The 72,089-nt window shown below is 36.3% G+C and overlaps 2 protein-coding genes and 1 pseudogene across 2 annotated transcripts; all 3 read left to right on the top strand.

Moving 5' to 3' along the window:
- Positions 1-20,575: 20,575 nt before the first annotated feature.
- On the top strand, positions 20,576-25,058 carry LOC110727884 (universal stress protein PHOS34-like). Its single transcript, XM_021907462.1, has 4 exons — positions 20,576-20,987; positions 23,425-23,519; positions 24,221-24,342; positions 24,587-25,058. Exons 1-4 carry the CDS (start codon positions 20,804-20,806, stop codon positions 24,672-24,674), a joined length of 489 nt encoding a protein of 162 aa, XP_021763154.1. The 5' UTR covers positions 20,576-20,803; the 3' UTR covers positions 24,675-25,058.
- A 14,270-nt stretch (positions 25,059-39,328) lies between these two features.
- LOC110727883 lies at positions 39,329-42,800 on the top strand (annotated as a pseudogene).
- A 1,236-nt stretch (positions 42,801-44,036) lies between these two features.
- Positions 44,037-53,193, top strand: LOC110727882 (E3 ubiquitin-protein ligase RFI2-like). The gene is made up of 4 exons (XM_021907461.1): positions 44,037-44,540; positions 48,389-48,561; positions 50,363-50,421; positions 52,462-53,193. The coding sequence occupies exons 1-4, from the start codon at positions 44,387-44,389 to the stop codon at positions 52,808-52,810; spliced, it is 735 nt and encodes a 244-aa protein (XP_021763153.1). The 5' UTR covers positions 44,037-44,386; the 3' UTR covers positions 52,811-53,193.
- Positions 53,194-72,089: the final 18,896 nt, after the last annotated feature.

Here is a 72,089-nt window from a genome sequence, read left to right as displayed (position 1 = left end):
CGATCCTAAATCATTCTTGTAACGCCGATACCTGCAAAACTAGCATTAGTTAAACAAATAAAAGTGTTAAGAAACGCATATCTTGCACCGTCGAGCACACGTCTCTGAAAGTAACCGATTGTTTTGATGACCTCCTGCAAGCTAGAGAATGCCATCCCGCTTGAAAACCGCTACGCCTGTAACTGCTTCCAAAAAATTTAGAAGATCGCTTCGCCTGAAACTATCCTCCCCGCTATGATAAAATTCCACGTCCAAGGGAACACTATCAAAGATTATTTCTCTCGAAACAATCTCCATCCGCACTGATAATATTCCACGTCCAAGGGAACACCATCGAAAATTATTTCTCTCGAAATAATTCTCATCCGCATTGATAATATCCCACGTCCAAGGGAATACTATCGAAAATTATTTCTCCCGAAACAGTCTTCAGTTGCATTGATACGATAATTTTCCAAAGGAAATTACCGAAGATCCACGCCTATCGATCTTTAAAAGTTCGCCTGAACTTTGCCTCCGCTATGCCTGTACGTCGGTGCTCTTTTTATTTGAACCTGTATGTCGGTACTCTTTGCTCTTGAACCTATATGTCGGTGCCTTTTACTAATGAGCCAATGTTCAGGCGCTTTAAGCTAAGTGAGACGATCTTTTATCAGGTCGATCACTTTACGTAATCAAGCCGATTACTTAATCATGTAAAATTGCTTAGAGGGGCTAACTGGCGTATCAAAGAACCCAAAAATATATTGCCGAAGGCTAGCACAACCCCAACAAGTGGATGAGTGCTTTGGCGTCGCTGAAAAACCATCAGCGCCAGCCATTTGGTGTTAGCGCCAGGCGCTGATGTTGGCGCCAGGCGCTAAACCCATTCTACGACGCCAATGCCTAGGGACTAGCGCCAGCACGGGATTCTCTTTAAATTCCCGTTTCCTCTTCATTTGCTGCTCTGTTCGTCGCGAAACTGCTCGAAAGAATTCCGAAACTTCGATTACTCATTGCTTGCTCGTTTTTCAACCGATCGCTCAAATTTGTTGCAAATCAAAGCTCTTGTCATCTATTTTCCCGATCTATGTAAGTTTTCCTCAAACTCACACCGGTTTTTATGAATTCTTGGCATGTTTATCCACAAATTTTATGGAAATTCGAATTCTATGATGCTCAATTTGCTTTGTTTATCAAATTTCATGCCATGAAATTGCTTGTTTATGCTTATATATTGCTTTGGGAGTAATTTGAGACTTGTTTGACTCAATTTTGTGAAGAAATGAGCAATCTGCCATTGTTGGACCTCTTAAGGTCGTGAAGAACAATGTGGCTTGTTCTTGACGTTTTTTCTAGCAATTCTTGTTCAATTTGTCACAATAATCACTATAGTGTTGTAAGAAATTGTTTGATTGCTTGAAAAAATACTGTCATGCTCAATTTGAATTTGTGCTCTGTTTTAGTACTACGTACTCTGTTTTTTACGAACATAGTATCATGCGGCTAGGCGAACCTTAGATACTATAGAACCTTAATTTATGATGATTTTGCACAATGTAGCATGGCTAGACAACGAGGCTCAGGTTCACAGTCCCGAAATACTAGACGGGAGCATGAGCCCGTGGAGGACGACGCCACGCCATCCACTTCGCTTGGTCGTCTCCCGGAGTGGGACGAACAGACTTTGTTCTTTGCCCCTGTCCACCACATTTCTAAGAGGGTGAGACAGGGAACCGAGCCTAGGAGGACACCGCATCACGGCTCTGGCTGTGATGGTCTAGGCGATTTGTACAGGATGCACATCGCCAGAGATCGTGAGACGAGACTCCTATGGGAGTCCTGCGGGCTAGTTACTCTATTCGAGACCTCCGAGGCTATGGTCGCCTCCAGCGGGGGTCACCACGTAGTACGCGCTTTGGTGGAATTCTTCTAGGACACTACCAACAACTTTAATTTTCCCTGGGGCGAGATGATGGTCACCCCTACAGACTTCAGTCTCATCACAGGACTGGAGTTCACTTCTGTGCCACTGCCGTTTGACGGTGGGATCGACGTCTTTTCTTCAGAGGTCGAGGAGTTGTTGGGGCCGATTGCTATTCGGGCCCGAGCTGAGGTCGAGACGACTCAGTTCAGTGCTAGAGGGATTCGCCGCTCGACGCTGGCAGCGGCTCTTGATGATGATGCGACCACCCGAGAGCAGCGGGTGCGCATCTTTGTGCTGATGTTGTTGTCAGGGAAATTCTCTCCTGACAAGGGTACTAGGGCATTGCTTTACTACCTCCCTGCTGTCCGTGATCTCCAGCGGATCGGGACTTATGACTGGGCCAGCTTGGCCTACGCTGATTTCGTTCGTGCGCTGAGGGACTCGTGTCGTCACCGGTCCTTTAGGACGAATGTCGCTTTGTCTGCTTTCTGGAAGGTCGTAGAGGTAAACATTATTCCCTATAAAGTTTAGCCCTACATATTAGTTAGCCTTTACTCATGCTTTTAACTTTTTGTAGATATGGTTCTACGAGTACTTTCCTTCCGTTGCGCCAGCGAGACCATTGCCGAGGGGATATCCGGTGAGCACCTCTTAGGGCGGCCACCATGTGGACATGTCTACTGCACGCGTCCGGAGCCGGATCATATCGGTACGACTTTTAGTGTTTATCTTGCTCTTCTGTAGTGTTTTAGACATATTCTTGCCTGATTGGTGTTTTTTATTAGGATCTGAGGTAGTATACCGACCGTGGGGCGGTTGTTCAGTCCCTGGATTAGCCGCACAGTACTCTGCTGAGCGTCGCTATTTTCTGGGGACCTACGGAGCGGTTGTGTATTTAGGAGAGAGAGTTGCTAGACAACACTCTTCTGATGTTTTCGTCGTTCCTGTTCCTCCGCCACGTCATATGTTCGACGAGAGACAGTTGTCGAGCATGGCCGAGGGATCTGGTTCCCTCTGGCGATCCCATGTGATCCTTGGGCGGTGTTACGCTGAGGAGCTACTACCTTTATTAGCTCCACCCCCTGCACCGGCTGAGGATGTGAGGGTAAGAGTCTTAGCTTTGATTTTTCGCTAAGTAGCCCCCAAGTAATACCTTACTGATTTCTTTCTATTTTATCAGGATGGTCCCACTGAGTTCAAGCCGCCCCGTATGTCCATTCACTACCAGGGGGTATACGGGCCGATCGAGGAGATGATTTCTCCGGCTCCTGAGGGCGAGCGCTTCGTGGAGCGGTCGATTCCTCGCCACCAGACTAGTGTAAGCCTAGTTTTAATTCAGAATTTTGTATTCATTTATCATGTATTTTCACTGACTTATTTTTCTGACAGTTCTCACGCGAGGTGGTTTCGGCTATGGCACGATGCACAGATGCCTTCTGGAGCCAGTTCGTCCGGATGAAGAACGCGGCCACCTGTCGTCGGGACGACGTTGACCGAGAGGTAACCTTTCTTCACTTGTTATTTCTGTATTATGGCTTCAATTTTACCTTGTTTTTGATTTAATTCTTTTTGCAGGGTCAGCCCATCGCTTCTCACACCCGTACGAGACCTGAAGGGCGGAGAGATCCGGCGAGGTCTAGCTCGAGACGTCGTCGTACTTCGTCAGGAGGTAGAGGTGGTCGTTCCGAGGCTGCTCGAGCCGACGTTGCTGAGGGCTCGGGATCTTCTTCTGAGGGTGTTCCTGCTGCACTGGTAGGAGAGGCTACCTCGGCTTTCAGAGGTGGTGGGATGTAAGAGGTTGGCTCGTCATCGCAGCAGCCTCCGCGGTCTCAGCCTCATATTGATCTTGGCTGGAGCGGTCCTGTCTTGAGTTTTCCTCCTCCTACGGAGACTGGAGCTGGTGGAGAGGTGACTCCCCGTACGGCGCAGTTTTATGGCATGATGGGCCTACGTCCTCCGGCACTGTAGTCTGTATATGTATTTTATTTTTACTTATAGAACTTTTGCCTTTGACTCATTATTTAGACACTTTTGTATTTTTTTATGTTATTGTCAATTCATTTGATTGTATGTTAGTGTGTGCAAAAGAAGTGTGATGACAATTTTGCGCAAAAATTCCGTCATTTTTAGTATTGATGGAGGATATTATCCGACTCTCTCCCCCTAAAGAAAAAATAAAAAGGAAAAGAAAACGGAAAAAAGCCGTTTTAATATAAAATCCAAAAAAAAGAAAAATAAATTAAAAAATAATTACGATATTTAATTAATTAAGAAAAAAGATGGAAAAGATATTTAGAAAAAATAAACGGGGCCATAAAGTCATTAACCGACTCAAGTTTAATATCAAAAACACAAACTGAGCACGCGCGGCTGCCTTGCTGACTTGGCGCTAGCTGGCGCCATACAATGGCGCCAGGCGCTATACTTAGCGTGTGGCGCCAAGAACTGGAGGGTGGCGCCAATGTCGGGGTTTTGACGCCAATTGACGCTGATTCCGTATTCTAATCAGATTAAAATTCTTCGCAATTTGTACATAAATAGCCCCCTGCTCAGCCGATTCTTCTCATAATTCCAGTGAAAAAAATATTCTCCTCATTAGAAAAAATAATAATCATGTCTTTAGCCACTAAAACCTTCACCCAATACACTCATGAATGGTGTCGATCTCTTAATGTTAGAGAAAGAAAGGAATTAGATTTATTTCACTTGGGGGGAATTTATGGCATCAAAGGGGTAGATTTAGACATAGACTTCATACATACCGCTTTAGAATTTTGGAATATCGATACACATTGTTTTAGAATAGGGTATGATGAAATTAGCCCTTTGCCAGAGGAATTTGGTGCTATCTTAGGCTTCCCTGCAATAGACCTCGTAGTAATCCCTAGAGTAGATGCATACTATTATAAGGATTTTGAGCGCTTCTTTAATTTGAAGGAAAGGGATTTGTCAAAAACAGTAGATGGCAAAATAGTTAATTTGAAAGAATTCGCACGCCATTATTTTGATAAACCTCTTTCTGGATCTTTTCATATATATAGAAGAAGGGCGTTCTTATTTTGCATGCTCAATCAATATTGTCTTAGTAGTGGTAAAAATAACGAGGGTCAATCCATTATAACCACTGTACTAGAACAAATTGAATCAGGGAAAAATCCAATGCCATTGATAGTTGGAGAGACTATGATTAGTCTAGATGAAGTGAAAAGGGACCCAAAAGCGCCTCTTCGCGGCTCTCCAATTTTATTACAGGTAGAAAAATAATATTTTTAATTACAGAAATCAAAAAATATTATTTTTGTATTGTAATAATAATTTATTTGCATTGCAATTTTTTTTACAGATGTGGCTAATGGAGAGGCTAGGATTAATTAGCCCTCCGGACGACATTGAAAAATATACTCCCAGTTGCTTTGTGAGAAGGAAGAAACGCGTCCCTAAAATTGGGCGCCATGGGTGGAGAAAAGTCTTTGAATCACGTGATTTTGCTATCAAGTGGGTCATCCCATGGTGGAGAATAGAAAGGATGGTTGGTGTTAACAAGCAACCTTTCTGCCGTCTCCAAGCTTGTCTCGTGTAACATATTATTATCCCTGTAGGGTAAAAAGACAATACGGCTTGCTTCAAAATTTTCCTTCCGGGGATCTTCGTCCTCCCTATGAGTACCCCGTATCTCAAGAAGTAGATAGATTCGACACTTACTGGAGCGCTAGACCTTTATGGGAAGTGATTACCCAAAAGGTTCCCCCTTCTTTACCTAATATTGTAAAGAAATGGTTGCTGAAGAAATCTTCAATTGATCAGGGTAGAACCGATGTGAAGTGTCGTCTAGGTGACAGAGTGACACCGGCCAAAGAACGCTTAGGTACAAGAATTGAATTCAAAACACCTACAATGCCTAGGAAGAAGAATGCTACTAAAGACAAAGGGAAAAGGAAAGCTAACACCACGGACAAAAAGGCTTGGGTGGAAAAGAAGCATGGGATGCTAGCTGAAGGGGAAACAATCTATTCCAAAATTGAATGTAGGTCCTCTAAAGGATGCCTACTAGCTAAAGTAATGGATGAAGAGGAGGAAACAGAAAAGAATTGGAAAAGGGCTAAAAAGGAGAAGAAAGATTAAAAACATTGCTTAGCTTTAGATTTATTAGATTGTTAATTTATTCCAGCCTTATTTAAATTCCATTAACAATGTAATTTTGTTTTATTAATGAAATTTCAGCTTTCAATTAAATTGCTACTTTAAATTTAATTTATTAAAGCAATGAAAATCGAAAAAAAATTAATTTTCCAGAAATTCTTCGAGTACGGAAGTCGAAAATTTTCCGAAAAAACACCGAAATTCACCCAGATGTTATTGCTGAATTGGCGCCGGTAATTGTAGTTTAGCGCCAGCTATTGAGGTCTGGCGCCAGGCGCCAATACCATCGGCTGGCGCCAGACTCTGTTCTGCGACGCCGATAATTTGCCGACTTTGTGTTGTATTTTAGTTGATTCTGGAACGCAGATATGTCAAAAAAATAAAGTGGCCGCACCCGTAAAGGGTTTCCTACGTATCCTTTCCTAAGGAATCAGGCCGAACGTAGCTCTCTTGAGTATCCTACTCAAGTAATTATGGGTAGTATTTTTTAAGTTGGTCAAGATTGGTCATGTTTGAGAATTCATTGCCATCCATATCAGTTAGTTTTGCTGCACCACCTGACAGGATTGTTTTGACAATGTAGGGGCCAGACCAACTAGGTCTAAACTTTCCCCTTGGATCTAAAACATTTTTCCTTAGTGCTTTTAATACCAAATCTCCTACTTTGATATTTCTTGTCTTGACCTTCTTATTAAAATGTCTAGCCATACGAGTTTGATAGCACTGAGTGTGATGTAGAGCTTCTAATCGTTTTTCGTCGAGTAGGATCAATTCTTCATATCGTTCCCTAGTCCATTCAACTTCATCAAGTTTACTCTCTAGTGCAATGCGTAGAGATGGTATTTCTAGTTCGACAGGTTGTACGGCATCCATTCCGTATACTAAAGAAAATGGTGTATTTCCCGTTGATGTACGGATTGACGTGCGATAACCCCATAGGGCAAAGTGGAGCTTGTCAGGCCAATCCTTATAATTTTCTGTCATTTTCTCGATGATAGTCTTTAAATTCTTATTAGCTGCCTCAACTGCTCTATTTTCTTGAGGTCTATAAGGGGACGAATGATGATGTTGGATACCATATTTATGTAGCAATTCTTCACATTCGGCTTGAAAGTGAGTTCCATTGTCACTTATCATTTCATGTGGGACTCCATATCGACAAATGATATTTCTCTCGATAAAGAGTGCTACATGGTTTGCAGTGAGTTTAGCGTATGATTGCGCTTCGACCCACTTTGTAAAATAATCAATTGATTCTCATTATTCTTTGCGCATCCACCTTTCCTACGCATAGAAGAGCTCGACCTTTAGGTACCCTTTTATGTAGCTCGTTGTCTATGATTACATATTGAGAAGCCAAAAGTCTCAATGCTCACTTTGCTCTTTTGTCAGCATGAGGAGGGTATTCTCCATTGGTGACATAGTTGAGTATGTCTGTGTACCATGGTTCTTCTTCTTCGTCTTGAACTGAGTCGTCATCTTCTATATCCTATATATATGCTGGTTTGTGCCTTTTTTCGATAGTTAGAGGCATTTGCTCGATTTCCGTGGGCATCCTAACCATGGAGGCTAATCTTGCCAAGGCATCAGCAAATTGGTTTTCTTCTCTAGGTAGATATGTGTATTCTACCTTCTCTAACTGATCGGTAAGAGTTTCCAGATAAGTTTGGTAAGGGGCTAGGCTTTCACTTCTTACTTTCCACCTTTTAGATATCTGATTGATAATCAAAGAAGAATCTCCGAATATCCTTAGCTTCTTTACTCCCAATGCCAGGGCTGTTTCAAGGCCTACCACGCATGCTTCATATTCAGCAGCGTTGTTGGTAACGTTGAAATCAAGCTTTATTGAGATTGGGACGTGTTCTTCTTTAGGTGTTACTAGTAGCACTCCGACGCCACATCCCTTTTGGTTTGAGGCTCCGTCGAAATACAAGGTCCAAGTATCATCTTCGGTGACCATCAAATCTTCATCTGGAAATTCATTGTCCTGTATTGGTGTCGAGTCTTCTATTGGAAAGTCTGCCAGAAAGTCTGACACCACAGATCCTTTAATAGCTTTTTGTGGCATAAACCGCACATCAAACTGGGCTAAGTTGACTATCCATCTTGAAATACGTCCATTGAGTGTTGATTTCTCGAACAAATATTTGAGTGGATCCAATCGGGATACTACGAAAACGGTATGTACCAACATGTAATGTCTCAACTTAGTTATGGCCCACACTAAAGCGAGACAGATCGAAAAAGATCTCTTCTTCTCCTTCTTCGACATTAGTTGCTTTGACAGGCTTAATGAGAGATGAGGGGTCAACTTCGCTTTCTTCATCGGAGATAGCCAAAGTATGAGCTAGAGGTGCATTGTCAATACTTGGCTTCTTACTGGCAGGGGGAAACGGCAGTTTGTTACTGTCAATTAGGCCTTGGATAGCATCCTTAAGCTTCCAACAGCTTTCAGTAGAATGGCCCCTACCTTGGTGATATTTGCAATGTGTGTTGGGGTTCCAGTTAGCCGACCTCTTCTCAACTGGTGGATACCGAAATGGTCCAATGGGAGTTATAAGACCTTTTGCGTTTAATCGATCAAACGCGGTGTCATAACTCATGCCAATAGGAGTGAAGTTCCTCCTAAATGGTTTTTTTTGTCCTTGATTGTTCATGGCGAGGACTTCTCCTAGATTAAAGGTGCTAACATTACTTGAGTGGGCGGTTTTGGAAGAAGAAGGATTGTCGTTCTTCTTTCCTTTCCAGCCACTGTTGGAGCTATTGTTGGCAGCTTTAGACTTAACCAAGTCATCTTTAATATTGATCCCAATATCATAAACAGCCTTAAAGATAAGAAGGTTATTTTGATATTTAAGATGTTTGGAATATTTTTCTTGGAGATTTTTAATAAACAGTCTCACGGACTCTTTTTCACTTGGTACCTCGATCATTTTAGCTGAGGTTTCTCTCCACTTGTTAAAGAAAGAAGTGAAGCCTTCATTCTCTTTCTATTTGAGAATTTCAAGTTCTCTATGGTCAGTTTCGACTTGAATGTTGCATTTGTACCTATCAACGAAAGCGTTTGCTATGGATTCCCAGGTAGAGGTCTTTTCTTTTTCGAGAGAAAAGAACCATTGTTGGCAAACGGTTTCGAGAGACAGTGAGAACAGATAAGGGAAGACTTTCTTATCGATACCCTTGATACTCATTATTGTTTCAAATGCTCTTAAATGGAAGTAAGGGTTGTCAATTGCCCTAAATTTTGGGATGTCGTTGGCGCTGAACTTCTGCAGAAGAAGATCTTTATCCACCGAGACCCCTTGGGATGTGAGTTCTTGAAAATTGTAGTCACTGGACAACTTTCTTAGGCTTTCTTGCATGAGGTCCATTTGTTGTTGTTTCACGGGATCATTGATCTTAAGTGCGAGAAGCTTCAGTGTCTCAGTTACAGTAGCCAGTTGGTTCTTGAGGTCATTGACTTCTTCTTGAGTTGCCATTATAACTCTTGCTTTTCTCTTGCGGGCTATAGGTTTGTCGAAAATTTGGACTTGTACGAATAGGTTATCTTTGATTAATCGTCCTTCCTTTCTTGACCACGCGCTGTAAATTAAGCCAATTTGCGTTTTAATTACTTGACTCGAATCAACTTGACTTTATGGTTTTTTTTTTTTTAAATGTACATATTTTTAGGGAACTAAGTATTATTATTTATTGGAGGATTAATATCCGACTTACCCCCCTAAAAAATGACGAAAAAAGCGCGCACACAAGACTCTCTTAATCATGGTCAAAAAACATGTGTGTTGGTGTGTGCATTGAGTGTAAGTGACATGCTTGGACTCTTGTGTAAGACCATGGGACTTAGTGCCTAAACTCGAACATTGATTCAATTAAGCATTTTTGTCAGCAAAATTAACCGAATTAAACAGAAAGCTGATTAATTAGACATTAGGTGATGACTTGACAAATAATCCGAACTGTCGGCCAAGCGACAGGACTGGCGTCGCATTATGGTAATTGGCGCCAGGAAATTTAGTAAATGTCTGGCGCTACACACTATAATGTGGCGCTACAGCTCAGACTTTGGCACCAATATTGGAGCTTCGGTCTGGGACTGTTTTCGGTATTATTAGTCAACTGGGGTATACCTAAAGTCGTGTTAGGTCAATTCCGATTAAAAAAAAAGACTTTATTGACTCAAATTAATTAATTAATTGATAAATTAGGCAAAGTTCTATAAGCATTAATTTTAGTCTCAACACAAATCAACAAACGGTTAAGAGAAACATAGAATATATATGCACAACAAATAATGCACAATTAGTCAAGTAGGCACAATATGATGCAATGAGTTTGCAACCTAACCATGGCTCTAGTTCTCTAAAGTTCGGGATATGGTTTAGTCAATATAGGGTCCATGGTTAATTGTCCGGATGCACCGCGCGGAAGCCTAACCGTGAAGGGTTGGCGCAAGTGGATGGGACACCGCGAGTTTTAGAAAAAACTCACTTCCATGGTTTGGTGAATTCAACATCTCGGATGTACCCTTTGTTGCCAGGAGCGTTCAATCGGGTAGATGGAGCATGAATTCCCAGAGGGTTATGTCCATATGTAGAACACATATGGGTTTCAGAAAAGTGAGAAAAAATTCAATCAGGAAGTAGGATCGAGCAAACAATACGAAAAACCGGTCGAAATTAGAACGCATATTTCTGGCTCGGTATTGGGGGAAATTGGCGTCTGGCGCTACGGCTAAAAGTGTGGCGCCAAGCTCTGGCCCCTGACGCTACTTCCCACATGCCTCAGCAGCTTTCTGTGCTCAATAAAATCTTCCAGTTTCACGCGGTGTTATTTCAGTCCTAGTTGTGAAAGACATTCCTCAAATTTCCTACGTGTAAAATCCTATGTTTTTGACTCATTACGGATGGTCTTTCCAATGAGAACCTTTTTATGCATATGACAATAATGTTAATCAAAATTACGCACATGAAATACTTAGAACTTTTCGAGTCTCATCCACTCATTCTAAATCATTGCCGAAACAAATTCAGGAATTAAAATAGAAATCCTCCCCAGTGGAGTCGCCAAAAACTGTAGGGAATATTTTCAAGCCTTTAAATCCCACTAGCTCGAACCCCACTGTGATCATACACTAAAGTACGGTGGCATCCAAAAGGGAAGAAGATAGAGCAAAAGAGTCGCCAACAAGTTTTTAAGGAACTTGTAAACCGTTCATAGGATGAAGGTTACACCCCTTAACGATCCAAGAGATCGTCAACTCCATAAGGTCATGAGCCAAATAAGGGTTCGGAGATGAAGGTACAAATCCAACCTAAAAGAGATTGAACCTGCCCTAATAATAGGCCTCTACTTTATTCTGATCGTATTCATGTGCGCTTTCTGACTAACATACAAGCAATAGGATTAACCCTAAACCTGTTTAATCTATTTTGGTTGAATTTAATGCACAAATAAACTATTATTGGCGATCACTTGAATTATAATCACAATTAACCCTAACAAGATTATTAATTATCTTATTAAGCGTGATTACAAGTACAAATTCCCTTTAAACATGCAAAAAAAGGTGATCAAGCAATAAAGAATAAATAATGTATCAAGCAACATAATCAATAATCAATAACCATCATCAAAATAAATTATAACAATTATAATCATAATCATGTTCATGTTAATATTAAGGCATAATAAAAATAGCAAGATCCTAGGCATGATACTAACAAGATTAATAACAAACCCTAGCATGTCACTAAGCAAAAAAAAAATCAAATCTTTAACCCTAACATGATACTAGCAATCATAAATATTAGGAAGAGCATAGGAAGCATCATAACAATCATATTTAATATTAAAAATTACCCTAGACATGATACTAGGAATATCGTAAGAACAATATAAACATGATTTCTACATCATAATATCAATTAATCAATTACAGTACTTACTTTGATGCCTCGTACCTCTTTCTAATAACAAAATACACACGTTAGTAACTTCAAGGAAAATAATAAACAAACAATTAAATTAAATAATTGAAAGAGAGATTTGGGACCAAACCCTCATAAATTAAACCTTTCACATCTAGGGCGAAGGCAACTTCGAATATGGCTAGGTGTTTCTAGATCTTGTGAATGCGGAATTTTGTATGTGAAAAAGCAAGAAAGAATTGAATGCTAAAGAATATTTGAGAATGATAGAATTGGATGAAGGAAGATGATGAATGTCGATGATGAATGATGAAATATGGTGAATGAAAACGGAGTTTTTGATACGATATTTATAGAGAAAATCAGCCAAAAAAGATAATTTAACAAAATAGAGTCTGAAGATCGTAAAACAGGATTGGCGCCAACCTTGGCTAACTGGCGCCAGGCACCAGTGGCTAGCGCCAGGCGCCAATGGCTAGCGCCTGGCGCCAAGGCCTGGGGTTGGACGCTAAATTGGATTTCAACGCGTTTTCGAAAATCTGATAAATTTACCGTACTGGAAGATAAAATAATATAATTTCTTCGAAAATGCTATTTGATTTTGATTGAAACTCTGAAAAGTCAACAAAGTCAACTTATCAATGCTAATTGAATTAGGAATGAAAAGAACCTTCTAGAAGATTCTAGAAGACCAAAATCATTCCTAATTGCATTAGGAATGATAAATCACATTAGGCCCTCCCCTAGATCATTGGGTCGTACGTAAAGCTCAAACCAGGCCCAGTTTAGTAAATTGGCCATAACTTCCTCAACATTCATCGGAATTGGGCTTATAATATATTGTTGGAAAGGTCTTTGCAAGCCCCATCCAACTACACCACTATTGGACCCATATCATGGACCAACCAAACTGGATTGGCTGTTTTCTTAAAATAAAGTTTTCCAAAACAGGGAGAAAAGAAAAGAAATAAAACTTTCCGCAACACTAGACCTTTCCACACTTTTGTTTCATTCGATTATTATTCGACGTGAAAGGTACTCATCACTGGGGTTGGTTTTGGGGAGACACAAATGGGTGTCTACAATATGCTTATATTCTCGGATTTGGACCGGACTCCGTCAGACTTTGCATCGGGTTCAAGTCCGATCCGCCTCATATTCGGATCGATTCAGGTCTATTTTATCGGATTCGGACTAATTTTAAACGGATTCCGATCGGATTTTTTTTCTTCAAATCGAATCGGATTCGAATCGAAATCGGATTAAATTGTCATCCCTATTCACCACAATGAGCATTTTTCCACTTCCTCATTCTCTCTCTGCCCACTTTCTCTCTCCTCTTGTTTATGAGCATTTTGGTGGTCATATTTTTATCCCACACATGATTAAAAAAATTTCCTTACCATTCTCTCTCCTACTTTATTCAATGCCCCACCAACATTTCTCTCTCTATACACATCGCCATATTCATATTTATTATCTTTTGTTTAATGAAGTTACACTAATAAATCGTATAAATTACATTTTTGAACAATTTAACTATAATTATATTAAACAAATTATGTAAATATAATTATAACCGTTGTTACAATAGAAACAAAATTCTGATTGGTTTACACCTCTGACAACGACGCGTGTCAGCGCCTCATTAGCTGAGCTGTCGTGTCCCTGTAAGTAGTTAAACCATTTTTTTAACTTTCTTCCCCTCAAAACGATGTGTTTTGATCGTGGATTCTTCTTTGACTCATCTAAAACACATCATTTTGGGGGTGGACAAAGTAAAAAAGAAAGTTGTTAGTTTACATCTTATGGGGCCCATAGGATGAGCAAATTACAATTTGTTCACCAGCTAATTTTCAAATGCTCACTGATGTAGTTCTTTTTTTTTTTTTGCTTTTCGATCATAAAATTTGCTTATGAGCATTTTTTGGCTCATTGTGATGAATGCTCTAAATTGAAGAGAATCGAATGAGTTTTTTCTTTGAAAAATATGATTTTCAAATCTCATGTTTAGTCTAGTTTAAAATCCTATAAAACCTACCTTTAAAAAATTACTTTTTTTTAATATGTTGGGTACATATGAAGTATTTATAATATGGGTTATTTTTATCCATATAAATCTCAACAATCTTGAAAAGTAAAAGGAAAAAAAATTGAAATTGGTATGATTCAGGTTTAGCCATTTGGATGAGACTAGTTTTATCAGTATGGTGTTGGAAGTTTTTGATATAAAATAAGAGAGTTGGGGAAAAACAAGAGAGAGAGAAAAACAAATGAAAGGGGAAAATCCCACATTGGTTGGGGGGAAAGGTTTTACCTCGTTTTTATATTGTAGTGTCTTAACAATACTTAATTGAGTGAGAGGGAGGTAAGTGTTACTCCACACACACACACGCGCGTGCGTGCGCGCCGAGGCGGGTCGGGTCGGGCCTCGGGACTTGGGTCTTGGGGAATGCAATATGCGGCGTGGGTCCTTATTATCTTTTTGGAGAAATTTTATTTCCTTTTCTTTGTTAAATAGAATATTCTTTTTGTCTGTTGGGAATATTCTTTTCTGACTGTTGGGATTACGGAATTAAGTCAGTCATTAATCCCTTGATTGCAGCTAACTGATTAATTCCTTGTTTCTTGCTTCCGTTATTGACTGGTTGAATGAATCTGGTCGTTTTCTTAGCCAGATTCGTCCCTCGTTTTACGTTTCATGTCTCCCTTCTACTGCCTATATATATACTCGTTGCTTTTCCCAATCAAGAAAACACAACACAATCAGTTATCTCTCTTCTCTAAAACTATCTAAACACGAGTTCTGGGCAAGTGTTATGAGTTCCAGTCAAGTTTGTGAGTGCACATAAACTCCGGCGCCGTGCTTATCCTGGAGGGCGACCGCTTCTAGTCTACTGCACCGAAAGGGAGCGCGAAATCGTCTTTTAGGTCAGTGGTTCTCCACGACGCGGCTATTGTCACTTTGGTTCACGCATCAAGAGATAAGTAATTTCTGTTTTTTTGCTTAGTAGTATAACAATCTAAAAGACGATTATGGCTTCCAAGTTTTTGATTCCTGATATTTCTAAGTTAGAAGAACCTCTTGATGGAAAGAAATTATAAACGTTGGGCTGTTAGAATGCGTTTTTATTTTGAACAAATTGATGTTGCATATGTTCTTGATGATATTGTTGAACCTGATGATAAGGATAATTTGTCTGAAACTGATGTTAAGTTTCCTAAGGATGATAGAACCTGTAAGGGCATGTTGTTGCATTATATGTCAAATAGTATGTTGGATATTTATATGGGTTTTTATCTTGCTAAGGATATTTGGGATGCTTTAGAGAAAAAATATGGGACTGATGATGCTGGTACTAAACGTTATTGTGTTAGTAAGTGGTTAAGTTTTCAAGTTGTTGATAATAAGCCTATTATTGATCAGATTCATGCTTATGAGAGTGTTTGTATTAATATGGCTGCTGAAGGTCTCTCTATTTGTGATACTACCCTTGCTATTGTTCTGATTGAGAAACTCCCTCCCTTTTGGAAGGATTTTCGTAACCAACTCATGCACAAAAAGAAAGACCTAACCTTAGAGGAACTTGCTGCTCACCTCAAAATTGAGGAGGAAAACCGTATCAAAGACAAAACCCCTTCTGTTTTTCCTTCCTCTTCCTCAGCCAAAGCCAATCTTGTTGAACCCAAACACAACAACCAGTCCAAAGCCAATAACAGTTCTCTTAAGCCTAAAGGGAAGGTTCAGAAGTACAAGTTTAAGAGTACTTGTTTTGAGTGTGGTTTGACTGGTCACAAGGCTAAGGATTGTAGGGTCAAGAAGAAGAACAATGGGCAAAGTCAAGCAAATCTTATTGAGGATTCTGACGTTATTGTTGTTGTTGTTTTAGAAGCTAACTTTACAGGTAATACTGCTGAGTGGATTGTTGACACTGCTACCAGGCACATCTGCGCCAACAAGGACATGTTCACTACCTATGACAAGGTTGAAGGTGAAAATGTTTTCATAGGAAACTCAGCTTCTGCTTCTATCCAAGGCAAAGGGAAGATCGTTCTCACTCTCACTTCTGGAAAATTGCTTACTCTGACTAATGTTTTGTATGTTCCAGAAATGCGCAGGAATTTAATTTCTGGCAGTTTACTCATGAAAGCTGGGCTGAAGCTCTCTTTTGATTCTGATAGATTAGTTCTTACTCGCAATGGGGAATTTGTGGGAAAGGGCTTTTGTAATGGGGGGATTTTTACTCTTGATGTTAAAATTGACACTATGAATAATAATGCTAGTACTTCTTCTGCTTATATTGCTGAGTCTATTGATTTATGGCATGCTAGATTAGGTCACGTTAATATTGATTCTATTAAAAGGCTTAAAAACTTAAATTTGATTCCAAGTTTTTCTAACACTGATTTTTCGAAATGCCAAATTTGTGTTGAAGCCAAATTTACAAAGAATCCATTTAAATCAGTAGATAGACAGACTAAAGTACTAGAGCTTGTTCATAGTGACTTGGGTGATTTTAACAATCACGAAAGTAGAGGGGGTAAAAAGTATTACATTACTTTTGTTGATGACTGCTCACGTTTTTGTATGGTTTATCTTCTCAGGTCTAAGGACGAAGCTGAGGAAATGTTCCTCAAATATAAAGCTCGGGTAGAAAACCAATTGGACAAAAAGATTAAGAGGGTTAGGAGTGACAAGGGTGATGAGTACAACCCTGACACTCTTGAGACATTTTGTGAGCAACTTGGCATTGTTCATGAGACAACAGCTCCCTATTCACCCGAACAAAACGGTATAGCTGAAAGGAAAAATAGAACTTTAAAGAATATGATGAATTCTATGCTTATTAGTTCTGGGCTTCCTAATAACATGTGGGGAGAGGCTATTCTTTCTGCTTGTCATGTTTTGAACAGGATTCCTCACAAGAAGCTTGACAAGACTCCATACGAAATATGGAAGGGTCGAGCGTCGAATCTAAAATACTTGAAAGTGTGGGGGTGCCTAGCAAAAGTAGGCATACCTAGTTTCAAGAGGGATAAAATTGGTCCCAAAACTGCTGATGCTATTTTTATTGGCTATTCTTATCAAAGTGCTGCTTATCGTTTCTTTGTTAAAGGTGCTAACGACTCTTATGCAGGTGGCCATATCATTGAAGCGAGAGATGCTGAGTTCTTTGAGAATATTTTTCCTTTAAAAATGTCTCCTTCTAATGATAGTGGATTACATACTAGTAGTTATGTTAGTTTACCTATTGCCAATGCTCCTATTACTAACAGTGATTCTATTTTGGAGCCAAGGAGAAGCAAAAGGGAAAGAAAGGAAAACAGTTTTAGTCCTGATTTTATTACTTCTTATTTATCTGAATCTTCCTTAATTGATGATGATTTTGTGCATATAATTGTTTTGGAAGATGATCCAAGAACCTATGATGAGGCAATGAGGTCAGTTGATACTGTTTTTTTGGAAAGAAGCAATTGATAGTGAATTACAATCAATTCTCAATAATAACACTTGGGAATTGGTTGAACTTCCTAGAGGTTGTAAGCCCATTACATGTAAATGGATCTTTCGGAAAAAATTAAAGGCTAGTGGATCCATAGACAAGTATAAGGCAAGGATAGTAGTGAGGGGTTTTACTCAAAAGTTTGGCATTGATTATTTTGATACTTACTCCCCTGTTACTAAAATCGCAACCATTAGGACTTTAATTGCTCTTGCTTGCATTTTTTATCTTGTTGTTCATCAAATGAATGTCAAAACTACGTTTTTTGAGTGGTGACTTGGATGAGGAGATTTATATGGTCCAACCTGAAGGGTTTGTTGTTCCAGACCAAGAGAACAAGGTTTGTAAGTTAGTCAAGTCATTGTATGGGCTCAAGCAAGCTCCAAAGCAATGGCATGACAAATTTGATAAGACTATGACTGGTAATGATTTTCATGTTAATGAAGGTGAATCTTGTGTTTATTTTAAGCATGATAGTCATGGTTGTGTAATTATTTTTCTTTATGTGGATGATATGTTGATTTTTGGGACTGACTTGGATCGAGTAAATGAGACAAAACAGTATTCGAGTTCGAATTTTAAAATGAAAGATATGGGTGAGGCAGATGTGATTTTGGGAGTAACAATCAAAATGACTCCAAAAGGCATCTGTCTTAATCAGTCACACTATGTTGAAAAGCTTCTTAAAAAGTTTGACTCATTTAATGTCGATCCAGTTAAGACTCCATATGACCCAAGTTTCCACCTAAAGAAAAATAATGGTGATCTAGTTAATCAGTCTGAATATGCTAGAATTATTGGTAGTGTTATGTTTCTTATGAACTACACTAGACCTGATATTGCTTATTCTGTTAGTAGGTTGAGCAGGTACACTCATAATCCAAGCAGTGATCATTGGATTGCTCTAAGGAGGTTGCTTAGGTACCTTAAGGGTACTATGGATTGGGGTTTGCACTATTCCAAATTTCCTGGAGTTTTGGAGGGTTTTTGTGATGCCAACTGGGTATCCAATAATGATGAAGTTAACTCCACTAGTGGCTATGTCTTCACCCTTGGTGGTGGAGCTGTATCCTGGAAATCTTGTAAGCAATCTTGTACTGCTATGTCTACTATGGAATCTGAGTTTATTGCTCTTGAATTGGCAGGTCATGAGGCAGAATGGTTGAGGAACATGCTTGCAGATATTCCGCTGTGGGGGAAGCCAGCTCCTTTAGTTGCACTTCATTGTGATTCGCAAGCTGTTATTGCTGTTGCACACAACCATGCCTATAATGCGAAGATGAGACACATCCGTCTGAGGCATAAAGCCGTCAGAAATTTGTTGTCTGAAGGGGTGATATCACTGGACTATGTTAAGTTCGAAAAGAACATTGCAGATCCGTTAACTAAATGCCTATGTAAAAAACTAGTTTTGGAAATATCGGAAGAGATGGGGCTAAAGCTCGTTGTATGAATTGTGAAATAGTGAACTCCTACTCACCATGAGTTCAAAGGGGAACATTATATAATAATTCGGAAGCACGTTTTTATTTTTTGGACCATCTCTAGATGTTTGTTGTGCTTAGCTACAAATGAGAAGGAGGTTGAGCATATGGCTCTTAATGAACCCATATCCATATTTTTGGAGGTGTGTTGGAGTTCACCTACTTAGGTGTGGAAGTGTGGCCGCTTCCTATGAGTATTTCGTGGGCTTATACTCTAGAGCACCTATGAGCATCCAGGCCGGACGTATGACCAGTATAATGCGTCATCTTTATTCGCGGAATTTCAGAATATTATACATGTTCAATTGTGTGGCTCAAAGTGACGGGGCCCTAACTCCCTATTGAGTTCAAGACGAAAGTCACTTGGTAGGTGAGGGATCGTAGCTTGATGTCCACTATGTGTTAATTCAAGTCGCGAGACATTGACACTTATGCAATTGTTTTGTTTTGCCCAGAATTCATCTTTTCCTTCCTTTCTTTTTCATATCTTCGAACCTATGGGGGATTGTTGGAATTTCTTGATATAAAATAAGAAAGTTGGGGAAAAACAAGAGAGAGAGAAAAACAAATGAAAGGGGAAAATCCCACATTGGTTGGGGGGAAAGGTTTTTCCTTGTTTTTATATTGTAGTGTCTTAACACTACTTAGTTGAGTGAGTGGGAGGTAAGTGTTACTCCACACACACACACGCGCGCGCGCCGAGTCGGGTCGGGCTCGGGCCTCGGGACTTGGGTCTTGGGGAATGCGCGGGCGTGGGTCCTTGTTATCTTTTTGGAGAAATTTTATTTCCTTTTCTTTGTTAAACATAATATTCTTTTTTGTCTGTTGGGAATATTCTTTTCTGACTGTTGGGATTACGGAATTAAGTCAGTCATTAATCCCTTGATTGTAGCTGACTGATTAATTCCTTGTTTCTTGCTTCCGTTGTTGACTGGTTGAATGAATCTGGTCGTTTTCTTAGCCAGATTCGTCCCTCGTTTTACGTTTCATGTCTCCCTTCTACTGCCTATATATACTAGTTGCTTTTCCCAGTCAAGAACACACAACACAATCAGTTATCTCTCATCACTAAAACTATCTAAACACGAGTTCTTTCTGTTCTGTTTTCTGGGCAAGTGTTCTGAGTTCCAGTAGGGTTTGTGAGTGCACATAAACTCCGGCGCCGTGCTTATCCTGGAGGGCGACCACTTCTAGTCTACTGCACCGGGAGGTAGCGCGGAATCGTCTTTTAGGTCAGTGGTTCTCCACGACGTGGCTATTGTCACTTTGGTTCACGCATCAAGAGATAAGTAATTTCTGTTTTTTTTTGCTGAGTAGTATAACATTTGGTTCGAGTATAGTTCTAGCCCTTCTAATCCTCTTAGCATAACTGGTCTTGACCCCGAGCCTCTACTTCTAATCTTTGATCTGATTCAATCCGGTCTAAGTCTGGGCCGATGAAGGACACAACTTACGAGACGTCCACGAAAGGCACAACAAAGTAAAAATAGGGGTCCAAAATCCATGATTGGCAAGATAGGTACTGTACTAGATTAGACGATGTAAATTTACAATCATGGCGCATAACAGTGATAAATAAAAAAAGAAAGATAAGCAAAACATATATTATCAAATCAGACCCTGTGACAGTATTCGATCCTCCTACGGAACTGCAACTCTGCAACACCAGATATTTCACAATACCACTACTATTACAACTTGTATAAAGCTAAGATAAAAAAGCATAATCACCTTTTTTTTCTTCAGTCTCTCTCAAATTCTTCTTTAAATATTCTTGGTTTTTTGATAGTTTCTTACAATTAAACCTGAAATTAGGAGAGAAAATTTGAGGTTTTAACAATGGCTACTATGTCTGAAAAACCGATTATGTTGGTGGGAATTGATGATAGTGAGCAGAGTTTTTATGCAATGGAATGGGCAATTGATCATTTCTTTACCCCTTTTGCTCCTAATTACCCTTTTAAGCTTCATCTTATTCATTCTAAACCTACTCCTGTTACTGCTATTGGATTTGCTGGTCCTGGTATGAAATTCATTTTTATGTTCTTTAATTTGATCATTTTTAATTTGTTTTGTTGATTTTGTTTTTCGGTTTTTGTTGATTTTCAGCTTTTTGTGATTGTTGTGGTTTGTGGGTTTTTGTTATATTGTGTTTTTAACCATTCATTTTGTGTCGGGTTCGTGTCGTGTTGTCGTGTTGGATTGACTATCATTAGTGCATTGGCCCAACAGGAAAAAAAAAAAAAAAAAATTAACTGGGTCGTGGGGTTTGTGATTAGCTTTTTAATTGATTTTGGCTAAGATTTTGGCTTATATAAGATTGATGCTTGAGTTGGGAGAAGGTTTTTGGATACTATCACCATGATTCATGTGAATTTTGGAAGGATTTTGCATGATTCATGTGAAATTTGGAAGTATTATGCATGATTCATGTGAAATTTGGAAGGATTTTGAATTGCCATTTCTGTATTTGATGTCAAAATTTGAAGGATAATTGAGGTTACATAGAGTATGAGTAAAAGCTACTGCCTAGGATGTGTATTAGTTGTAAGTTTTACTAAAAAGAACATGAAGGTATGGTGATTATAAGAACTTGTATGTGTAGTTAAAAGAATATTCAACCGAACATTTGTTCTTGAGGGTAAGATCTAAGCTTTTGTGTCCTTGTGCTTAACAAAAAAAAAATGTAGATTAAAGGCCTGTTCTCATACGTTTATTTTCAGTTCAGTTCAGCTTCGAATTTCCTTCTCTTATAAAATATTCATTTCAGTTCAGCTCAGTTCAATCCAGCTGAGTTCAGTCTATGAGAACAGGCTCTTGCTTGATTTTTAAGGACTAATGATTTCGTGATGCCATAAGAAAAAAAAAATTGTAGTAAGGGTTTAAAATGATCCATTGTGAAAATGTGAAGGATGCAAATTTGCCCTGTTTGTGTCGATGTCTATGTGAGTGTTCAAGTATAGCAGTATAGCCTTTACTGTCATATGGTATTTTTTTTTACCAATCTCAGATTTTGCATGAAAGGCAAGAACTTTGAATGCTCAATTTCTGTAGGCAAAAACTTGTATAAAACATTTTATTGTACTCCGTATTCAACAAACTAAGTCACCCAAATCACATAAAAGCTAATTTCGTAAAGGGTTGATTTCTGTACAATCATAATTTAAGGTAATAACTTATTGTTTACAAGACCTACTGCTGAGGGAATTATTTGCTGTCTTTGCAGCGTAATTCAATAACTGAGTATTAAAAGATGCTGCATGAAAAACCATATTATAGATTTCTGCATATAGATTTTTGAGAATTACCTCAAGTATCAAGTCTCATGGTAGGTTAATAAAGTTTTCGGTATATAAAATAAGAAAAAGGTTGTGTTTCAGTAGCAGTTAAATTATTGAGGATTCAAGGTATGTCTTTCCAAGATAAATAAGCTCTTCTTGTTTAATTTGTGGAACCTTAGGTTCATTACACTTGTTGAATTGGTCCCCGCAAAACTATGAGGCTAGGTTGGAATGAAAATTGGAGGTAAATTTAGGTATATGGATGCAAACTAGTGTCGAGTAAATCTAAAAAGTCATAATTAATATACCAAGGATTTGGACATCTTAATATGAACGTCTCGTGTTCTTATCAAAATTTTGGGACTGTAGACAGAGCCAAAAAAAATAAAAAATATATCTTGGTAAACTGCAAGTTCAAAAGGTACTGTATATATTAGGCCCAGCTTATTAGTGGGTATTTCTGATCTTACTTGAACAACTATATCATAATGTTGACTATTTCATAGTTATTTTCTTTAAGTTCATGAGCTCATCACTTCATCAGAACACAGTCTTACAGAATTACAATATACTGTCTTGTATGAGCTTGTGTCTGTCATGGCTGCCGTTCGAGAAGAAATGGTGTTAAGATAAGATAGTATATTTTAGGGAATATATTTGATATATCTTTGTGATTATATTGTGTTATCTTTAGGTAGGATAATATTTCCTAAATATGTGCTAAGATAGATTAATTAGATTCCGATGTTGATAAGGTTTCTAAGTTATGTGTATAAATATTTGATTGATGGTGAATGAGAAGAACAAGACTTTGAGATTAATTTTTTTTGCCTTGAGTAAAATCTGAAATTAAACACACACAAATTAATCAAAACATAATTTAATCAAAACATAATTTAAGCAGAACAAAGATGGGTGAAAAAACTCCAGTAGATTTGACGTATTATCTAGGATCGAGTGATGGTCCGGGTAATATCATTACGCCTATACAATTGATTGAAAGTTATTATCGGGAGAATACAACATGCATATAGAGATTCAAAGTTCTAGAAGAGGATTGTAAATATGCTTGATTTTATCTTTGCTTTTCAAATTGTGTATGTGCTTACTGCCTAGTGTATGTATATCTGTCTTCTATTTTCAGAATAAGAATTGGTTTTCTGATTTTACTAATTGCAGGAGGCTCTGAAATTCTTCCATATGTGGACACTGATCTGAAGAAAATAGCTGCCAGGGTCATAGAGAAGGCTAAAGAGCTGTGCCACTCTAAATCGGTATAGTAATCTATTTATTATTTAAGTTATTAATATCGAGGGGCTATTGATAATTACAGTTTGGGATTTTGATTCTTCATTTTCTCACCCTGCATTACATTTTCTGTCCTGAAAACTTAAATAGTTTCTGATATTTACTGTCAAGTTATGATACATATTGAAACACGAGAAAGGTATTGATTTTAGGCACCACTCACCCAAGGCCAAAACATATAACTGATAGAGTACCTATTTAACTATTTTTAAATCAAGAAGATTGTAAGGCATCTGGAAGACTGGAAGGGAAAATTTTTAGCGTTGCATTAGCTTGGCTTTTATGACCAATGCTTTCTTAATTCTTCGCTGTATATATTTCCTAACGATCTGTATCTACCTGTCCTTATGTATCAAGTATCATATAATTATAGAAAACAAATTTTACTCAGGCTTTGTTTAGTTTGATGGAAAAACATTTTCGGCGAACAATGTATAGGAAGTTAAGGAATAGTTTCCTAATTTAAGTTAGGCCTGGCCTAACTTAGTAGTAGACAACAGCTCAAAGGCCCAACTTAAATTAGGAAACTATTCAGTTTCCTTAACTTCCTATACAATGATTCCTTTGTTTAGTTCCTTTGCAGTTCAGCAGTTGTGATCTTAGTCTTCAATACTAGTTAAATTTACAGTTTACACTCTTGATTCAATGTCAATATTCTTTATTACAGGTGGATGATGTTACCGTAGAAGTTGTGGAGGGTGATGCTAGGAATGTGCTCTGTGAAGCTGTTGAGAAGCACCATGCTTCCATATTGGTTGTCGGTAGTCATGGCTATGGAGCAATTAAAAGGTAGGTGCTTACCTAAATGAATTTGTTAGGCCAAAATATGCCAAATTTGCCAATGTAAATGTATAAAATGTAACACCATATATGCCTGGAAAACTATCCTACAATTGCACTGCCATAGTAATGGCACCTTTATATCAAAGTTGTTAACCAACTAAATTTTCAAAGTAAGTTCAATGAAAAGGCAGCTCCTGTCGGTTAAATCGATCATGAAGATTAACTGATAATGGCTTTGATTTTGTTTCAGGGCTGTTCTTGGTAGCGTAAGTGACTACTGTGCTCATCACGCTCATTGCTCTGTAATGATCGTCAAGAAGCCTAAGGTTAAGCACTAAAATCCCTTCCAATGGATGGTGACATGAAAAGCATGAAATGCCATGAGAACTGCCCTTCTTTCATAATATTTATTTGTGTGTAATAATTATTCAAAACTTATTTCCTTTGGAGTGTGATAAAGATCTAGAGAATGATACACATGTATCCTTGTATATTGAATGATTAGGTGATAAGCCTATGCCTGGCATGGGTAATTGGGAATCATTTAATATAGTAATTACTTGTAATTCACTCAAAAAATTTCTTTTGCCAAGAAAAATAAATTAGGTACGGAGTAAAAACCTAACTAAAGGTTACCTAATTCTTGTATTTATTCTTATTGTCCTATTAAAAATTAAATAAAAGGGTATCATCAGTTATACCCTACCCTTTTTTTTTGGGAACTTTCACAATATTTGCACAATTTTTTAATGTATGCTTATTTGAGTAAGATGCTAAATATACCTTGCTAATTATACCAAAAACTAATTAAATGTATGTACGGAGTACTAACATAATTTACTCAATAACTAAATGTTTTTTTTAAAAAAAAAAAAAAAATCTTGCTAACAAACACATTTGGGACATTAGATTATCCTTTAAAATAGTTCCTAAAATGGTATTGTATTAATTTGGAAATGCATGCCAAAATCACGCATCAATCGGTGTATTTATTGTTTATTTCAAGTTAAACTTTTAACTTTTAGTTATCTTATCCAACGCCTTGATGACTTTCGTTAGCTTTTGCCTTTTTTAGATAATCTAACTTGACTAAGGGTTTATTCACTTCAGCTTAATTTCTATTCAATTAAGATTTAATCAGTTTAGTTCAACTCCTAATTTTCTTTTCTCATAAAATATTCATTTTAGCGATATTCAGTTCAGCTCCGTTCAATTCAGCTCCAATCAGTTCAGCTCAGCTCCAATTAGTTCAGTTCTATTCAGTTTAACTCCTAATTTCCTTCTCTCATAAAATATTTATTTCAACTTTATTCAGTTCAGCTCCGTTCAATTCAGTCTGCTCCAATCAGTTCAGTTCAGTTCAGCTCCAATCAATTCAGTTCAGGTTCAGCTCATTTTAGTAAATATGAACATACCCTAATTCTAAATCTCACCCCTATATATATATATATATATATTTTTTTTTTCGATTTTATGTCATTTTCTTGATCAATTGGCCAACATCTACAACATTCATTTCTATCTAATTATCAATATCAAGTGTTGCCTCTCTCCCATTGAAGTTGGGTCTTTGAATTTTAGCAAACAAAAACCACCAACTTACTAGTTTTTGTAAAATGAACATTGACGCACTATTGAAGTGTTGATGACTTACATTTTTGGGTATTAACTTCTTCTTCTTCCTTTTTTTTTTTATATTTTTAGGCAGACAGAGAAAGTGGGTTCCCACTACCTAGATAATCTGGTTCTAACTGCCAAGTCATGTGCTAATTGCACATTCCTTCTGTCTACTTTAACGCATACTAGATAGTCTCTCTTTGTAGCTTCTTTCCTGATGTGCTGGACTAAGAGCTTGGTGTCTTCATCAGCAGACTCGAGGGCATTCACCAACTGTAAAGAATCTGATTTGATGATTACATTGGCGTAATACTCAGGGGCTCGATGTATAGCTTCCAGTACAGCTAAACCCTAAGCTTGGAGTGGAGAAGCTGCAAAAACTCTAGCAGATCCGTGATTGTGTCCTAAGTGATCCTCCTCTGCAATCCAAGCTATTGCTGCTTTCCATGACTTTCCTCCATTTCCACGGCTACCCTTCCAAGCTGCATCAACCAGAATGCTTATTCTTGTCCTAGTAGAAGCTTTTCCTGTTTTCCAAACCACTGGGAGATTTCCACTCTTCACGGGTTGAGATTCAGCATCTTGCTGCGCTTCAATCTTGATTGTATCCACCCCCAGTTGTGAGCGTGTAACTGTGCCAACTCAATTACTCTTGAAGGATTGACACTCACACCTTTGAAAATTACCTCATTTCGGTGCAGCCAAACTCCCATAGAATAGCTACAAAATGAAGAAATGGTGAAGGATTATCCTGCATAAGATTCATACAATAACTAATAAAATTTGATGCCTATTCCCTGCAAGACAAATGGTTAGTGGCAAATGAGTTGATTCCAAGGAGGGAGGCTAGCCAACCCTTCTTGAAACCTCACAAGTCATGAACAAGTGCTCCACACTTTTAGGTTCTTGTTTGCAAAACACACAAAGAGCCTCTGTATGCATTCCCCTTTTCTCGAAATTCTCTCTTATTGGAATAATTGAGCCAATTTCCAAAAGAATATCTTCATCTTGGGAGGAACTGGAGTCTTCCACCATTTCTTCCAAAAGTTCACATACCTTGGCTTCCATGCAGATTCGTTTTGGTTTGATATTTGCAGCCAGTATCCAGACTTGAAGGTGAACTCTCCTTTTTTTTTTGGAGTCCATCAAAACTACTCATCTTCCTTATACTGCAAAGGCAAGTGAATAGCTAGTATTTCTCTAGCTGTATTATCATCAAATGCTTTCCAGATTAGATTTGCATTCCACCTTCTTTCTAAAATGATCAGGTCAGAGTCCTTCTCCGGGGGGGGGGGGGGGATTTAATCCTTCGTTTAATTTGATTTTGTCCTTCCTTACCCAAATATATTGCTCAATAGAAGTGTTTCTCCCATTTTCTATCCTCTTTCCAATGCCAGATTTGAATGAGTCAACTGCTCTGACCATGCTCTTGGCTGCCCACGATCCTTTATTTAAATTTGAAGTTCTCATCCCCAAACTAACAAGATCCCTTCCATATTTTGCTGCAAACAATCTACTTGACATAATATTCGGATTCTTACACATTCTCCAGCTTTGCTTCATAAGGAGGCTTGTATTTATATGCTCCAAACTTTTCAGACCAATACCTCCTTCATTCTTATGCATTTGTAGCACTTTCATCCTCCTCCAACATAGATATCTTCCTTCTAGATTCGAGCTCCACCAGAATCTAGAGATCAATGAGTTTGCTTGTTTCAAAATTGACCTTGGACACCAATATAAGGCTAGCACATGTTGAGCCAGAGCTAGCAGAATCCCATTTATGAGTACCAGTTTCCCTGCTTGGTTCAATTTTGAGAATTTCCAGGAAGTAATTTTTTCATTTATTTTATCAACAATCCCTCTAAATTTTGAGCTAGTTCTTCCATTGACATCCATTTGGCATCCTAAATACTTCCCAAGTTCATTGCAGCTCTTCACTCTTATTGGTTTTCTCATGATTCTCACAAATCTGGAAGGTGTATTTGGACTGAACAAGATAGAGGATTTCTTCTCATTCACCACCTCTCCTGAGATAATGCAAAATTCATTCAAGGTTCTTTTAATGAGCTTGCATGAATCTGGAGTGCCTTGAAGCAAAGAAGTGCATCATCAGCAAAGAACAGGTAGCTTACTGTAGGAGCATTTCTTCCTACTTTTATACCCTTTAACTCTCCATTAGCTTGGAGCTTTGCCAGTCTCCTTGACAAGAGTTCCATGACTAGGATGAACAGATATGGTGACAAAAGGTCCCCTTGTCTTAGGCCAGCATTTGGAGAGAAAAATTTTGTTGGCTCTCCATTTACCAACACTGCATAAGAAACAGAAGAAATACACTGCTTGATCCATTTCCTCCATGAGAGGGGAAAACACATCTGAGCTAGGATATTTTCCACCAGATCCCAAGCTACTCGATCATAAGCTTTTCTTAGATCGATCTTGAGAATAGCTTCAAAGATTCCACCTTTCTTTCTTGATTTCACTTGAATGAGAATTTCATGAGCAACATAGCAGTTATCAGTCATAAGCCTTCCTGGTACAAAAGCGTTTTGAAAATCTCCAATTAAGTTAGGCAAGACTGCCTTGAGCCTGTTTACCATACACTTGGAGATGATCTTGTAAAGGGAATTACACAAGCTTATGGGTCGAAACTCATCCACCTTCGAAGGCTGGTTCACCTTTGGTATGAGAGTAATAAAATTTTGCTTGTCTCTTTCAGCAAGTTACCTGTTCAAAATAAGTGTTGGACTCCCTTAATCACCTCATTTTTTATAGCACTCCAATTTTCCTAAAAAAAAAGAGGTGGAGAGCTGTCCGGGCCCGGAGATTTCAGGGGGTTTGGTGCAAACACTGCAGCTTTGATCTCATCTTCTACAAACGGCTTGTCAAGCCACAAGATTTGCTCTGAATTTAATATTGGGAGATCCTGCAACCAAAGCTTGATCAAGCCCTCTCTAACTTGTAACTCATCTTGGGATAACTTAGGTCCTGCATACATGAGTGCAAAGTGTGAGAAGAACTGATTCTTTATGCTTTCCTTTTCTGTGATCCATTCATTCTAGTTATTTTTTAGGGCTCGAATCTCCATCCTAGCCGCTCTTTGTTTCAAACTCTTGAAAAAGAAAGTCGTAGACTGGTCTCCATACATGTCCCATTTAGATTTTGCTCTTTGCTTCCAAAATAGCCATTTCCTGGTAGCTTCCTCCTCCAGCTGTTTCCTTTTGTCTATTTCCAAACCCGAATGTAGGTCAACGAGCTTGTCATATTTTTGAGCTTCTTCGAATTCATCCTGGATTTTCTGCCAATTCCCATTTTCATGGCTATTTTTATAACAAAGACACCAGTGTTTCACTTCCCTTAAACATCTTGAAATTTTTTTCTGAACACTATACATGGGTGATCCTTGAACTTTTTGTGTCCAAGCAGAGCTGATTAAGTCATGTACTTCATCCAGTTTTAGGCTCCAAGCCTCCATTTTATAGGGTGTGCATTTTTTATCTCTTCTTCTTTTGAGTTGAAGAATTATAGGCCCATGATCAGAGAACATTAAAGGTAGATTCCATAGAAAAGCATCTGGGAAGCTAAACCTCCATTCATCATTAGCATAAGCACGATCCAATTGTTCATAGATAGGATCTCTGTTCTATTGTTGCACCATGTATATTTTAGTCCTTCGAAGGGTATACTAGACAACTTATTATCTATTGTCCAGTTTACAAAATTGTTCAACCCATAATATATTATCTCCCACCCAACTTTTGTTCTAGAGAATCCAATTGATTGAAATCACCAACTAGAACAAACCTCCGTCCCTTTAAATTTGTTCATGAGCTCATGCAGCTTATTCCACACATCCAAACGATTGCACACATAAGGACTACCATACACACAGGCAATATAATAGTTAACGTCTCCTACTAGATTAACATAGCACAAGATTACAAAAGGGTGGACTTCTACCACCTGCATACACACCCTAGCAGACCAGCATAGGAACAAACCTCCCTTGCTGGCATCGACATTGTACCCCGTACTACCTACAAATCCCATTTTACTGAAAATAGGGATTAAGCAGTCATAATTACATTTAGTTTCACTTAAGAAAATTACATCTAAGTTAAACCTAGCCGAAAAGGACCTAATTACTGGGAAAATTGGGGAGTTTAGGTCACTCGCTCCCCTACAATTCCAGCTTAACACGTTCATTTTCCACCCAAAGGCTGTTGGCCATCCGCGCCTTCAACTTTGAGATCAGGATTCTCCTTTCTCGACACTTCTCCATCATAATCCATTAGGTCTTCTTTTGCTGCAATTCGAAGCACTTGGATCCTAGTTGTAGATTTTCCCTCATCTACTTCCATAAACTTCTCCCACAAGTCATCATCTCTACTTACTCCAAACCTGAACTTGTCGCACACTTGCTGCACTAACGCCAATTTACCTCTCTTCCCTAAACATTCCCCTAGCTCTTCACCACCTGCTGTTCTCTTCACCTGCTTCCCATTAGTGTTAAAAACCTTTTTTAGATCCTCTTCTACACACGGACTCCACCCCTTCTTACGTGGCCCCTTATCAGTAAACCTCATTCCCTTCCGCCTTTTGAACAACATTTTCTTTTCCTCATGAGTGTAAAAATGTTGCTTGAAGTTAGAGGAATATTCACTAGACTCAATGTAACACCCCATATTTTTGAACTAATAAATTTTGAATTATTATGTGTATAATGTTGTTTTTTATTCAAATTATAATAATTTTAATTTATGATTGATAAGGGTGTAAAACTAATTTGAAATATTACTTGTTAATTATTTATTTACAATCTTTAGTTGAGCCGGTTGAGGCGAATTATACCGAGGTTACTCTTATGGACCGAATCAAATCTAGGTGTTTGGGCTATAACCTAGGAGGTGTTTGGGCTGATTTGGGCGTGGGATTTGAGTAGTGTGCTAGTATTTGAGTTGGTTTTGAAAGTTAGATATTGGATTCTTTCATTTGACTCTTTAGTTGCCAAGTTAATGCTCCCCTTAATTCTTGCCTTCAATTTATACTCTTGCTTCTTATCACACCCAAACCCATTATATTTGCTGCCCTCATTAAGAAAATAATCATCAGTATCCTTTCCCATTGACCGTGAGAATCAATCCTCAAAAGTATTTGCACTCTTCCTTCATTCACTTCCATAATACATCTCCTTCTTCCTCAATTCTTGTGAAACTGTTGCTGGGTTTTATTGTTGCAAGGATCGTCATACTTTCCCTCTTGATCTGGCTGTGAAAAATAATTAAGTTTAATGGGTTAAAACCTTTCCTTTTTCGTCCCCTCGTGTATGGTTTGTTATACATACATCTAGTTTATTTCAACCTTGTTTTGTATAGGTTTTCAAGATCATCAAGAGGACTAGTTCGTATTGAGTTTTTCTGGTTTCTTGGGTGTTATCGGAAGTTTATCGAGATAACTAGAATTATTCCTTTACTTTAGACATCAAGGTTGGGTTTAGGAGGGGTTAGATACGTTTTATAGGATTTGTGGTTCGAGTTTCGGTTGCGGTTTTACATAAATTTCCATGCGTGTATCTTGAGTGGTGTTTGACAGATTTTCCTTCCTTCCATGCTTAATTTAGTTTGATATCTATGCTTGGTTATTACGTAATGTTCCTATGATGATTTCATGGTGTTTATATATAATTTTGTGAGTTATAAGATGTGTTAAATCCAAAATAATTGTAGCCGCTGCCTATAGAAGTTGTGCGTGTATTTGGGGCTACTTATCATGTTATCTGACTAATTTTTCTACCCTATTTTGAAGTAATTATGTCAAGGTATCATTAGGGATTATTTTTAGATTGTTCAAGTTGTGAATAGGTGGATCTTATCATGGTTGTTAGGCCTTGTAAGTCTAAAAACGTTGCTGCAGTTGCTGTCAATGTTCCATGGGTTTACAGCTCTATTTTTCCTTGATTTGCTTGGTTTTTGTGTCTAATATGGTATAGCATCATGTTAGGTATATCCCTAAGTTAAATTATCATATTTTGGGGTGAGTTTTGATGTGATTATAAGCCTAAAACAAAGCAAGGTGCTGCTGCCAGGTTAGTTTGTTAGGTGCGTGAATTGAGTGGTTTAAAGTGATGTATTGCAGAATATTTATGCCTAATCTTGTGTCTATCCTGACCTATGTTGTTTTTAGAGTGTGTATGATAATGGGCTAATGTTAATTGGGAGTTTAAGGGTGGTTTTGGGTGAATTTGTTTTGCAATGTGCTGCTGTACTTCTAATTAGGGGCTGCTACTTTGTCATGTTGTTTTTACCATGTTTAAGACATGAATTTATGCCTATCTTTTACATATATATTGCTTAATATGTGGTTGAATACGTCATAGTTTGATTTTATCATTTTGGCATGAAGTATGTAATTGTGAATATTAATTTAAAATCATGCGTTCTAGTGAGTTGATTTTTTTTTTTCTTTTACATTCTATATAATTAATTCTTATGCTATAATAAAATGGTTTTGAAGTGTCAAGTAAGTTGTCGACGTCTTGTGCTTTAAAGTAGAATAACAATGTTTTTAACACCGCTTCGCCAAGGGTTGTGTACGGAGTGTATTGTAATATTTTGTTATAATTAGCTTCGTACCCAAATCCAGACAACAAGAGTGACACCTTAGTATGATATATGAGTTATCTATATTTTGAAGAATTTTGAAGTTAAACTCTCTTTAAAGGATTTATGTTGAATTTTGGTCTTAGAAGTAAAGTCCTGCACTACTTTAAATTAGGGTTGATGATCCCTAAATGTGTTTAAATGATTTTTAAGAAGTATGTTTATAAATTTTATATATTTTTGTGAGTGTAAGACAACCATTGGGCTGCGGAATTCAATGGTTGGAACATGCCAACATCTTGGGCTGCGGAATTTGAGATGTAATTTTCTAGGTTAATTGTTGTCGTCCGGAACTACTCGAGCTGCGGAATTCGAGTAGGAAAACTGGGAGTTTGGCCATTCTCAGACGTAGACGGCTGCGGAATCGTCTGTAGGTTCGCCCTGACAAACCTTTGATGGTACGGTGGGCTGCGGATTTCACCGGCGTTCATATTTATATGCTTGCCTCACTATAAATCTTATTTTCAAAAAGGTTAAAATTTATTTATTTGAAAGATACTATTGTTTTTGGGAAGGAAACTTTATAAGTGTTAATAATTATGGTTTATATGAGTTACCATTTGTTTTAAGTTGCTATATTTATTCCGAATTCTTGTGGTAATATTTTTACGTTGTTCTGTTCACATGCTTGATCTGTATTATAATCATGATTCCATGTTTTATTTTTTCCCTCGAGGTTAAGTGGTAAATATTATTTGAGCAGTTGTTCCCACATGTTGTTAAGTTTTATGCTAGTATCTAAGCTTTTCTGTACTTAGTTTTGTATTTCTACAAGTACTGGGAGAACTGCTAGTTACTCCCCACTGATTGTGGAACCTTAATGTTATTTGCAGGTGAAAAGTAGTTCCTGTTGAGTCTGGGCTGAGAGCAGAGTGTTTACTTTATTTCTTAGCAGTTTTATAGACTTGCTTTTGTTATCTTTGTACCTTCTCTTTTGGGAATATCAAATTTGAGGCTGTTTTCCCTCATTGGAAATGTTTATTGTTCATTTGGGATTTCTTTCACTTTAGTTTATTTGTCTTGGATTTTTTAATCATTGTCTTTATTTCTTTTTTTTATTGGTAACCTTTAGAGTGACATTTCCGTCTCGACGTTATTTCCTCTAACGTCTTGCCTTATGTTTTAGACGGGGTGTTACACTCAATTTCCAGATTAGTTAGGTTCAACACAGGAAGCATTGACTCAGAAGAGATCGATGAGGGAGCTGTGTTAAAAGACTCCACAGAGGTGGGAGAGTTCACAACACTCTCTAAAGTAGGGTTTTCATCTTTCGAGTCAGCTGAGAGAGAAGGGGAAACGGCTACTGCCACGCCTTTTAGCTTTGGCCACTCATGAGCTGGGTTTTTTTTGAGAAGTTTTAGGAATGTCTAAAGATGGTTTTGATGGAGATTGTGCCATGAGTGTTTGAAGGGATACGTAGGAATGAGAAGCTTGGTAGTTACGGTAGGATTAGTTTTCCTCTTCAATCATCATCTCCCTAGAGAAAAAGAACTCAATAGTCCTAATAATGGGATCAATTAAAATACTTTTGAATTGATAGTGTAGTTTCTGTTTGTGGGGTTTAGGTTAACTTTGTATTCTTCCTTCTTTTCCATATTTGTAGTAAACAGGAAATAACAGTTGGTGGTTGGGGTTTAAAGAGGAAGGGGGGAGGAAATCTGGTGGTGGGGCTTTCAAACAAAAAAATCGAGGGGTTACCATTATTTAACAGAGAATAAACGAATATCTCTACAACACTGAGAAGAATTTACTCCAGGTGGTTGAGGAATTAATAACAGGGGATAGCTGAACAGAGAAAATAGGGAGAAGGGAGTAATGAGAAATTGGGTAAGGGAGAGCAAACTTCCAATTGGGATGCATATCTTGCAGCTCAAATTTTGAGTCTCGAGACTCCTTATGCGACACTCTACTAGTCGTACTCACAATGAAGTCAATAGGGGTCAAAGCATTTTGGTCAATTTGACCAGAAAGACAATCAGGTTGCATTAAGACGGTAGTTGGAGGATAGGAAAGGGAATTGGTACCTTGTGTTTTGGTGCTCAACCCCTCTCTGATGTGTTTTGGTATTAACTTCTTATTTTTGTTATTTGAACATTGATGCATTTTTATATTGTAGATGTTGTATGACTTTTAATTAATGAATTATTTTTGCTATTAAAAAAAAAAACTTCTTATTTTTCCTTTTAATTTGGTTTTTTAATTTTCCTTCCATTCTATAGCTTATATATTAATACCCTCATAATTTGATCATTATATCTCCCCAAATTTCTCATGTATACATTTTCACCAAATTATCCTGAAAGATAAATTAGGGTTTTGGTCTTCAGTTTCCTAATATTTTCCTTTTACTAATATTCTAAAGAATCTAAACCCCCCCCCCTTTTTTTTTTTTTTTTTTTTTTTGTGTAGCGCAACTCCCGTTGTCTATCTATTACCTTTGTTAATTGTTTTGTGCAACTTTGAGTATTATTTGTAAGATATAAAATATTCCAAAGTTGCACATAACATTTAGCGGAGGTAGTATACTTTATTATATAATAAAGTAATCACTGGATGGCATAATTTTATGAAAAATTTTCCCTCCAAAATGCCATTTTTGTAAAAAATAATTATAATATAAAAATTAAAATTCTTTTAATAAATTTTATCAATAACTTAGGCTGTGTTTGGTAGTAGCGTTTGAGGTAGCGGTTAGCGTATTGACCAGTCAAAACACTACTAGAAAAAAATTGAGAGTGTTTGGCAAAGTAGCAATTATAGTAGTGATAGAGGTAGCGTTTAGGTAACTTTTCTCAAACGTTAAAAATAGTAGCGTTTGGAAGTAGCGGGTAGCGTTTGACAATTTTTTATTACTTTAACAATATTTATATGAATTTTGATATATTTTAGTATTGCAACCGCTACTTTTACCAAACACTCATTCCATCAATCGTTACTTTGACAACTAACCTCTACCCACTACTAATTGACCGCTACCGCTACCATAACAGCTACCCGCTACTCGACCGCTAAAAGCTACCCGCTACCGAAACTTTTTGCCAAACAGGACATTAATCTATAAATATAACTAAAGTAATTACCGTTGATGTCATGACTTTCCACATGTCAACCTCTTATAAAAAAAATTTATGCCAAAACTAATAATGACATCATTATTTTTTTTTCAACATAAATAAAAATTTGAAAATGGTAAATTAATTATACATTTTCCTAACAAATTTTATATTAAATTGACTAATTATGCAATTTTCATTGGAGAAATTAAAGGAAGGTCGAACTATTTCATTTTCTTATAAACACTATCCTTTTCTCCTGCTCCGTACAGTTTATACATATTATATGAATTGGGGTTTCCACTCTTTATTAATTTATCAATTTATTAAATTTTGCTTAAATTATTTGTACTACATACATATTCACACAAAAAAAAACTAAAAAATATAGTTAAAATCGTAAATAATGTTAAAATCGTGCATCGCACGAGCCTAATCTAGTTTAATACTAAAACAGACACTGGGAGTGATACGTGTCACATCCTGGTGCTGTTTTTTTCCCTCCAAAACTCCCTTTCCCCTTTTAACCCCCCCCCCCCCCTTTTTTGTTAATATGATTCTATAATAATATCATTCCAAATATTTTATATTATCTTTAAGACAAATTTATATTCCTTTTTATTTGGTGTTCATAATTATTCTATATAAATTTACCTAAATAATTATTTCAACTCTTTCAAAAAAAAAAATTATTATTTCAACTCCTTTTTAACTATCTTTTAAATGGATTATTATTAGGTTTTGCCAAAAAAATTTACTCCCTCCGTTTCATTTTGTTAGTCCCATATACTCCCTCCGTTTCATATTGTTAGTCCCATATACTATTTTGGGCGTTTCAAAAAGATATACACATATTGAATATATTTCATTTAAAACTTGATTTTTTTTGGAATTAATAAGTTGTGGATTAATGACATGACTCTAAGTAAGGAAATATTTACCTTAAATTATGCAATTATGACTTGTCACTTGTCTTTTCCTAATAAAAAATTTAAAAAGGTAAATAAGGTAAACTAATTATAAATTGTGCTGTACTTTAATGTTAGATTCCAAATATATTTCTTTTCTTATTTTATGTGATTGATTCCATATGAGACTATCATTATGAAACGGAGGGAGTACTATTTTGGGCGTTTCACAATTATGTACCCATATTGAATATTTCGTAGATAACATTATTGTAAGGTGAATAATTTTCATAATCCATGAACAATTAATCTAATTGGGTGTTTAAAGAATCAAATAATTTTGATTGGTTAATGTATGTGCTAGTGGATTGCTGACATGGCAAATTTTCCAAGCAAAATTTATAATAGGCGATTAATTATAGCCAATAACCATAAATAAAACAGGAAAAGACAAAACATTAATTACAAAGTTGCAATCAAATTCCAAATTACTAAGATTCCTCCTTTTCTTATTTTAAGTGATTGATTCCAAAGGGGGCTAACAAAGTGAAACGCAGGGAGTATAATAAATTGATTCATTTAATAGATGTTTACCGAAATTACTTTAAAATATCACTTAAATTTTAGTTTGTTGTTCGATTGATTTTTGATGTTTATTAAATATGCATTATAAATCACTTATATGGCCACTAGAACGATCAAGCCCCGCCTGAAAAATTCTCGAGTTCGGGTAGACTAAAAAATATCCATTTTTTAGACAATTTGTTTCTTTGTATATTAATAGAGATTATAACATTATAATTTCTGTATATTTGATTTGTATGCTTTATCAAATTTTTATTTGTTGGATATAATTAATTTTCTTAAAAAAAAATTAGAATTATCGTGCATGGCACGGGCCTTAAGCTAGTTTATATATATTTGTAACACGTAAGAATTTAAAGGATAGACATTAATAAATTTAAATTTCAAAAAAAAAAACCAAAAACAAATACATAAGTCATTTAATTTCAATTAACTCTATTTCAATTGACTATTATTATTTACTTTATAAACCCATGCAATACTATTATATTAATAATAAATTATATTTTTGGATCAAAAAAATAATATAATTTATAAATTCGTGCATTGGGGCCCAAACTAGTTGTTCTAAAATACAAATCCTTTTTTCTTCCTTTAGACATTAGAAAAAAAAAGAGAGAGAAGCTTTAACTTAATTTACGGCTTCGAAAATGGATTGAAATTCGTATTAAATGAGATGAATAAATATTTGTAAAGGATATTGATGATTATATCATTATTATCATTATTGTCATTATTGGTTTAATGAATAGTTTATTAATATTTAATCTTGTAATCACTAACATTGGTCAAAATAATGTATTGAGATTTAAACAAATAGTGCAATAGTTAAAAGGAAATTTTACGGGGATAATAATTGTTTCAGTATAAACAATGTGGACCAAAGAGGATTTTTAGTCGAATGGGTTGGAGATGGAGTTCGACTCAATTGACTTTGAGGCTGAGGGTTTCTTGAACAGCAAAGCACGTAAACTAACCTTGGAGGTTGTCCCAGAAACGTCCTTTTATACCTAAAACATTTCTTAAATATGAATAAAGAGCATTAATGCTATGCAAGAGAGTAATTATAGTTATGATTATGGTAGACACTAGAAAGTGGACTATTTATACCTAGGGGTGCTAATTGAGTTGAGCAGCTTGCGAACAACTCGTATTCGACTCGGTCAACGCTCGGTCAAAACTCGACTCGAGTTAGCTCAACTTAACTCGAGATGTTAACGAGCACGAGTTGAGCAAGCTCTAACTCGACTTGATAAGCTCGTACGTGAGCAACTCGATAATATAATATTAATATAGAATTTGTGAACAAAGTACTATCTTTAAACAAATTTGACACTTATTAAGTCTTAATTTATATCATAAAAAAAAGAAAGAGTAAATGCTTAAATAAATATATAATAAAAAAAAAAAAAAAAAAAAAAAAAAAAAAAAAAAAAAAATAAATAAATATATAATAAGGAAAACAATATAAATTGAACAAAAAATAAATAAAGGCATATAATAATGGGAAATTCCCTGTTTCTCATCGTGAGAAACGAAATTTGTTTCTCATGGTGGCATTTTCGTAAATAAATCAACAACTTTTTCAGTATTGTGGGCTCCATAGTTAAAAAAGTTGAATAAAGTTGTTGTTTTATTTACGAAAATGCCACGTGAGATACAAAATTTGTTTCTCATCATGGGAAACCAGGGCATCCTCTATAATAATAGAATGACCAAATTTTAACGAGCCGATCGTGAGCTACTCGACTCGACTCGAAACTTTAACGAGCGTGAGTAGGTTTTATTTGCTCGAAACTTTAGCGAACATGAATCGAGCACATGTAAAAAGTTTTCGAGTTGAGTTGTGATTGACTCTCTCAATAAGCACGCCTATTCATACCCATTGGTTTAGTAAATAGCATGTGACCCTTATGCATGCCTTTGGACTGATTTGCTGATATTAAACATGATTATTAAACATAATTTAGACACATTGAGCTTGGTGGCCCAATTGAGAAATAAGGGCCAAAATGGTCAATGGCACCCAAATAATAATTAACTATTTAACTGAGATAAATAAAACTATGTGCTAAAAAAAACTATTGCGCTTAGAAACAGTGGGAACAATGTGATTAGCAGTTTTCTTTTAAGAAAGTATTAAACCAATTAATGTGAGAAACCTCTAGATTGTTAGGCAACAGGTAAGCAAAATCCCCTACAAAAATCAGGATAAGTCCAGAATCATATATGATGCACCAACTTTTCATGATATAATGCCACCTTTCTCAACTTTTCATGATATAATGCCACCTTTCTTTTCCCAACCTTACAACGTGTAAAAAATTACTCTTCATAATAATCAAGAGAGAAAATTAGAAATTAAAAATTAAAACTAAATGGCAGGTTCATCTTCAGAGAAAGCGGTGATGATAGTAGGAATAGATGAGAGTGATGAAAGTTTTTATGCATTAGAATGGACTCTTGATCATTTCTTTGCTCCTTATGCTCCTATTTTCCCTTTCAATGTCTTGCTTGTTTATGCTAAACCTCCCGCTACCTCTGCCATCGGTCTCACCGGTCCTGGTACGTACTTTCCGTTTTCATCCGTTTTTCTTTCTTTGTGTTCGACTTTATATAATGCACTTTTATTTGTAACGTTTTTATAAAGTACACATATAAAAATAAATATTTGTCTGTGCGTAACTTTGACCGTTAATAAAGTTTGTGTTTAAGGTTTGGAATTGACTTTTGGATGATTGTATGTACAGGAGCTACAGAGGTTCTGTCATTTTTGGAGGCTGATTTTAAAGAAAAATGCTGCCAGGATCATAGACAAGGCTAAAAATTTGTGTCACTCGAAATCGGTAATTATTAGTTAATTACTCATGAACTTGCTGTTGTATTTGCAATAGTTATGTTGTTTTTATGGCCATGTATAGTTCTTTGAACAATTGGTTAAGCTAAGAAGGCTGTATTGACTATTGAGAAGCTTAGGAAAGAAAATGACTTAGGCCTTGTCCACCTTTTATTTTGTTGAACACAATTTAATTCTCTCTATTATATTTATTTTTATTAAATTGAACTCATTTTTATTGAAATTGAACTTAGTTTTTCTGAATTGAAATTAATTATACTGAAATTATTTTTATTGAATATTATTTTTGTAAAATGAAAAGAACCAGCTTTTATTCGGAAATTATAGAATAGATCCATACTTTTTATAGAATCAGACCATGTTCACTCCACCTTAAAAATAATAATATTTTATAAAAATAATTTTAGTTAATCAATAAACTTAAAGAGGAAATATAATAGAAAATCAGTGAAAACAATTTCAGCTCAGTAACTTCCGTAAACATAAGTTAAGTTCAACAAACATTTATTCTAATTCAGTAAAATAATTTCAGTTTCGCAAAAATAAGATGAATTAAATGGGGTCTTAGGGTTATTTTTTGTGAGAATTGGGCCATGTTCACCTCACCTTAAGAAAATAATATTTAATAAAAATTATTTCACTTCATTAAAAATAATTTTAGTAAAGATAACTTCAGTTTAGTAAAAATCTAGCCTTCAATAAAGACATATAAATAAAGAATCAGTGAAAATAAATTCAGTAAAATTAATTTAAGTTCAATAAAATTTCAATTCAGCAAAATTAAGGTGAAGTAAATCGGGCCTTAAATTACTTTTGATTAACGGACATTAGTTTAGTGAACTTAAATAATTTCTACTTATTGAAACTTATTTTCATTGATTATAATTGTTTTTTTAAAGTTTTTGATTTTTATTTCCAATCATAACACTTATTTATGATGTTCTTAGCTAATTTTATAGAGCTTAATATTTTTTTTACTGAATATTCTTTGAATAAGGTAAATAACTGGGGTCTTTGTGACTTGATCTTTAGCCATTTCTAGCATTTTGCATAGAAACTGTATAAAGTCAAACATTTATCTTCTACGGTACTAATTTAAGCTTTCGAATTTAAATTAGAAGTAGAAGTAAGTATGTAACTTATCTTCATAAACATAAATTTAAGTCAATAATAACAAAATTTTGTTCTATCAAGTGATAGATTGCATCAAATTCTAATTATCATGAATGTAGCGCCTTATTTTGTACAATTTCTGCAATGAGATACTCATGCTACTTATTTATAAAAAGCCAATCTTGGGTGGTTTTCTGTGACACTAAGAAGGATGAGCTAGCTACTAATCAGGAAGTTCTTTATGCGTAATAATTAGCGGCCTTTTATTTTCTTTCCTTGTGTTAGTTTTGTTGAACTTACTCTTTATTTGATAGCCAAAGTCCTATTTGAACTTATCGAACTTGCTTACACTTCAGGTTCATGATGTTGCTGTTAAAGTTGTAGAAGGTGATGCTAGGAATGTTCTATGTGAGGCTGTTGAGAAGAACAACGCGGCTATGCTGGTTGTGGGTAATCATGGTTATGGAGTAATTAAGAGGTAACTAGTTTCTTCTTACATGTGTGATATGCTATTATTTAACCATTTTATTTCAATCTTATTTTTAGTATAGTAACATGCTTTGTTAGTTATCTTATAGAGGATTGGCACTATGACAGCATATTTTTCTGTTTTTTTCCCCTGAAGTGTAACAACCTCTTCTGCAGTATGTCTGCTGGGCCTGGATTATAAGAGTCCAAGCAAGTTTTTCTTTTTCTTTTTCTTTTTTTTTTTTTTTTGAAACTCACCCTTTGATTTAGTTAAAAAAAAATCCCGAAAAATCCCAAAATGCTGCTGCATGCACTAAAAATACCTCAAATTGTTCCGGGGTTGGATTGATAAGCACATACGATCCTAGGAAGTGTTTTTGTCATCGTCCTTGGATTCAAAGAATAATCCTTAGGACTGTTTTGTCAGTTGCTCCATGTTAGTATATAGTTCCCTGTATGACAATTTTTAAGTTAATATGACACGGGCCTGCCAGTAACTCGTTTCTAGCTTATCAAATGGAACTATTTATCTCTTCTCTTTCTCCGATGTGGGACAATTACATTATTACAATAGGTTTCACTACTGGAAATTGTTACATGTTCCTCTAATATTTGGTAGAGGGGTTGTTAATGATTTTACATTTCAATGAGGCAAATAAATTATAGAATTATAAGGCATATTCGGAAGCCAATTGATGTTGGAAAGAAAAGGTTGTTTTGTAGGAAACTGGCTCCTGCAGAATAAATATAACCAGATTGTGAAGAGCTATGTTGAGTTGTTGACAATAACTTTAATTTTATAACAGGGCATTCCTAGGCAGTGTGAGTGACTACTGCGCTCGCCATGCTCACTGCTCAGTAATGATCATCAAGAAGCCTAAGACTGTAAGCACGGGAAGCAAGAGCTAATATCACTTCTAAAACTGTAAGCTGATCAACGGTGTAGTAACTGCTGTTGAAGCAAGCATTGGCCTTTTTTCGGTTTTTTTTAGGGATGTTAATGAGGAATTGAAGATTGAACAGGACAGTGATGCATAACCGTTCCAGTTGTAGTTAAGTACTTGCTTGTGATTGTTAGAAATGAATGTTTCTATGTACATCTTGTTGTTGAGCCACGAGTTTAAACTTTTGGTCACTTTAGCCTTGTACTCCATCTGTAAAATTGGTTACATTTTGTTTTTAAGGTTGAAGTATTTCACTAGAATTTCTTGCTCATACAATCATATAGTATCATCATGGAGGTTCTAATTTGATTCCCAAACTTCCACTATGGTTCTTAGGAATGTCAATTTAATGAAATAATCCTGATAGTCGACCTCACTTATGGGATTAAGACGTTCAAGCAGAAGAAGATCTAAGTATAAAGCAGAAGAAGATTTAAGTATAAATCGAAGTGAATCTAACGTGAATCCATATAACTATATTTTTTCTTAATTATAAATTCACAAAACGAGTCAAAGTGGAGTATATGAATGGTGCAAAAGTCAAAGTGTTATATTGAAAATAAAACGGAGAAAGTATGAATTAAGGATGTAATTCATGTAAAGATGTTGACTCTTTAAAAAAAATGTTACCACTGTTTGGAAAAAAATTATATTGTGGTGTAATTAACAAAGTTTTATAATACGGGGCGGTATACTCTTGATTATAATTAGTGTGACAAGCTTGACTTTTATTTATTTATTTATTTATTTAGTTTTTCTAATATGAGGGAGATTTTTGACTTAATCTAATGTGTGTATAGTTCAAATTTAGTTGAACTATACCAACTCAAGTTGCATTTCCCACACCATCATTGTTCAATAAAACTGTACATTTATATGGATTTTTACTAAATAAACTGACTTAAAAGTTTGATTTATAAAAATCCATATGATTTTAGCCCCCTTTTTTTTTGGAAATATGATTTTAGAGAATCATATTTTTTTTCTTTGGTCACTATTTCATGATATCTCAATTGATACTAGAATCAAACTTGATCCAATCACAAGCCACAATCCTTCAGAAATCCAAAATGATTTATATACTTGTTTTATTACCTAATTATAATTCAGTCAAACTTTACTTGATCAAACATAATCCAATCAAAGGGGATTTCAATCAAACAGAATCCAAAATAAAGGATACATTTGTAAATATTACCTAAATTATAATCTGGTCAAACTTTACTTGACTCAATCAAACAAAATCCAACATGAAGGATACACTTGTATTATTACCAAAATTATAATCCACTCAAACTCCACTAGACTTACAATTGACCAGAAACGACCCGTTTACGGCGTCTACAGTTCAGTTAAGACCCGCATTATCTACAATAAAAGGACAAGATAATAAATTGAGAAGGAAGAAATGAATGATTAAAATTGACCCAAAGTAACATAAAGAATGAATAATTGTTGAACCAAAAATTAACCAAACATACAAACACACTAACCGTTGGTTAGAAATACATATATCATGTGAACATCCTTCTGTCTTTACAAAAGCTTGCAAGCGAGACAATCCTACGGAAGGTACGCACCACGTAACCTTACAGCTTGGATAGAGAAGAGAGAGCGAATACAGTTAACCCAGAAAATTAAAGAAAACCCAAAAACAAGACGTTCATTCCCAATTTCAGAGGCCAACTTAAAGTAGATAAACACACCCGTTAATTATTATTAGTGATTTCTTTCCTTTGTGTGATCATTTTTCTGGGTCTATAAAAACCCAGATTTTTGATCCACAATTGGGTGTTTTTTTTGAGAGAAATTTTGTGGGGTTTTATTTAATTGATTGATTATACTCATGGTGAGGTCAGAAATTAATAGTGATCAAGCAATTGATTTGAATGTTGAACCTGAGGAATCATGTATTTCTTGTTCAATTTGTCTTGATTTGGTCACCAATGGTGGGGAAAGATCCAGTGCTAAACTTAAATGTGGCCATGAATTTCATCTAGGTAATCATCAATTACCTCTTTTTTTTAATTTCTTTTATTTTAATTTATACCCAATTCTTTAATTTTAATTTGGATTTTATTTATTTATTTATCTATCTGTCTATTTATTTATTTATTTATTATATATATCAATTATAAAATTTGAGAATTTGAGTTTATGTGCTTTAATTTGTGTTTTTAGTTGTAAAATTTGATGTTTTTCTGCTTGTAAATTGAATTTGTTTTGATGGTTTTAGTTCATTTGTGGTTATGTATCATCAATTATGATGTGACATTAGTTGAAGATGGATTCTGGTGGAATTTGTTTATTCCAAATTTTGCATGTGTAAGTAGCTTCTTTGGCACTCATACAAGTTTCATTTTCTTGTGTTTGCATCACATTTTATCTTGGTAGATCCGTGGAATTGGTGCAAGACTAAATCGTGCTAGTAATAATTATACAGCCTTTATATCAAAGCCTTGCATGTCTCGAAGTGGTGGTTTTCAGTTTTAGTATGAAATTATAGACCTGTAAATATGTTAGGAGTTGGATTTTTAGGGCTAGTCCCAAGAAAACATTTTTTCCGGCTTAAGTGTCGAATAAGATTTTAGTAGAACATGTGTATTGTGCTGAACTGTCTTATGGTAATGCCTTTCAAAGATTTAGTTGGAAAAGGACCGGTTAATTCGTTTTCCTAGCCAATCATTTAGAGATGTATCTAAAAACAAAACACGTGTTCGTATCTTTTGTGTGATGGCAATTTAGGGCATGCGTCATGCATGGTAAGAAGTATAAATTTTCGATAATAGATCACAAAAGATACCGTTGATGCCACATTTCTGTCTATAACTAAAAGAGGGGTAACGGGAACTTTTCATTGTGAATTGATTCCTGAATTTCAGTTATATAAAGATTTTAAACCATGATACGTAAGTGTAAAGGGTCTTAGCTCCTTAGTGGATAGAGCCTCTGATACTGGGTTTAATTATTCATCAAGTCCGACTTTATCTCACCTGAATTTGAAGCTGATATAACTATTTCAAATATTTTTATAAACACATAGTGAGGTGTAATCTGCAGTTTTATATTTGAGTTTTGTAGAACACTTTCTTCAATTCAGTGGGTAGTAGGTATTAATGAAATTATGCAATGTTTACCTGGTCAGTGTTTAGGGAAATCCCTGACAAGCTTAATTTTTAAACATTTTTTTCAAGATAACATCAGCGCACTGTGCTCCTGTTAGTAACACTGGTATCTAGCATAATAATTTAAAGCCCGTCAATGTTATAGTGGATGGGGGTAGATTGTTATATAATCTGATTATGGCGGTGTTTATATTGGTTTATTCTGTTTTTTTTGCCCCCCTATGTTGTACTGGGATGCTGTCTTGTAAGTGTACAGTTAAGTAGCAAACACGAGCTTAACACTGGTTGTTGCCCTGTTGGGGATACTTCATTCTAAAGGACACAATTGATTTTGTTTGTTTTGTTTTTGCTTTTCTGGACATGCTTCTTCCATGTTTTGTTCTTTACTGCATCATTTGATTCTTGTAAAAAATTACCATCTATCTTTTTTTATACTCTCTTTCAGTTTGAGGCATTAATGCATGATATCATGACAATGCATTTAGTGAGGATGTTGTATTCTTTGGTTTTTTTTGGTGTATTATGTTGTTGTCAGGGGATTTGATATTGTTGGACATTGGCATCCTTATCAATGTGTTATGCAAGGAATTACTTATCACTAAAAGGTAGATATCTCTGTTTATAGGTATAATGACACGCTGTACAAGCTTATAAAGTTATAAAGTCATGCATGCTAGGAATTTTGGTAAGCTTAGGCACCATTTGAATATGATCTGACTGAATTTAGGAGAATCTGGAAAAAAAAACTGTTTTTGAAAGAGATGAAAAATATTATTGTAATGGTAATAATGATCAGAATTAGGGGAGGATAAATAAAGGGAAGAATAAAGAGGAGGGAGAAAATAAAGAAAGTGAAAGATGGCGGAATAAGAGAGGAACAAGTGGTACAATAAAGGATAGTTTTGGGAAAATACCATCTGCTCTTCACTTGCTAACTGTCCTCTGCGTGTTTTAATTTCCGGGTGCGATTATGGGGACAGGGGACAAGCGAGAAAGTTGATTTGTCCCTAGTTATAATTAAGTTATTTTGGAGTTTCAGGCTGTCATGATGATGGAAGAACTTTCTGAATAGGTTGATTTTGTTTAATTATTATAGTGGATGGTACTAATTCTGTCATATATGTCCTCTCATTGCAGTCTTTCAAACTAACTTCATCTACATGTTTGGGTACTTTGTTTAAAAATGCAAATTACCTGGTTCTTTTTTAAGTAAATCTTTTGAAAATTTAACCTTTTTCTGATGTGCAAATATTTTCATAAATGTGGGAGTTTAAGGGAAAAGGATGGTCTCCTAGAGCTACTCTGCGTATATTTTATATTGTGGATCTTTCTTCTTGGTAGGGATAGGTGAGGGTCGTGAGGCAATGTTTATTGTTAGCCCTTGTAGTTTACAATGTTGCGGTTTCATAATCATTTTTTAACTGTAAGATAGAATTTCATGTTTCTTTTAATAATTGTGGTTGACGGAGATGCTTTGATCTGATCGTGCTGAGGAGCTGCTATAAATGGTATGGGATCACTGGCAGCTTCTTGAATTTGTTGTCCTCAACTTAAAGTGTCACTCAACTTCTAGTTATAAATTGGATTCAGATGAAAATGAGAGGTCTCTAGAAGAGTTTGTATTCTTGTAGCCGATAAAATATGCATTATGTCAAATTATGATTGAGTGAATATTATTCATGTATCCGGGACAAGCGAGAAAGTTGATTTATAAATATTTCAGGGGTAGTGGTACAGAAGCAAATTTTTCCAACTTACATCTCATATTATGTGATAGTGGATGTAAAACCACCAATTATTTTTGTCAGTCCATTGGTTCATACCTCCAGTGATTCCTGTGATACCTTTCCCAAACCTTTTGTAATTTGTCTACAAGCTTTTAACCAGTGAACCAAGGTCTTGTTAAATCAGAAATAAACTGCTTAGTCTGAATACATTAGCCACACGTCCATCTGCCATCTTTTAATGCTCTAGTCTACAGTTACAGATGTATGTTTACCCCTCGTTGTTAGCTTGTAACTTCTTTTGTTTGTTGCTATATTTTTAGTGTTCATTGCCTTGGAGTTCTGGAGTTCCTTATATATATTCAACTTTATCATTCTTATTATTACCCTTCTTCAATACTATTTTGCATAGCTGTGAATTAACTCACGTTGTATTTTTCTCTTCTTGATTTTCTATGCAAAGTTATACATGATGTTCTCACGGCATAACAGGATTTTCAGCAACCATATAATTTTCTCAAGCGTAGTTTTGTATATGTTCCTTGGTGTCTCATTATTAAGACCTCTTTATTACTTATCCAAACTACAAAGAATATTTTGCAGTTAAAGAAACCCTTAATTAATGTATCTATGATATTATCGTGATATCGTCCAACTGTAGAGAAGATCTCTAGTTTGATTTGTCTCGAATCCTAAACCTTGTTATGTTTCTTGACAATCTCTTGTTTTCATATTACTACTTTTGTGTGCACTAGAGGCATAGTCACATAATGGTGTATACAAGTTTTGATGAGCCCATTAAATGCTTTACTTGCCAAAGTACGCTAAAAGATCAATTCAAATTGTTGAAATACTTTCAGATATCTTGAATTCTAACATAACGTAGTAGTGAAAAGAATTCCACAGAACATGCACAGAAAATTGATGTTGTAAGAATTCTTTCTGGTTTCTTTATTAGTTGACTCCCATATAATGTCCTTTCTCATGATCTGTGTACAGACTGCATTGGTTCTGCATTCAACATGAAGGGAATGATGCAATGCCCAAACTGCCGGGAAATTGAGAATGGTCGATGGTTATATGCTAGTGGCTCCACCAATTCATCCCCAGAACCAGGAATGAATGATGTGAATGTGGATAACTATCCTTTTTACTTCACCTTTGCTGAAATGGTAATTAAAGATACTTTTTTTCTTGTTATATAGTACAACTTTATACATTATGAATCAGTATTAACATAAAATGAATGGAAAATATAACTAAAATAGAAGCTGGACTTTGGCTATGGATTATTTTGTCGAGAACGATCTCTATTTTGTTAATGTTTTCTATTAAATTAATTTGATTATGCAAATTCAAAATCAATTTGTTTTAAACAATGTGAACATGTCAATATAATATGTCTGGGGTAACTACAAACTATAAAGGATCTTTAATTTGAAAGAACTTGTAATAATAAATAATGCTATCTTTGTCAAGCAAATTTGGTGGATAAATTAGTATAATATCAGATCCGATTTAAGCATGCATGCTTGTGTTAGGGTAGATACTGATAAGAGAGCAACATGGATCAGTTCTATTAGAAAATATCTCCTAAATATTCAATTTGATAAAGATCGGCTTTTATAGAAGAAGATGCATTGAGAACTGAGTGGTCCCTTTACCTTCTGTACACTTTTGGGTGGATTTGGGTTGCATGAACAATATATTTTTGGGTCATTACTGATGTAGAAGCAAACTATAATGTTATAGATGAGTTCTGGAAGAAAATCTCCTAATTTTTCAATTTGATAAAGGATTGGCTTTTATAGAAGAAGGTACATCGAGAACTAAATGGCCCCTTTACCTCCTGGAACTGAGTGGATTTGGATAGCATAAACCATATATGTATAACTGATAAGGTTCTATGTCAAAATATCTACACAGTTACATCAATGTCAAAATCACCCTATATCTCTGAAGCATTATCGTTCTAAGGTGGTGAATGCCGAGGCTAATTGAGTGAGTGTATGCTGGCCTATCTCTTAAATATCTACACAGTTACATCAATGTCAAAATCACCCTATATCTCTGAATCATTATCGTTCTAAGGTGATGAATGCCGAGGCTAATTGAGTGAGTGTATGCTGGCCTATCTCTTAAATAAATAGGCCATTTCATTAGACCCTTGATCTGGACTGTTTAGTTCATCTCTTATATCACAATGGATGAGAATTGTAGATGGAATCTTCCAATACCTTTGAAAATGGGAAGACTTTTTTGCAAAGTAAAGAATACTTTAAGTCTAACACGAAACAGCTGAACTCCTTTATATTACGTTGGTATAAATTGAGCTGACTAAATGTTGCGTGCATTCTTTGTGTACTTGTAGAAATATGTTAAATTCCCTAATTTAAATTATCAAATGTATATGTTCTTTAGAATGACCTCACTATATTGATCTTCAAACTTCAAAGTAAGTAATATTGCTTTTCTAGATTTGTTAGAATTAAGCATTGTTAATCTCCCTCAAAACACCTTATTCTCCCTATTTATGACCTATAACAAACCACTGGAAACTCTATTTGTAATTTATGGGAGTTATTATCATAGGTCTGCACAATAATTGTTTGCAGAGGAAGTTAGTGCAGTAGAATTGAAAGCCTATCGTACAAGATAAGAGAAGTTGTGTTTACAGATGTTTATAAAGCTTCTGATAGGTGTAGGCATTTACTTTTTTTTTATTGGTTCTCTGGTTTGATTTTGTAGATGGTAGATAGATGCTGTATCTGATGCTTCTTTATTAAGCTGTCGCCCTTTTTTTTTTTTTTTTTTTTTTTTTTTTTTTTTTTTTTTTTTTGATGGGGCCTTATGCAGTTCTTTGTAACCTTTTCTTGCCAAAAACCTGCTTTAGGATTACGCATGCTGATAGTATTTTCTAAGAAACAGTTAAAGACAAACTTGAATAATATCCACATTTTTTGTTTGCTGCAGCCTTATAGAGTTCACATTTGTCCATTTCGTGGATTCACTCAAGTTCATCCATCTTCTCAGTAAGCACTTATTCACTCCTTAGCCTGTGAAGTTGTTTTTATCTGAAAATGCTTCTTACTTACGATTTCATCTGAAAATCTATTATGGCATTAGTGTTGGATTATACTAAAATTTTACTAAGTAAATGAAGCTAGGGATGCCATAACTGATTAAGACTTCTGATTACTTTTAAAAAGTGTTATCTTTATTTTCATTTTAGGTGCCTCGAAATAATTCAATGCTTTCCTTGTTAAGAAATTAATAATGATACACACTGTGTATCTGCTCTGCATCTGTATCAGCATGACATGAGAGACACAGATTATGGATGAACCTTTGTCTACAATACCAACTAGCATTGCTCTCTTTTGTGCGAAAGATTTTCCAAAATTCAAATGCAGTGTTTGTTTATGAAAACCCAAGATCTAAAAATTGACCAAATGAATGGGATGTTAGAAAATTTACTTTTCTGTCTTTGTTGTCATTCTAGATTCTAAACTTTTATAACCACCATGTCTTAGTATCTTTGGTAAAAATTTCAACACTTGTTTTTCGTCTTCAAGCAACAAAATAAAGTATCACTGATTCACTGTTACAAATAGAAAATTGATGTCAACATCAACATTATCCTATTACCCCTAAGGTGCTGGGTGATGTTGAATACCATCATAAGATTCTTAACGAATTCATGTTTCATGCTATGAGAATACAGCTTTATATATGTTACCCAGAAATTGAGAAATTGATGCATGGATGAGAATCTTCTGCTTTCATATTGTGACTACATTTTGAAGTATATATGGCATGTGTAATTAGTATTTATTCAGTGTCTCTAGCTTAATTTTTGTTGGATGGTATCGTAGGTGAAAAAGCTAGATTAATCTGTCACCCTTTGCAATATTTATCTTAAACCTTTACTAACATACAGTGTTCTGTAAAGTGGAACAATCATCATTATTACTGGCCATGTCCGATATGAGCACCATGCAACTATCTGAGAACTTTGTCAACTTATCCTGCATGTTTTAGGTCTCTCCAGCATCCCTCTGGACACAAGTGAGAACATTCATTTTCCTAATATTAGTGAGTTCAGTGATTTATCTCGGCATAATCTTTTAGTTGCCAAGTTTCACCTGTGATTGAGATCTGTCATGCACTTGTGATTATTGCTTGTACATTTGTCAGCAGTGAGTAGTTCAATAAGCGAAGCTGGTTAAGCTTCTAATGCATCAATGTAGGAGGGGGAGAGGAAAGGGGGGGGGGGGGCGGTTTTGATAAGTTGAACACATTTGTAGAATCGAGATTAGTTTGTCTTCATTCCTCATTTTTTTTGGTCAGCTCTAGGCTTCTATTAACCTCACGACTGTTGTCTGGCTGTTGTTCAGTGACTTTAGTGTTTAGTCTATTGAAAGTCATAGTTGATGTTGATGGTGATTTATTGTCCCTCTAACCTAGCTCTTCTTAGAGATTTAAGTGAGATTTTCATCTGAATCACAGTAAATTGGAAGTTTTGATCTGTGTGCATCATAACTCCATAACAACCTATGCTTCTTTGGCTATCCCTGATTTTATTTTCCTTGAGTATGCCATATGTTGCATAAACTTGAGGCTCCCAGGCACCAGTGTTCAATAAGGATCCATATCATCTACCTGAGTGGAGAAATTGATGCGTTTTGCCCCACCTCCAAAATTTCTAACTAGCTGTAAAGATCCCCTTGTATCCATCTTTTCCCAAAACTAGCAAGCATCTGTTTTGTGAGTATTATTAGAGTTTGTAAACTGTGAAGGCAGGGGTAAAGACAGAAGAAAAGAAAGCAAAAACTTCCCTTTATAAATGCAAGGTTAGTTTGGAACACAGTAATATGGATTCATGTCAATTGATATTCATTGGTAAACACTGTACACTGGAGATCAGAAGCGAAGATTAAAGGAGATTTATTTTGTATTGTTTAAACAATTGAGATAAATTTAATATATCTATATATAAGAGAAGATAAATTTAATATATTGTCTTTATATGGATTTTGTAAAATATTAATGTGAATGTTCTTATGTGATAGGTCAAGCCTTGGTGTTATGAGCACATTAGCTCCGATGGTGACTCATCAGCATCCTGGAGCAGGCAGTCCTCATCCTCACCCTCACCCTCCTCCTCACCCGCACCCTCACCCTCATGGATGGGTCTTTCAGCATTCTTCTTATCTGCATCCCAATCAAGCCTCTGGTCTGCCCATGCCCATTAGTAGCAATGCTGGAAGATTCGACACCCAAAGAAGCATGCCTAGATATGTGCCTTCAGGACTAGGATATGAGCCTAATCCCAATTTCTCGCATTATCCAGAAGGTTCTCCCCCTAATTATTCCCATCCTTGGAGCATAGATAATGTTCCTCATTTTCCATTGCCATAATAGATTATATGTATATATAAAAATTCTCGTCTCAAGCTCGGCATGAATTCTGGTGACAAATATGGTCTTTGGTGGATTTTGCTATGATCTATTGTCGATATGCGTAGATCATGAATGCTGATGACCCTTTTGTGGCTTTTTAATCATGAGCTGAACTGTTGTAAATCTGGAACATGATCAATTTACCCCATGATTTTGTACATTTTGTTGGAAGTTATTATGATCATGCTGGATGAAAACTGAAAAGTAAGTAAAGTCCACTCTGTTGGCAATTGTATTAAATGAGGAATGCTCATCAGAAACAGGACTTAATTATCTTGATGAAGAAGGAAAGTAAGTTTGAATGAGATGAAAAGTGTGAACAAGTCTTTCAAGCTCTTAAAGAGTGTTTTACCACCATACCTGTTTTAGCCTTACCTGATGGAAGTGATGGATTTGAAGTATACAGTGATGCTTATGCTTCTCGTCAACTCAAATCTCATGAAGTTAATTACCTTACACAATGGCGGCTCTTGAAACCTTTTCTTTCGGGGGCCAATAATGTATAGCATAAGTGTATGTCTAAAACAATAATAACAAGGAGTATAAGAATATAGCTAAATATAATAAATATTACCGAACAATTAAAAAAAAATGTAAGTGTCACAATCTAATTCATACAAATGTCACAATCTATTTCTTTAGCAAACTATTAAAGTTAGGCTCGTCTTTCTTTTAATAATTTGAAATAATTATTTTATTGACTTAGTACTAAATGACTTAGAAATCTTCCTTTCAATAGAAATAACTAAAACTATCGGTCAAAAACTCATCCTCCATCTTGTTACGTAATCTTGTTTTTATGATCTTCATTGCTGAAAATCTCCTACAGTGGTAGCTGTTGAGACAGGAAGGGTCAAAACTAGACGTAGTAGTCTATCAAACAAAAAGTATAAATTTGATTTTCCTGTTTGTGTCAAGTGATCGCAAAATTCCTCCAAGGTAGAATGATGTGTCAAACTAGGCTCATTTTTTGCTTCACAAAAAAAAAAAAAAAAAAAAAAAAAAAAAAAAAAAAAAAAGTGTTGCAATTGATACCTCAATATGTACCTTTTTTGCTCCGTAAATTCCATGGGGTAAAACTTTTTTGCAATCAAGCAAAACTTTTCTGCAATCAATCAAGCAAACCTTCTCAGGATCAAAATTTTTAAATCCGCCTTTGGGCTCTAACAAATATGATAAAGTTAAGAGCTCTAAAGTGTTATCATTAAATCTGCGATTTAGCTCTTGTAATTGTTTGTCAATTGCACCTAAAAATATTTCAACTCGATAAAAATGATTCATTGAAACTTGGCCTTGTTGATGACAAGCTCGACCCCTACGAGCTATGTAAGGAGAATTCATATCAGACATTAAAAATATCATGTTGGTGACAAAATAATACTACCGACTTTAAAAAACTTTCGCATCTATTTTCTCTCATATCCTGAATTAGTGCATGATTTGTAGATACTAATTTCACAACATTGACAATATCTTGGGAGTTTGTTGTAAGGCTTGACATAGAACATTGACAATTCCCAAAATTTCTTCCATTAAACGGGCAATGAATGCAAATCAAAGGAAATCATTAGATCTAAAGCAGCATCAGCATCCCCACGTTGAGAAGAACTACAAGACTTACCATTCGAGGTGTGTTCAAGTACTAACATTGTTGCATCAAACGTTTTCATCAAGCTACGAAAAGATTAAAGATGTGAACCCCAACGTGTGTCTCCAGCTCTTTTTAAAGTACTCACCTGATTAGCTCCTCTACCACTGTTTATTTCACCAATAAATTAGTCTTTTAATTTCATCAGATTTGACGAATTGCAATTGGTCAACATGTTTAGGAGATGAAACAATGACATTGATAATGAAAGTCAAATTTGAAAAAAAAAAAAAAACTGATGTATTACTCTAACATCTCTCGATGCGGAAACCAATGCTAATTGTAAACGATGAGAAAAACAATGGACATAATAAGCATATGGACAATCAGAAAGAAATAACGCTCGCAATCCATTCCACTCACCTCTCATATTACTAGCACCACCATATCCTTTCCTTCAAATATTTTCAACAGATAAATTATGTCGAGAAAGAACTGAACACAATTCTCTTTTAAGTGTTGCTGCCGTGGTATCGGAAACTCGTATAAGATCAAAAAATCGCTCCCTAATTGTTCCATATTTGTTAACAAACCTTAAAACAAGACCCATTTGCTCTTTTTAAGATTCATCTCGAGCCTCATCAACAATAATACATAATTTAGAGTTAATAATTTCTTGTCTAATATAGTTGCGAACCTTATTTGAAATAATATGGAGAATCTCTTTTTGAATCGAGGGAGCAGTATATTTGGCATTAAATCGAGGGAGCAGTATATTTGGCATTACAAGGAGCTTGTCGTATAGCTTTGGAAACATCTTTATTATATGCAGCTAATACCTTTCTGAATTCAAGATAGTTTCCTTGATTCTTAGAATTATTTGTTTCATTGTGACCGCTTAAAGGACGAGATTGTGTAGTCAACAAGCGGAGGACATCAATAGAGGCCTTTAAACGCAATCGATTTTGCTTGATTTGCATTTCACTTTATTTGTAAAAAACATTATGAATCTTTGCATTTTTCTTAGGAAGAATCATGTATAATTGAACCACATTTCGATGAGCTGTACGTGGACCTTCTCCAATATGAGCAAGGAACCCACAACGTTTCCCGTCATTGACTTTTTTCCAATTTTTGAATCCGGTCAAAGTAAACGTTTTTACCCGAGAATTTGGTGTTTCAGTAAACAGATAACAAGGTAAAAAGAATGCAACATCTTTAGAAGTGAATATTCCAACCAATCTGGAAACTTAGCAAACCAAGTAGATTGAAATCGGCGACGATGCTTTGTAGGTCCTGAAAATGGTTATTCTGCCAATTGAGGTTGATATGGCCCAATTAAATATAAGCATGTTACAAATTTTTCCCTAGACTCTAGTTTATGCAACTTTCCTACACCCCCATCTTACTTCGTCATTTTTACTTTCCCCAGTTTTTTTTTTTTTTTTTTTTTTAACTTTTCATACAAGTCACTGCATAAAAAATTGCTCTCTCCTCTTTTACAGAGATTTCACATTCTCTCTCCTATTTTTACTTCTTCAATTTTCTCTCTTCTTTCATGGAGATTTCTAACTTAGTTGTTTTTTTTATCATGATCGTGAATATGTTATTTCTGCTAGAGTTGGATTACTCAGTTCGTTTAAGGATTAATGTGAGTAATTTTGTATCGTTAATGCTAATTAATCAATTAGTTTTTTTTTTTATTTTTGATAATGCTCTGTTTTTTATTGTTATTGTTTCATTACAAAGATTTGATTTCATAGTATTGGTTGTAATGCTTTTAATTTTGATAATTCTTTGTTTTTCTATTGTTATTGTTTGATTGTAGTGATTATGATGATTTGATTTATACATTTGGCCGTAATTCTTCTTCTCTTCGATTGTTATTTCGTTTTATTGTTCTTATTTATAGTTTGATTGCTTGTAATCTTATTATTAGATTGTTCAATTCTACTTATGCTTTTATTTAATTTCATTTTAATATTCTATTTTTTTTCATTTATGTGCATCTTATATGAACTTTTATAATTATTTATAATTTTTTCATTCGATTGTTTTTACTAGTTTTATGTGTTGTATATATATAAACAATTATAGTTAAAACAATGCTCACTTTTGTAATAGTAAATGTTCATTTTAGGGTTATATTTGTGTACAATATTAAATAATATGGTTATTGTAGTTGTATATGCATGAATATATGTGTTTACATGTGAATTTTAATGATTATAATTGTTTTATAGTTGCTCATATACTTTTTAGGCTTTTAGCTAGTGAATATATTTTATTATTTGTTATTATACTGTGTCATTATAATGTTCAGCTATGTAAAGATAAATGTTCACTTATATATACTCTATGGTAACTTTACTCTAATTGATCAAATGCGTTATTATAATTGAACATTGTTGCTATTGGATATATATGTTCATTTATTACATGTTTTATTATTGCATGCAGTGACAAAAAAGAATGTTATTATTCTCGAAGAAACAAGTAAGCCTGATTTAGTGGGGAAACAATTTAAATCTGAAGAAGAAAACTTATGGAATGTATAACGAATACGCATTTATGAAATTAAAGATTTTGGAGTTAGAGTTGGAAAGTGTAAGAGGCGATAAAGAGACAATTCAATATGTATGAAAAGATTTATTTGTAAGAAGAAGCAAGTTCCTCCTAGTGCTGCAACAAATGCTCCTAGTATTCCAAAGAATGCTCAAGTTCCTGAAGTCCCTCCTAGAGTTCCTAGAACTATTAAAATTCCAATTATTTTAGGTGTTCAAGCTAATGATCTACTTGTTCGATTCCTGTGTTGAACTTAATTATGCTTCGCTAATTCGTTTATGTTTTGGATTTTGATTATTGATTTGGTTTTAAATAAGGGCCTTTATGGTTCCAGTTTGTAAGGTTTGACTTATTCGTTTTCTAAACTATGTTATTTTAAAGACTTTAGTTTGATTTTCCGCTGCAATAATTTGATAAAGCCTTAAAGTTTTAACACGTGGAGGTAACATGCCAATGGTTCTCCCCTATTTTATTTAAATTAAGAGGCTTGGAAAAGGGATAATTATTTCGCCTTACACATTCTAAGGTCGGCCAGGAGAACTTTGTACTTAGCTTCGTTGTTGGAGGCTTGAAATTGGAATCCCATTGCAAATTCAAACTTATCTCCCTCGAGAGACTAACAGATGATACTAGCACCACATCCAGCCGCTGTTGCACTTCGGTCCACAAACACTTTCCAGAATTGATCCTCTACCGGTTGCAAGTCCGGCCGTGTCATCTCAGCTAAAAAATCAGCAAAGGCTTGCCCCTTGATTGCTTTTATGGGTTCGAACGTGATATCAAAACCTCTCAATTCCAAGACCCATTTAAGCATTCGGACACTGGCCTCCAAAGTTGTAAACGGCTTCTTCAACTGCTGGTCCTTGTAAACCACAATCGAATGAGCAAGGAAGTATGGCCTTAGCTTTTTCGATGCCATGAACAATTCCAGCCCAAAATTTTTCAATGTGTGGATACCTCAGCTCGGCATTGTATAGGACGTGGCTTATGAAATACATGGGGATCTGATGGTTGTCCCTCTTAGCAAGGAGGACGACACTTAAATAGTGATCTGAAATTGCAATATATATGTATAGCTTTTCGTCTTTGAGCGGATTAATGAACTAAGGAAGTGTATACAGATGATTTCTCAATTGCATGAAGGCTTCCTCGACCTCTTGATCTACTCAAACATCTTTTTTCTTTATTGTCTGAAAGAAATATCGGCATTTATCCCCTGATCTTAACATAAATCGGCCAAGCGCAGCTAGACAGCCGGTCAATCTTTAAACCTCTTTGATAGTTCTAGGCGGTTTCATGTCTACGACTACCTGGATCTTTTCATGGTTGGCCTCAATTCCATGCTGATTGATCAAAAATCCAAGAAATTTTCCGGACTCAACACTAAAACCACATTTCTTTGGGTTTAACATTATCTTATGTCGCCTGAGTTCGTTAAATGTTCCTCGGAGATTGGTTAGATGATCAACTGGTTATATCATCTTATGTAGGGAATATTTCAAGCATCTCACACTTGATCCCCACTATGATCATATAATTAAGCATGATGGCGTCCAAAGGGAAGGAAGCTGGAGCAAAAGAGTCGCCAATTTAGGAACTTGTAAATCGTTCATAGGGTGAAGGTTACACCCCTTCACGATCCATGAGATCGCTAACTCCATAGTGGTCCCCTGAACCATGACTGGATATTTGGGGATGAAGGTACAAATCCAACCTAAAAGAGATTGAACCTACCTTAAAAATAGGCCTCTACTTTATTCTTCTCATATTCATGTGCGCTTTCTGACAAACATACAATCATTATATTAACCCTAAACCTGTTTAATCTATGTTGGTTGAATATTAATGCAAAAAAATAAGTCTAATATTGGTGTTCACTTGAATTAAAATCATATTAAGCTAAACAAAATTATTAATTATCTTATTAAGCGTGATTACAAGTACATTTTCCCTTTAATCTTGCAAGAGAGGGCGTGATCAACAACATATAATATCAAGCAACAATATATAATAATGTCGATATAACAAATCATCATATTCATAATATTCTCAATCTCAATAAAGCATAATAACGTTAGCAAGATCCTATCATGTCACTCAACAACATATAATATCAAGCAACAATATATAATAATGTCGATATAAAAAATCATCATATTCATAATATTCTCAATCTCAATAAAGCATAATAACGTTAGCAAGATCCTATCATGTCACTAAACTATAAAAATCAAAGCTTCTAACCCTAACATGATACTAACACAATTGAAGAAATAGGAAGCAACCTAAGCATGATACTAGAAAGCAATAAATAACATCCTAACATGATACTAGGAATTAAAATAATATATGCATGCTTTTTAAAGATATAGCAATAAAACTACTTACTTTGTTGCCTCGTATCTCTTTCTATTAAAACAATACACGCGTTAGTAACTTCAAGAAAAATGTTAAATCAAACAATTAATTTAAATAATAGAAATAGAGATTTGGGACCAAATCCTCAGAAAGTATCAACCTTTCACGTCTAGGGCGAAGGCAACTTCGAACTTGGCTAGGTGTGTCTAGAACTCATGAATATGGCATTGTGTTTGTAAAAAGGCTATTCTAGAAAGAGGGAGAAAGAACAAGCTATTTCTTAAGAGAGAGAAGGTATTAGATGATTGTTGATTGTTATTGATTGAAAACGGGGAATAAAGACCCTATTAATAGAAAAAAAAAGCCCCAAAACGATCAGGAAAAGATCAAATTCGATTCAGAGTAAAGATGCTCCCATCGCGACGCGTTGGAGCTGTCATTTCGCGATGGTGAACGCGTTAATTCAAAATTGTACAGAGTCCTTAATCTAATTAAATTAGACCAATTAACATCCGTACTTATCTTTTAAAATCAGATTTAATCTTTCAAAACACTTGTTTTATTCCAAATAAAATTATTATATTTTCTAAAATATATAATTATTAATCCTAATTCCATTAGAATTCAAGATAACCTTCTAGATGGTAGCCGGATGCAGCCTTAACTCTTCTGGTCGGCTGACGACCATTAGCTGCTATGCCTGCTCTTTTTTATAGTGGCGCTTCTGGCCGATCTTAAGTGCTTGGAGTGACCCTTAATCTGAGTTTGGATCGGACGATCTTGGTCGTCCTCGAGCTGTTAGCTTCACAGCAAGATGATTACACTCTTTCTCCATCTTCTGATTGTCATGAATGGCTCCAATCTTCCCGTCCGCCCGCTCGAACTTCATCAGCATCAAATGAAGGTCAATTACTACCTTGGATGCTATTAAAGTTGGACGGTCGAGTATGACATTGTATCCTGTAAGCTCTTTTACTACCAGGAAGAGGACGACCATCCCAAACAAAGAGGTTCAAAGATTAATCGGCTGTCTAGCTGCGCTCGGCCGATTTTTGTCAAGAATTGGGGATAAGTGCCGATATTTCTTTCAAAAAATCAAGAAAAAATCCATGTTCAAGTGTACCGAAGAGGATGAGGAAGCCTTCGTGCAATTGAGAAATCACCTACATACACTTCCTTGGCTCGTTAGTCCGCTCAAATAAGAAAAGCTATACACGTATCTTGCAATTTCAGATCATTCTTTAAGTGTCGTGCTACTTTCTGAGAGGGACGACCATCAGATCCTCGTGTATTTCATAAGCCATGTCTTGCGCAATGCCGAGCTGAGGTATCCGCCCCAGCCAAACGGGAAAGCCTATTTGCCCAGCTCGGTGGATGATACTCCCGCCAAATTCTACAAGCGGATGAGAAATATCCTGGAGGGGGTCTTCTGGAAACTTCAAATTCTTCAAAAATCCTAGGTTGATTATGTCGGACAAGCTGCTAGTATCCACTAGCATCCGGCCGACCTTCAGGTTAGCAACTTTCATGATAAAAACCATAGGGTCATTGTGAGGGGCTTTTATCTCGCCTCGGTGTGTTTCACAGACTATCACCTCCGAGAAGGGCTCGTCCTTCACCCCCTCGGCATGCATTACATTTCCCAACTTCTAAGCATCCTGCTTGAATCCCTTCATGGTCGGGCCACCTGCAGCAAAGACGCTGAATATTAAGGTCATAAACCCTAAGTTAGTGCTGTTTCCATTATCTTTTTCTTTGTCATTCTTGTTCTTCTCGGATTTTTTATCTATCCTAGTGTATGTGAATTTGGAATTCAGGACGTACAAATTCAGCATGCACTTCTCGGCCAGTTTATCCAGCAATCTTTTCAAATTGTTGCATTAATTCGTGTCATGCCCCGCGTCCTTGTGGTAATGACAGTACTTGTTTATGTTGCAATACTGGGCCGAGCCTCTCAAAGGTTGGGGTTTCTCAAACTCAAATTTGTCTTTGAATTCCATTAGGATTGAGTAACAGTCCTTGTTGTACTTATACTGAGTTCGTACGTCTTGGCCTTCTTTGATTTTGTATGCTGGATGTCGGCCACCCAGACTTCCTTTCGCTTGTTGTTTCCTTCTTTTTTCTTCCCGATCGAGTTTTTCTGAGAAGGTTGCTTCCTCTCATCCCCCTTTTCCAGGGGTTGTTCCACTTTGGTGAGCGAAAAAAAATCAGATGCTTCGATGTAGGCTTCAGCCTCCCGCAGCATGCATGCGTACGTCCGAACCTTTTTTCTGACTAGATCAAACTTATAACCATTATGCCTCAATCCCCAGAGAAATTCATAGTAGGCCATTTCATCGGGCATATTATGAATTTGGGCTTTTTCTTGGTTAAATCTCTGCACACACGAACGCAATCCTTTGTTTTGCCTAGACAATCGTTGCCAGGTTAAGACTAGACTTGCGAGGAGTTATGTTGTATAAAAAGTTTCCCACAAATAACAAACTGAGAGTAGTGAAGCAGTTGATGCACCCGACCGGAAGGCTGTGAAATCAATCCTGCGCCGTGCCCTTAAGGGTGGCTGGGAAGCATCGACACCATGTGGCATCATCCACGCTTTGAAGATACATTAAGTTCCTGTATGAGGTGACACGCTCTTTTGGGTTGTCCATACCATTATAGGAACCCACAAGAACACTCTTCACCTTTAATGGTTGGGAGAGTAGAAAATATCCTGAGAAAACAAAGGCGGCTTGTCACCAAGATTTAACAGACGCGTCTACCAATCAAGGGCTAAATTTGCGCGGCCGGTCTGGCTAGGTAAGTGGCCTGGTCGAACGGCTGGCCATATTGCCTGTACTGTCTGAAGACAGGGGGATTAGGCGGTAGAATTGCATTGAAATTTTGAGGCACTTGATACTGTTGGGTTTTGAAAAGTCCGACTTTCCGCGGAAACAAAACCCAACCCTAAGACCCGCTCACAATTAATATAACTAATAAGCATAATTAACAAGACAATGAGAAAGAAAATATTTCCCTTGGTGCGTGCTTTGCTCCCTTTATGAGCTCTTACTTCGAAAGCTACGAGTCTCGCAAATGCGACGACCTCCAACAGAGTCGATTCGCAAACACAACCCGTCCGACCCGCAAGTGAATAATCCCAACTCATAAGGTTGATAATTATAGGCAAAGGCTCCCAAAAAGTTCAATCATTTTTCCATGTGGGAGAAATAATGGTATGAGAAAAGTAATCAACTAATTTAATTCTCAATTAAATTAAAAGACATGTTCAATAATAAAACGACACTTAGCTTGGCACAAATCTAAGGAGGGAATAGGTAAGGACCACAAGGGAGGAGGACTACTTCCCCTTCCCTTGCTCACCAAGCAAGACCGGGCTACCAAGAGGCACAACCAGCTGGCAGTCCTAGCCTTAGGCTCCAAGGCATGCCATGATAGCAGCCTTGCCTCTTTTGGATGGGCCTACTAGCTGCTCCCAATCTAGCGCGTGCGGCTAGCTGGTGGGCTAGTGCGCGTACCGGTTTGCTAGCTAGATGCTAGCATGCGGGCTAGCACACACACGTAGCGTGCAGCTGTTAGCCATGCCCCGCATGGTGTGTTGGGATGGCTGCCATACTGCATGACAAGACTAGCCAGCCTAGCTGGCATGCTTGCGGCATTGGATAACTATCCTTGGCCTATTCCCGCATTGTTCAACATTATGTTAGACCGATGCGGAGCTACGATCAAGGTTTTTACCCTCATGTCGTTTATATTATTTTCTTGTCTTTCTCGATTGCTAAATTCGACTAGACTTACGATGCTCGACTTCGACGCTCTAAGCTCAGAAGTCGACGTCATTGTTCGTAATAACTCTATTAACTCATTTAATCCTTTCGAATCAATTTGTCGTGACGGATTGTCTTTTTTCTTGGGTGTGACCCGAAGAGTTCAATCAAGATAAAGCTGTAATATTAATTATACATTAATATTACTGATCAAAAGTGACCTCCAGCTAGGCTTTCCGATTACTTGACCTCACTGAATAATTATCTTTCTAATAATTCTGAACCCTCTATTGGAATAATACACTTGTGTAGGCATCGTTCGAAGTGCACCTATGTTAAGCATGTGGTGAATATGCTTTCACTCATAGGAAATGGGAATCAACATAATACGATTAGGGACAAGGAAAGTAGGGAGCCGCCAACAAGTTTTTAAGGAACTTGTAAACCGTTCACGTATCATAAAAGGTAACCACTGTAGACACCTGAAAATGTCTCCCCAAAACCAAACCCGTTGATGAACACCTTTCACCGCCATTATTGGTCGAGTTGATTATTTAATCTTTGGAGTACTTAAATCCATGTTCTATCCAACATATTTCATGAACCAATCCAATTTCTAGCTCATTTCCCTAAACCATAACCTATTTTCCACTTTTCGTGTCCACGTCGCAAAACTGAGAGAAACTGATTTTATGGCTATAAAATTTTGATCCAATTATTATTTTTTTGGATAGGCCTTTAAATAAGCTTTCCAACCATATATAAAAAGCCCAATTCCGAGCTATAACGAAAAAGATATGAGCAAAACACTAAACTCGGCCTAAAACCGACACCCTTCCACTAAAACGACCATATCTTAAAATCTACATATCATTTTGACTTGATTCTAATTGTGTTGGAAATTAGCTTGATAAGATTTCCAATGATATATTATATGCCTTATTCCGAGTTACGGATCAAAAGTTATGATTATTTTAAAAACGGGTAAAAAACTGAAATTACCGCGCAGCAGCAAAAATGCCGCGACGCGGCAAAAGCTGACGTGTCACGGGACTTATTCCCGTGACACGGTGCCCAATTTTGTAATTTTGCTCAATTTTCCCCCGTGTCACGGTGCAATTTCCCGTGTCACAGTGTCCATTCCGTGACACGGGAATATTCCGTGTAATTTCCGCGTACTTTTTACACCGTGACACGGCATACTGCACGGTGGACAATGCCGTGTCACGGCATTTCTTCCCATGTCACGGTGCACATCCCGTGCCACGGGATTGCTCCGTGTTTTCTCCGCGTAATCCCTAAACGCGTTCACTTCCCGTAACCTAAATATTTCCCGTGTCACGCAAATTTGTACCGTGTCACGGGAAAGTTTCCCGTCTGACGGTGGGGTTTCCCGTGTCACGGTACACTTTTTCGTGTCGCGGGATACTTTTTTAGGGTTTTTATCATTTTAGGGTTCCGTGTGCTCCCTCGGCACATTTTCCCTATAAATAGGACCCCCCTTTCTGTAGTTCGGGGCACCAATAATCATTCTCTCTCACTTTACACCAAAAATCATTCTCTTCTCCCTCTTTAACCTAATTCCTACCCTCATTATTCTTCCATAATAATTCCCCTAAGCACTCCAAGGAGTCTATACTTAACCCGAGATTCCGTCCTTAAACCAAGGCGTGAAAGGTACAAATAACTGAGGGTTTGGACCAAATTAACTCTACTTTTTATTTAATTTAATTTAATAATTTTAATTTGATTTATATTTTTATTGAAGTTACTAACAGTTTATTCATGATGTAGCAAATTAAAGGAACGCGCGGAATGTGAGTACTTAATTAATTTAATTACTCTTATTTTATTTTAATATTGCTAGCATCATGATTAGGTTATTTTATATTTGATTTGACTTACAATATTATTGTTAAATTGCTTCCAATATTAATGGTAATTATATTATTTTTATGATCACCATATTGCATGTTAAAGGGAATATGTAATTGAAAATCACGCCTAATAAGATAATTTGGACGACCGGTTTAGGTTCCTTTTTAATCTTGTTATTAATTCAAGTGATCACTAATATTTTAGAATTTATGTTGCATTAATATTCAACCAATTTAGCTTAATAATAGTTTGGAACGAATTGAATATTTTGTTTGTATACCTTTGAGATCGCAGGAATCACTTTTCACTATAAGAATCGAGTAGAGGCCAATACGGGCGAATGTGACTCCATGACTCACTTCGTACCATCATCCCCGATCCTCCTTTCATGGTTCCGAACCATATGGAGTTAGTAATCTCATGGATTATGAATGGGGTGTAACCTTCACGGGTCAATCGTTGTTGCCTTCGTTGTCCCTTTATCGTGGTTGCCTTTTATGATCCGTGAACGGTTTACAAGTTCCTTAAAAACTTGTTGGCGGCTCCCTACTTTCCTTGTCCCTAATCGTATTATGTCAATTCTCACTTCCTATGAGTGCCAAACATATTCACAACATGCTTTTACGTAGGCGCACTTAGAGCGACGCCTACAATTTGGCGACTCCACTGGGGAGGATTCTTGGTTATTTATCGATTAGAGTGATCGGTATTTAATTAAGATGAGTGCATGAGACTTGAAAGATTCTTGAAAAAATATTCCTGTGATTAATTTGGCATTTTTGCATATGCATAGACGTTTTAACGTCGCATTTACGTCTGTCCCGTAGGAAAAATTGAATAACTTGGTTGCGCACGAAGGAAAACAGGGCACAAGTCAGATCTTCTGACTGCCGTGCCACGGCAAAATCTGCCGTGTCACGGTACAGTGCACCGTCTGACGGTGCACAGTACCGTGGCACGGGAATTTTTTCCGTGTCACGGCAGTCCTAAAATCAGTCCGGTGGCTTATTTTCTCTTCTCACAGTCAACTTCCTTCGATTTTTCTGAAAAAACATTTGTGTTCTACATACGTCTTAGCCCCAGGGGATTTAAGCTCTATTAACCCAAAAACGCTCATGGCAATAAGGGTTCATCCGAGTTATTAAATCCACCCAAACCATGGAGTCCAGTTCGATTTCATCACGAACTCGCGGAGCCGCCCGTTGGCATACATCCTCAAGGGAGGCTGCCTTGCTAACGCGTCCAAACTCTTAACCATGGTACCCTATTGACACCAAATAAACTTGACCATAGTCGAACATAGAACTTGACCTTAGGTTGCGACCTATTCTTTGCATCATTGTGCCTACATGTTTTATGTTTGGTCGTTTTGATCCTAACCTTAACGATCTTTCTTTGTCTATGGTGGATTATTTTATGACTAATGATTGCTAATGGACCGTACTCACTTAGTAATTAGCGAAAAAAAAAAAAAAAAAGGGAAGGGTTGCCGCGACACGGGACTGTCCACCGTGTCACGGCACAGTCCACTGTGGCACGGGACAAAGTTCACCGTGTCACGACAATTTCCACCGTGACACGGTGGATTTTCCAAAAAAAAAAAAAAAAAAAAAAAAACGCGTCAGTCAAGTCTTCCGTGTTAATTTGGTGCTCGCGTCAGTCATTTTGGTTATTGTTCACATGTCTAGCCATGCGATCATACCACGAGTCTTATAACATCACTTAGTCACTCACGAGTCAAGTATAGTCCACACACTTTCTTCATGTTCCGACTCGAGCCGTGCACCAGGTCGTTTATGATCGTATATTAGGTTCATACACCCTTTTTTCGTCATAATAAAAAAAATGAGTGGAGTTTTCTCACCTGTTTTCAAATGTCTATTTTTTTTTCCTTCCTTTCCTATCTTGAGCAATGAGTCAAACAATTAAGTGAATTATTATTTCACAGTACTTGGTCAAGGAACAAGGATATATTAATACGGTTTGAGTCATTACCGCAACTATCTCTCAGGTCTAATAGGCGTTCAAAGAGAACTTTGCCATCTCCATTACTCATCACCTTACAATGGCCACTAAAGAAGATATTGAGAACATCAACAAATCCATCGAGGCACTGTCTTCCATGATGCAAACCCTTACCACTAGGGTCATTACCATGGAACAAAACAAGGTCACTGTTTACACCCTTGACAAACTGAAGGAACAAATGAGTAAGATTTCTGAGGATTTCACTTATGTGGAATGGCCTCCCACTCCTTTGGATGTGAAGGACAGACTCCCTGAAAAGTTCTCCACTGCTGATATTCCAAAGTTCAAGCCTACTGACAATCCAATATTCCATTTGAAGGTGTTCTCTGCAACCATGGCTCTTAAGGGATTGGACGTAACACTCTTCCCTACGGTGTTCCCTCTCTCCTTAGAACATGCTTGCCAACAATGGTTTTATTCCTTAGATGCGAAGCATACTAGCGACTTGGCAAGATGTCACCGACAGTTTCATGAATCGTTACAAGTGTAACATTCAAACTAAAACTTCTGAACGTGAACTCTCCATTCTCAAACAGAAAGAGCATGAAGGCTTCACTGCTTACCTGAACAGGTGGAGGGAAACAGCTTCACTCTTGGTAGATCCTCCCAAAGAAAGAGAGATGGTTCACCTCTTTATTCAAAATCTGACTCATAAATATAGGGAACATCTCAAATTTCTTCCACTGAACACTTTCGAAGCTGTATACGACATCGGCATCAATATCGAGGATGAGCTAATAAAGACTGTTGGTAGTAACAATAATAACACTTGGAAAAACAAGAAGAACGACCATCCTTCTTCTTCATCTTCTAAGCACGAAAATACTACCAACAATATAAGCCAAGTTGATATCAATGAAGTGTTAGCTCTTGATGCTCCATTGCCCAAGAAGAAAAGAACTTACACTCATTTAGGAATGACTTATGATGCGGCCTTTGATCGCCTTTACGGTCAAGGCTTGATCACACCTATTGGACCATTTCCAGAGCCAAAACCTGAAGAAAGGAGCGCCAAATGGAATCCCAATGCCTATTGCAAGTACCATCAAGGAAGGGGCCACACTACGGAGCAATGTTAGAATTTGAAGGACGTCATTCAAGACTTGATGGATGCAAACAAACTTCCTGTCCCTCCAGGCGGCAAGAAGTAATGAATACAAGGCACACAGATCCTTCGTGCAAGATTTCATGATTTCTTTCTTTATCATTCTTCTCCATTCCCCCATTCATGCCTAGCATAGGTTTTCCACTTTGAATTTTTTTATATGTTTCATGTGTTTCGTTCACCTTTTCCATTAATAAAATGAGCAATTTTCCTTTACATCTCGTTCACTTGTCATCTCATAGAAGTTTTAGGAACTTGTAACCGTTCACGAGGTGAAGATTACACCCCTTAATGATCCAAGAGATCGTCAACTCCAATAGGTCTGGAACCATGACTGGTAGTTCGGGAATGAAGGTACAAATCCAACCTAAAAGAGATTGAACCTGCCCTAATAATAGGCCTCTACTTTATTCTGATCGTATTCATGTGCGCTTTCTGACTAACATGCAATCAATAGGTTAACCCTAAACCTGTTTATCTATGTTGGTTGAATATTAATGCACAAACAAAACTATTATTGGTGATCACTTGAATTATAATCAAATTAACCCCAAATAATATTATTAATTATCTTATTAAGCGTGATTACAAGTACAAATTCCCTTAAACATGCATAAAAGGTGTGATCAAGCAATAGCAATATCAAGCAACATGATAATCAAAATAGTAATCATAATAATAAATAATCTTGTTAAAGCATAATAATAGCAAGATCCTAGGCATGATACTAACAAGATTAATAACAAACCCTAGCATGTCACTAAGCAATAAAAATCAAAGCTTTAACTCTAACATGATACTAACATGAATATTAGGAAAGAATAGGAAGCATCGCAGGAATCATAATTGATTTAAGAAACTTATTCTTTACCCTAGATATGATACTAGGAAGATCAAAACACCCTACCATGACATTAGGAATCATAATAACAACCTAAACATGATTTCTATATCATAATATCAATAAAATCAATTAAAAGCACTTACTTGGATGCCTCGTATCTCTTTCTAATAACAAAATACACACGTTAGTAACTTCAAGGAAAATAATAAAACAAACAATTAAATTAAATAATTGAAATAGATATTTGGGACCAAACCCTCAGAATTTAAAACCTTTCACGTTTAGGGCGAAGGCAACTTCAAATTTGGCTAGGTTGTCTAAGTCTTGTGAATGCGGAATTTTGTTTGTAAAATGACCAGTTTAGAAAAGAGAGAGAGAATAAGCTTTAGCTTTAGAGAGAGAAGAGAATTAGAGAGTTGTTGATGGAAATTGATGAGAAGAATTGATGATAAAAATGGAGATTTTAGGAGGCTATTTAAAGAGACAATCAGCCAAAAAGATAGAAAAACAAATCAGAGTTTCGACGAGGAAAAAACAAGTAAGCGCCAGGCGCTGACCATTAGCGCTAGGCGCTGACCCTAGCGCCATGCGCTAATGTCTGGCGTTAGGCGATAATTAATTCTTCCACACATTTTCTAAATTCAGATAAAATTTAACCGTACAGAAGGACAAAATCGTATTTTCCTTAAAAACACTCTTTTATTCTAATTAAAACTCTAAAAAGTCAACAAAAGTCGATTTAACAATGTTAATTGAATTAGGAATGAAAATAACCTTCTAGAAGAATCTAGAAGAATAAAACCATTCCTAATGCAATTAGGAATGATAAATCCATATTAGGCCCTCCTCTAGATCATTGGGTCGCATATAAGGCTCAAACCGGGCCCAGTTTAGTGATTTGGCCATAACATCCTCATTATTCATCGGAATTGGGTTTATAATATATCGTTGGAAAGCTCTTTTCAAGCCCCATCCAACTACACTATTAATGGACCCTTGCTATGGACCAACCAAACTAGATTGAATGTTTTCTTAAAATAGGTTTTCATAAACAGAGAGAAAAGAAAAGAAATTAAATCTATCCGCAACACTAGACTTTCCACTTTTTCACTTCATTCGATTATGGTTCGACGTGAAAGGTACTCATCACCGGGTTTGGTTTTGGGGAGACACAAATGGGTGTCTATAGGAACCTAAACCGGTCGTCCAAATTATCTTATTAAGCGTAATTTTCAATTACATATTCCCTTTAACATGCAATATGGTGATAAAAAATAATAATAGAATAAGCATTAAAATTGGAAGCAATTTAACAATACATCCAACAATATAAAATCGTTAGAAAAAATAATAGAAATAAAAGGAACATAATTCTTACTTTGATTTTGTTTGCTTCCAACTATAAAACAATAACGAGTTAGTAACTTCAAGGAAAGTTAATAAAACAAAAATTAAATTAAATTAAATTAAATAGAGTTAATTTGGGGCCAAACCCTCAAACAGTTCTACCATTCAAGCCTTGGTTTTAGGACAGAATCTCGAGTAAAGTACGTACTCCTTGGAGTGCTTAAGGAAGGAATTTTGAAAGAATAAGGGTAGGCTAGTGTTTAGGCTATAGCATAGAAGAGAGAAAAGGAGAGTTAATTCATACCCCGTACATCAGAAATGAGGGGGTATTTATAGGGAAAATGAGTAGAGGGAGCACACGGAACCCTAAAAAAGATAAAAACCCTAAAAACAATGCCGCGACACATCAAAAATTGTCGTGATACGGTGAACATTTCTGTGACACGAGATATTTTTGTGTGACACGGGAAATATCTGACCTACGGGAGGTAAAACGCGTGAAGGGATTACGCGGAAAAGACACGGGAGTGTCTCGTGTCACAACCCGGGCACCATGTCACGGGGACCAATGCCGTGGCGCGGCATAGTATCCCGTGACACGGCACTGGCAAATCCTGCATCCATTTTTCTGTCTTAATACATTTTTGCCCTAATTTCATTCAGCCTTTTTAAGTGCCGATTGATAATTTCGGGCCATTTTAGATTTTTTATTTATTAATTGGGATAAAATAATAAAATAAATAAATAAAAAGGTTTGGGCCAAAATCAAAAATTAAACTATGCTTTGATTATACATCAAGACTGGTTTGTTGACCATTTAAAAATTGAATTTAATTAAATATGAATTTTTAAGCACTCTCGGGATTAAATACTAAACCCGACTAATAATGGCGGTGAAAGATTGTTCATCATCGGGTTTGGTTTCAGGGAGACAATTTTAGGTGTCTACAGAAGCCCCTACTTTGACTGAGTTTGTAGAAACGTCTGTTTCGAAAACGATAGTCAAAGTAGTCAATAGGGACGGAGAATGATTTAAGACATTCTGCGATCCTAAATCACTCTATATACGCCGATACCTGTAGAAAAATGTTAGTTCCACAGATAAAAGAGTAAAGGGATAGAAATGTGTATCTGACATCAGTATATCGGTGACAAATGAGTATGGTAGGTTCCTATGCTTGAAGGAATCCTCCGAATGACGTTTCGCTGAAACACTTTCCATGCTTGAGGAAAGTCGACTGATGAGTTTGGTAGCTTTCTAAGCTTGAAGAAACCTACCAAATGATACTTTCCATGCTTGAGGAAAGTCGACATATGAATTTGGCGTTTTTCTATGCTTGAAGAAATTCACCGAATAATACTTTCCATGCTTGAGGAAAGCCGACTTGGCGGTTTTCTATACTTGAAGAAAAGTCCACCGATAATGCTTTCCATGCTTGAGGAAAGCTGACTTGGAGGTTTTCTATACTTGAAGAAATCTACCGATAACACTTTCCATGCTTGAGGAAAGCCGACTTGGCGGTTTTCTATACTTGAAGAAAAATCCACCGATAATGCTTTCCATGCTTGAGGAAAATCGACAACTGATATAATCGCTGACTTCTTTACTGCGAGAGGTGACAATGAGCGACAATTTTCCATGCTTGAGGAAAAAACTTGTCGAATGAAATTTGCAAGTCTCTGTGCATCGAGAATCGTGCGCCATGAAATAATGATGATTCGATTGTCCCCGAACGTGGGTCGTAGATGATTTACCT

This window comes from Chenopodium quinoa, unplaced genomic scaffold (assembly GCF_001683475.1).
Source record: "Chenopodium quinoa cultivar QQ74 unplaced genomic scaffold, ASM168347v1, whole genome shotgun sequence".
In the NCBI taxonomy this organism is placed as follows: domain Eukaryota; kingdom Viridiplantae; phylum Streptophyta; class Magnoliopsida; order Caryophyllales; family Amaranthaceae; genus Chenopodium; species Chenopodium quinoa.
The sequence above is the reverse complement of the archived record's forward strand: the minus strand, read 5'-3'. Positions and strand labels throughout refer to the sequence as shown.

Bases quoted from the DNA above. Each gene is read 5' to 3' on its own strand.
- LOC110727884 (XM_021907462.1), top strand. From the start codon at position 20,804: ATGGCTACTATGTCTGAAAAACCGATTATGTTGGTGGGAATTGATGAT. The intron at 20,988-23,424 runs GTATGAAATTCA...TACTAATTGCAG, and splicing joins TATTGGATTTGCTGGTCCTG to GAGGCTCTGAAATTCTTCCA. The intron at 24,343-24,586 runs GTAGGTGCTTAC...ATTTTGTTTCAG, and splicing joins GGCTATGGAGCAATTAAAAG to GGCTGTTCTTGGTAGCGTAA.
- LOC110727882 (XM_021907461.1), top strand. From the start codon at position 44,387: ATGGTGAGGTCAGAAATTAATAGTGATCAAGCAATTGATTTGAATGTT. The intron at 44,541-48,388 runs GTAATCATCAAT...ATCTGTGTACAG, and splicing joins TGGCCATGAATTTCATCTAG to ACTGCATTGGTTCTGCATTC. The intron at 50,422-52,461 runs GTAAGCACTTAT...CTTATGTGATAG, and splicing joins CAAGTTCATCCATCTTCTCA to GTCAAGCCTTGGTGTTATGA.